At 41.7% G+C, this 72,089-nt stretch overlaps 2 protein-coding genes across 2 annotated transcripts in view; both read left to right on the plus strand.

Moving 5' to 3' along the window:
* The first annotated feature begins 15,095 nt into the window (after positions 1-15,095).
* On the plus strand, positions 15,096-40,211 carry CES5A (carboxylesterase 5A). The gene is made up of 13 exons (XM_040982183.1): positions 15,096-15,168; positions 16,146-16,350; positions 18,299-18,437; positions 21,601-21,734; positions 22,233-22,386; positions 24,417-24,521; positions 25,794-25,898; positions 27,969-28,109; positions 30,954-31,022; positions 32,222-32,369; positions 34,793-34,942; positions 39,803-39,875; positions 39,983-40,211. The coding sequence occupies exons 1-13, from the start codon at positions 15,096-15,098 to the stop codon at positions 40,209-40,211; spliced, it is 1,725 nt and encodes a 574-aa protein (XP_040838117.1).
* Positions 40,212-52,316: 12,105 nt separating this feature from the next.
* LOC121157750 (liver carboxylesterase 1-like) overlaps positions 52,317-72,089 on the plus strand; it is a 21,905-nt gene continuing 2,132 nt past the window's right edge. Inside the window, exons 1-11 of the mRNA XM_040982121.1 lie at positions 52,317-52,368; positions 53,285-53,489; positions 54,767-54,899; positions 56,737-56,870; positions 57,427-57,580; positions 59,416-59,520; positions 62,222-62,326; positions 64,412-64,450; positions 66,498-66,642; positions 68,401-68,422; positions 69,031-69,254. Of these exons, the coding sequence (XP_040838055.1) occupies positions 52,317-52,368; positions 53,285-53,489; positions 54,767-54,899; positions 56,737-56,870; positions 57,427-57,580; positions 59,416-59,520; positions 62,222-62,326; positions 64,412-64,450; positions 66,498-66,642; positions 68,401-68,422; positions 69,031-69,254 (1,318 nt within the window). The remainder of the gene's footprint in view (positions 52,369-53,284; positions 53,490-54,766; positions 54,900-56,736; positions 56,871-57,426; positions 57,581-59,415; positions 59,521-62,221; positions 62,327-64,411; positions 64,451-66,497; positions 66,643-68,400; positions 68,423-69,030; positions 69,255-72,089) is intronic.

Genomic DNA, 72,089 nt, shown 5'->3' on the forward strand with positions numbered 1-72,089 from the left:
CTTTGAAAGATAGGATTGATTGTGTTAAGCATTCGTCAGGTAAACTGCCACATGGCTCTCTAGCTTTTGGCTACAGAGCAAAGACAAGCTGGTCATGTGTTCCTCATCCCCAGTGTACTAGGCCTGCTTGCTTCTCCCCTAGAGCCTTCCTAATTCTGGCAAGCAGAGATTTTGCAGTAGGCTGCAGATCCTTAGCCTATGGCAGACAGTGCCACTGCATCACAATTGTTTTTTTCCCAGAAGGCAATTTGCTCGCATCTCTTGTGGGACCCTGCACAGACTTTGCTGCAGGATGGCAGTGGGTGCTGTGTTTCAGTGAGAAAGGCCCTTTGTCTATCAAAAGCAAAGTCATTACTTTTTGAGATGAAAGCCTTGTCATTCACACTGTGCTTCTCTGCCTCTTAATCAATGTGAGCGGATATTAATGTGGCTAATTCCCTGCAGCTGGTCTTGCTTGGTTTGGTTGGGGATGAGGTTCTCTTGTTCTTAACAGATTGTCTTTTTGAGTGCTGGATAAATGTCATATTTTCAGTGGGAAGCAAATGTTTTTGAAACTTCTAGGGGAGGACATTGAAGAATCATTTTCAGTTACTGGAGGAATTGGCTTATTGTGGAGATCAGGCTTCTGTGTTGGCAAGGGAATTGGTCTATTTTCAGGTCTGGACCCAACTTGTTGCTATATGATTATGGGGAAAATTCCTTACTGTATTGGGGCCACATTTTGCCAATTATGCAAGAAATGATTTGGATTTGATTAATGGTTTGCAATTAAAAAAAACATTGGAACCCTCTTCAGTTAATTATCAAAACATAATATGAATTGTGTGTAGTTGTTGCTTTTTGTCAAATATAGTTGATAATACCTGTGGTTAGCTCAGTTTCTTAGCTTTGGAAATAGGACCTTTCCTGTGGGATAATCAGCATCTCTGGCCTCTATCCACTAACTGCCAGGAGGACTCCTCTACTTGAGACCATCAAAGTTGTCTTTGAACATAGCTGGGAGGTAAAATCACCTGTTGATGATCAGTGCTTTAAGTAATACTGTTAAAATGTAAGCTTTCCTCTTGAAGGGAGATGAAAGAAGTGTTACCTGGATCTCTGTAGCATCTGAGGTGCGGTGACAATCTAATGTTTTAAGAGATTTTGTTGGGCTCGGCATGGTGGCATAGCAGCTAAAGTCCTCATCTTGAATTCGCAAGGATCCCATAGGAGTGCCAGTTCTAATCCTGCAACCCCACTTCCCATCCAGCTCCCTGCTTGTGGCCTGGGAAAGCAGTCGTGGATGGCTCAAAGCCTTGGGACCCTGCACCCGTGTGGGAGACCTGGAGGAGGTTCCAGGCTCCTGGCTTCGGATCGGCTCAGCACTGGCCGTTGCGCTCACTTGGGAGTAAATCATTGCATGGAAGTTCTTCCTCTCTCTCCTCCTCTCTGTATATCCGACTTTCCAATAAAAATAAAATGTTGAAGACTTTGGTCTCTAAACCTCTCCTTTGGTGAACAAAGTTCCTCAACTTAAAATATCCCTATGGATTTTTTTTTCAATAGGGGGAATCCTATAAACTTTACTGTTCCCATCTTGGAAGTTAAGCAGTGCAAGCTGCTTTTTGTAGCTTCTCACTTAGAAACTTCATCCAGGCAGCCTTCCATCCTAGTGGCAATTGGAGATAGGCTAATTCCTGTAGCTGTTCTAAAGGGCACCTGTCTGTCTTGTGCCACCAAATTGAGCAGTGTTGCTTGCTTGCGTTTACTTCAATTTATGTCTTTATCACAAGCAAAAATAAATGGCCTTCTGAGTCTAAAAGTAGTATCTGCTCCCTATAAACAGATTGAATACAGTAGTATTAACAAATCAAACTGTCACAGGTCATTCATGATGCCCTATGGCCCTTTCCTTTAGCTTTACAAGCCTGAGTCTTTCATATTCAGTGTTTTTGTTTCATTGAAATATATCTAAAATGCATTTAGAAAAGTATACAAATCCATAGTCCTCACACTGTGGAGATGAAAACCCAGAGCATTCTCAGGACATCAGAAATCTTGGTCAATATCTGTTCTACCACATAGCCACTATCCCTCTGCACGTTGAGAGACTAGAGGAGATGCTTGCTCAGTCTTTCCATTAAGAACACTTGTGTTCCTATGTCCAGGCATTCGATTGGCCTGTTGATTCAAGGCAGGCTTCTGATGATTGACCCCTACTGGTTTTGGAGTAGGCCAAAAGGCAAAACATCACTTAAGACAAGTTAAACCTTTATCATGGTCCCTGTAAAGCAACCTGGGCCTCTTGAAGAGCCCTAGAGTGATTTTTTTTTTTTTTAAAAGAACTCCCATCTCAGCTCTGGAGGCATCTTGATCTTTTGGTTAATGGGCATACTGGACATACTTCCTCCTATGTCAAGTTTCCTGCTTCCTCTGCACCCCTGCAAAGTACTTTGTTTTTCATGAGGATAGCAGGAATGGTTGCCCAGTGACAGCAGGGAGAAGCTCCATGCTCTTGGCTTTAGATTTAACAGTCCACTAGAGAATGGTATAGTGAGAACTGTTGGCACAGGAATGAGCAGACCCAGAGATGGGGCATGAGGGAACAGGAGTATAAAATGCCTCTTAGGTCCTCAATAAACATAAAATTCAGCTTTTTGAATGTACTGCATGGGATAAGCACTATTCTGGAACAAATGAAATGGGAGTTAGAAGTGCAGGCTTTGTAACGAGTTCTGTCTTCAAACGGTGACTGACATTTGGCATCTGGGACCTTGGACAAGATGAAACTTTAAAGCATAAGTTGATAAAATTTAAAATGAGGGTAAACACTGCTTTCTAGTTTTTTTATGAGGACTGTGAGTCAGTGCATGTTTGCCTAGAATGCAATGCCTGGACAGGACAATCGGCTACTCTAAGAGGAAGATGAGAAATCTCTAGCCAATGTATAGCACTGGTTAGAAATCAGATGGGGCACTTATGTCCAGTTTTGCAAGTTGAGGAAGTAATTCTCTAAGCCTTAATTCTCATTTGTTAAGTGGGAACACTTCACATAGTTGCATAAAAGGTAAAGTGGTATATATAAGATACTAAGCATAAAGTGGTATATATAAGATACTAAGCATAGTGAAATCCATGGTAACAGAAGCAGTAGATGTTGCTTAATGGTTGTGTAAAGTTGGTACAATAGTTCATAAAGAATTAATTGCAGTTGAAATGAGTTGAACTTTGAGAGCTTGACTCCCTCAACTATGAAAGAAATGAATTGTAGAGGAACTAGTCCAGACTTGAAGAGCTTACTGTTCTTTATCACTTATGTTGTTAAATTAAGCTTTAAGACTCTGAGAACCTAAGCTTTCAGCTTTAACATTTCCATTTTTCCTTGATAAGTTTTCAGTTTTTCTGTTAAGACTTCAATTTGACAATGGAGATAGACCAACCAACCGACTGACCCAGGGCCTTAAGGACTGTAGCAAGGACCAGGCTAATAACTGGGAGCCTCTTGTTGATAAAGCCTGAACCCTTGATCCAATAGCTATTAATAAAAGTGTGGAAAAATCGTTGGAGACCTTCTTGGTTGCCTTAGCTTACCTGTCTCTTTTCTTTGCACCCTGTAAATGTCCAAATCTCAGTTGCACTTAGCTATGTTCCATTAGAATTGTCTTTCATGGTAACTTTCTCATAATTTCTTTGAGGAAAACTTCATTCTTCTTAATCTCCCCCTCCGTCTTACATACTCCAGTACATATTATTTAGAGAAGACAGTGGGAGGATCAAACTGCAAGAATGGGAAGATGGGTAAAATTCTGGTATATATTCTACTTTCCATATTTAAAAGTATTCTATACCCGTTGAATCATTGTGCCACAATTGAGAGTGCTATTTCAAAATCTGGGCATCCTGATTGTGATCCAGGTCTGTGCTAATGCATCTGGGAGGCAATAGCACAAGTACTGTACACATGAGGGAAATCTAATTGGAATTCCTGGATCCTACATTCAGCTTTGCACAATCCCAGCTGTTTCCAGTCATCTGGGGCATGAGTCACTGGATGGAAGACTAGTTTTTCTTCTTACCACACCTTTCAAATAAAAGTACACAAACAGTCCGCCATTTTATGTAAAGGATATGAGCATTCTAAGGTTTTGATACTCAGTTTCTCTAATCAGCCCTCCAGATATTTCTATAGTGCTTATACCACACAGTTGGTCCTTTCTCCATTCACTTATTTTGGCCATGTTACATTTATTACTCACAGGAGAATGGCACAGCATAAAACAATGGTAATTGACTTTGAACTTCTGATTTTCAAAAGGCTTAGCCGTCCACAGAATGGAGAATACTGAGCCTCTCCAAGATTAGTAAGTTTGATTTCTGTGTCGGTATATGCTAGAAAACCATTTGTGCCTTGATTCCTACTCTAAATGTATTTAAAGCACACAATGGGAACATCAAACAATCGGCTTGAGCTCAAGATCAGGAAGTGGGGTTGTAGCCACTGACTTGGTTTGAGAATAAGCACTAGTGACATGGAATTAAATTCCTTGGTATTAGAAGAGGACTTACGGAAATTGAGTTAGATAAGAGTAAAGCTGTTCATGGTGCCCCCAAGTTTGAGCTGGGATTCCCTCACACTTCCTGTGTCTAGTTTGTGCAGCATAACTAGTCTTTTAGCCAAGCTTTTTTTTCTATTGTGAAAAATTAGCGGTTTCAGTTAGGCTGATAGATGAGCTTGCTCTGCTGACAGAGTTGTATTGTTCCTGGAATGGCCCACTGATTTAAAGGACAGGACCTTACCTGAAACTTTGGCTATTGAATATGGATGAAGAGCCAACTCAACTCAATAGTGCTTTGGAAAATGTGGAAGTTATATTTAGCCTATCTGGCTTGATTGAGTAAGATGGAATAATTGTGACCAGTCTTGACAGTGAATAAGCCCAGAAGAGGCCTTAATGTCCCATACTGTGCATGTGATGGTTCCACTGAAAACCTTAGAAATGGGACTCTTTGTTTCAGTAAGCTGTTGAACTATACTTACCTGGAATGAAGCAAAGCTTCAGCTTAGCTTTATATTTCTGCACCTGTTTAGACTCATATGGTCACACAAATCAACAAACTACTCAGTTTCCTTTGCCTCTTACTTCCCAATCATGAACACTCTTCTGATTTCTGTCACTATAGACTAATTTTGCTTGGTGGGGTCAGACTTTTTATCAGTCAAGACAATGTCTCAAACTCAACCAAATTACAATATTTTTTGTCATTTTATGTTGACTCATATTGTTGTATGGATGTACCAGTTTGTCCATTCTCTTATTGATGAACATCTTCATCAATTCTAAGTTTTCTAATAAAGTTGCTGTGGAATTTCCTATTTTGTGGATCTATGCAGTTATTACAATACTTCATTATTTGCTTAAGAGCAGAATTGTTCAGTAATGGACAGATGGATCTTTGTAACGTTGCCTAGTGGCTTCTTAAAAAAGGTTTAACCATTTTAATTCTTACCAACTCTGACTCCATACCTGTAAGTGCCGGCATCCTATATCCACTTCCAGTCCAGCTCCCTGCCATTGTGCCTGGGAGAGCAGCAGAGGGTGGTCCAAGTCCTTAAGACTCTGCACCCATGTAGGAGACCTGGCTCTGGATCAGCTCAGCTGCAGTTGTTGTAGCCATTTGGGGACTGATCCAGCAGTTGGAAGATCTTTGTCTCTATTTGTAAATTCTTTCATTCCAATATAAATCTTAAGGGTGGTTGGGGATGGGAAAGAGGCAGCTCCAGGCTTTGGCTTGGCCCACTCCTAGCTGTTGCAGCCATTTGGGGAGTAAACTGTTGGAACTCTCCTTCTCTGTAAGAATAAAATAAAATTTAATGTCTACAAACAAACGAACCATCTAATTCAAGTCCATGTCTGGCGAAGTATGATGTTTCAGGCATTATTGAATATGCCTTGAAATTTTAGTCTAGGTAATTTGATATTCTGTGTCTTAAATGGAATATTTCCTATGAGCAATATGTTCAGATTCTTCTGGTGGTCTTGGGAGGCTTTGTATGTTTCCCTTTCCCCATTTTGTCCTTTACCTTGCTATCCCTTTCATCTCCTCTTATTCTGATGGGATAGTCTTTCCTGGATGCTTGCAGAATCCCCACAGATCCAGTTTATTTCGGTTCCTCTGGCAGTAGCATAAAATTCCTTTTAGTGACTGCAGCGGTCTATTCCTGACTAGGTTACTGTAGGTTGGTTCTGAAAACCCATTGAATCTGCTAGAAGTCATCCTACTTCATCTTCTACTCCATTTCTTAAGTTACAGGGAAATCCAGGTACATAGTGTCAGGATTTAAATGAACTAGAGAATACCATGTGTCTACTGGGGAATTCCTTGCTATATAGAGAATCCTCCCTCCAAACCCCAAAATTTTGTGTCAGAAGTGTTGCACCGAATAGTTTGAGATTGTACAACTTGAATTTTCCCCCCTAGCTCTTAAACCCACCAATATCCAGTACCAATAGGTGTCAGAATATGATTCAGAATATTCCAGTTCATATTGAGTAAAGCTCCATTTTAAACTCATTGGAGAGAAGTACGTTCATAATTTCAAACCTAACATTTATTAAATCCTTTGTCAGACTGAACTGATCACTGAGTGCAATATGAATCCAAATGTTCTTGCACTCCTGCAGTTTCTACATTTATGAGAGGCTGGATGGCATAATGGTTGTAACTGGAGTCAGGTCCAGATTGGAAGAGCAGCTCTCTTACAGCAAGGTTAAGTTTAGATCACATTGGTATCTTAGTCTTCAAAAGTTGCTATGGAGTTAATTCTACTTATAGAAGTCAGTATGATGGTGCTGGCAAAATGCTCAGCACAGTGACTGAAATAGTCAAAGATGGAAGTCTCAGCCTGGGCTCCTCTAAAAGCACACCCTGATATAAACACTCAGATTCTGCTGGATATTGAAGAGGCAGTTCCAAGAGTAATGGGAAGAGAGGGTAAGGTGAATACAGGGAGGGGCATTTTGAAATTCCTATTCTCATCATGGTCTTGATACTTCTAAGACCTATTGAATGATAAGCAGGATACCTGATACAATTGTTCACTTGAATAACAGGAAGTTGGAGTTTTTAATACATGGGCCCCATGTCCCATTGACTAAATATTATCCTGAGAGAAACTGTCTACTCCTGTGCATGGGCACGATAGGCTTTCAAAATATCAGAAAAAGCCCCGAGACAGTGAATTGACAGGTAGAACTTGTTGTCAGGAAGTGAATCTTCAAATGGGATAATCTACAGCAACTGCAATTGAAATAAGAGGTGGACTGCGATGTGACAGATGCCTCCTATACTCCATATCATAGCATATTCCTTGCTCTACTTAAATATTTTCATACCTCTACATTGTTCATATTGTCAATACTCGTAGTCGTATGATCCACAACCTCCAAAGATCTAATCTAGGAGAGTTAGGGGAACAAGCCTAGTTCTCACCACCAGCAGCAGGTTGTATGTGTAGGCATATCTAGCATAATCTCTGATGGATCTCGCCCATTGGTTGGTTTGACTTACACGGAATTTGCTTTAACTGAGCATGGAATTGTTGAGCATACTATCATTATAGAGTAGCAACCCTAGCTTGTTCTGCATGTTCCTTTCTTTGCCAACTGGTCCACTGATAACAGGAACCCAAATTACTCAGGGAGTAGTTTGTTTCAAGTTCAGTGGAGTCCTTGTTTCAACAAGTCAGCTATGTCAACGAATGGAAGCATCCCTCCATGCCCAGAAAACAAGATCTAATATTTCACAAAACCTAAGGCTTTAGGGGAATATGAAACAGATTATGCAAGTGAGTTAGGGATGATGGTGTTAAAAGCCAATATTTCTACAACCTTTCTTACTGATCTTTGCTAGTCAGATAGTGCTCAACAAATTATTGTAGAGTATATTTTGCATTGTGCAATACAGCATTCCAACATGGATCTCTTAGCTTATCGCTTAATAGATCATTCTGTTCTGTTAGACTTACTGCTTCCTGTTGATACAGTATATAGTGGAACCCTTAGATCTTGCAGCCATTTGTTTACTCTTTCATTCTTAACTACAAATAGATCTCTTTTGCTGAAGTGATATTTCAAGTGAGCAAATTAGGCAAGAGCTGTCAGACTGTGGTGCTGGGAAAGGCAATGTGAAAAAGCTAAGCCCATAATCTTCTATCATGAATAGATGTCAATTCTGGTAACGATGAATCAATGTCCCTCCTTCACCAGAGTCCACAGAGAATTGAAAAATCAACTTGTTTCAAATATTTTGATACTACTATAGTGCCATATTGAATGGTGATATTAGTTTCTGTTGCTGATTGTTGTGTGTTCAGCGTTGGTATTGTCCAGATCAATTTTGGTGGATCAGAACCCATGTGGTTTCTGTTTGCCAATATAGCTATTCTGCCTAAGGCCTCATCGTGCAAACACAGCAGGGCTATGCAGAAACTGGCTGTCATATTTTGGATGGGTTTTGTCCATCTGTTCATAGAATTCCTTAAAGTGAATGACCACTGGTGGGCATTAACATTAGACAGATCTGTATACTGACTATGTCTCATAGATGGATCTGCACTATTCTTCCTCAAATTTCCTTGTAATTTTTCTGAACTATCTAGGTCTGGGTAGCCAGCCAAGCCACTTACCACTGTCCAGAAGTCATGCATATCCATGCCTCAGGTCACTTTTGTTCACTTTCAAAGTGGACAACCAAGTGTATCTTTTGAAACTAGATACCAGGAGGCTTTCCACTCACCACTGTCCTTTTGGATGATCCCTGAGCATGGTTACTGTGTTAACAGGTGAACTGTACCCCATCTTTAAGGCAGCCCTGTTTGCTCCATCAGCCAATCATAGGGAACTTGCCACGAAGTACATAGTAATAGTACATGGATATAATTGAGGAAGGCGTTTGTACAATAGCAGTAGATTATATGTGTCTGTGCTTGTGACATTTGTTATCTCAAATTGCTTATCATATACACCAAATGTGCTTGATTGACCTTTATTGTGAGATATGAAACTTCTCAGATCGCAATGGGTAGTTCTTATTGCATGCTCATTTTTATCTTACAGTAAAATGTAAGCAACCATGATAAATATTGTAGACTCTAAATATGGCTTTTAGCAGTTGGGTGAGATAATAAACCGCTTATGTATGAAATCTGTCACTAGATTAACACCAAGGCCATAGTCTGGCAGCATCCCTGGCCTTTTCTGGCCCTGACCCTATTTTGTATCCATAGGCATTTCTCCTAATCTTTGCATGTTTAAACTTATGGCACCTGCTCTTGGAGGACCCAAACCAATGTAGATGTCAGGAATGGTCTGCAAAGATTGGGTCTGGAACTGAATCACCTACTGACTAGCAGGAGTAAAGGATTTCAATTACTTATCAAGGGTAGATTAACATGTCTCAAGCTAAAACACTGAGGTCTTAGTTCTTACCTTATTTTTCTCCATTTTCAACAGGGAAATCTTTGAGGACAGGAAGGGTCCATTAATGATTGATATATCAGTCATCCAGGACATTGGTTTGTACTGCTGGTGGGGACATTGGGTACAAAGAGGACACGTCAAGTGGATATTGAGCTTCCTAAAAGTTAGTGATTTTTTTTCATGGTCTCATAACTGCAGAAGCCAGCAAACTTTCCTTGATCAACCTACCACTTCTGTTTTTTCCTCCCCAAATCCCACATTCCTAAGCCTGTAGGTAATAGGAAGGAAACTTGGGCTCAAGTCCTAGGTTTCTTGTAATACTGGCAACATCACCCTACAGAGCCTCAGTTTCTTCATTTACAAAATAGAAACTTATTTAAATCAGATAATAAACACAATGTGTTTAGGCAAGATAGTCAGTAATGTCATTGTTGCCTGACATATCGCTATTTTCCAGAATATAGGCCCTATAAGAGGCTACAATAGAAGCTTGTGGTTAGGGCCAACATTATGATGTACAGGCTAAGCATCACCTGCAATGTTGGTATCCCATATGGCACCAGTTTCTGTTCTGCTTGCTCTGTTTCCCATCCAACTTCCTGCTTGTCGCCCGGGAAAACATTGAAGGAAGGCCCAAGACCTTGATAACCTGCACCAACATAGGAGACAGAGGAGACAGAGGAGTCTCATGGCTTCACATTGGCTCAGCTCTTTTTGTTACAGCTATTTGGGGAGTGAACCAGTGATGGAGGACCTGCCTATCTCTCCTCTCTAACCGTATCTTTCTAATACAAATGCTTTTTTTTTTTAAATTCATAGTAAAATAGGATTAGGAAATCAGTTCGTAGAATTTTTCAAAACCCATGCATTTGAAGTGTTCTCAATGATCATGAAATCTTATGAAAAGATCATGCATGTTTTTAAAAATTTGCTCAAATATTATCTCCCGTGACCTTTTTGAGACATTATCGTATACTAGGGACTATGAGAAAATCAGAGGTGATACCAAGACAAATTATGCAAGAGGACATAATTAGGAAGCAATTTCCAACTATTCTTTCTATTCTGATTTCCTTAAAGACTGAAGTTTGTTGTCATCAGAGCTCTTAATTTCCCTAACAAAGAGGATGCCTCACTCTATGGGTTAATGGTTGATTACATTTAATTCAGTCTAGTAAATTCAGTCCTATTTCAGGAATTTAAACAATTTTGTTAAATTCTGAAAAAATTTTATTTTTGCTTTAGTTGAAGGATGATGCCCATGTGAACCACTGATTAGGGTGGGAAGGGTCGAGGAACAGGGGAAAGTGGATGGAACCATTGTTTCCAATTTTCCTTTTCCTGTATCTAGAAGGGGATAGACAATGGGGAGATGCCACACCCAGCATCCTAACCACATCTGTACCCAGGGATGGGAAATGGCTACCCGATGTTATCCCAGGGTTCCTGATGTGAAGCATTCTCTAAGGGTTCTGCTCAGGTGGTTTTGATAGTTCTGAAATGCTGTTGATTTTTTTGCTCCAAGGATGAGGAAATCCTTCCAAGGTCCATTGACTGACATAGTCCACCTTAGTCTCATATGCCCAGGTACTTGCTGTCAACGCTTGGCTGGGAGAGTTATCCAATTTGTTCTGCCTGCCATCCTCTGCTGTGATACTAGATGTTCTCTGTAGGCCCCAATGCGCTATCATATCCCCCATGTGCATCTGGGCATGCTGTACACTGCACAATCTTGGCAACTGAGGAGGCCCAGTTCTAACACATTCACTCCAGTCAGACCACAGATCTGTGATTCTCCCTATGGGAGGAGTGCTGAATTCAGTGGTTTACCTGGGGCAAAGGGGTGTTACTCAAACCTTGTTGAAGGTGACCTCAGACCTGACTACTGTTTGTGCTAGTGGGTACAGAGTCTGGCTTAGTCTGTCACCCACAGCCTACACACTGGTTACAGTCACTGGGTCAGTTCTGTCTCTAACCCACATCTTACACCAGTCCAACTTTATCCACCACTAGCTCAGCCCTCACGTACACCAGCAGGAACTGCAGTCCAGTTTGAGCAAACTCCAATAACCCCACCAAGTCCATTCCCAACCCTGGTTCCTGCATATGACTGGTCCATTCTGTCCTGCATCCCATTTGGTTTTTGTGTACATCAGTGGGTGCTACAGCCTAGTTCAATGCAACCAACTCCATTATCCAGCCTCCACTTACACTAGTGGATGATACCGCCTCTCCAGTCAGGTCCATCTGCAGTTCTGGTTCTCATGCTCACTAGTGGGAGCTGCGACCCATTAGAGAGGTGCCCACAGTTAAATTTCTGTAGCAACATTTTTCAGGTAAACACAACCTTCCAAATTTTCTGTACGTTTTGTCTCTTTTCAAGATGGTGCCTGACTTCATGAGTTGGACAGAAACTTATATGACCACATGACTAAGATGAGTACGGGAGATTTGGCCCACTTAGAGGTCTTCCCGTTGTCATGGTCTCCATAGAAAATTTTTCTTACATTGCATTCTTGAAGATGGACCCTGGACTAATCACTTCAGGATTTGCCTTTTGTCCTACTCGAATGTCCTTCCCTGTTAACTCAGTGCACCTCCTTGGTCCTGATCAGGTATCATTGTGTTCCACCACATGTTTGACTGTGGTTCCATTCAGTGTGCAGCATATTTTTAAAGTAAAATCAAGTAAACTTATCAAACCGGTAGAGAAAACATGTGCAAATTGTGAAAACAACTCAGTGGCTGAGCTCTGGGAGCACTAGGGTGTATGGAAGAAGCTGTGATGGATATAGAGAAGATCATGCAGGCGTACTCTAAGAAATAGTTATGATCACAACTGATGAGAAAAAAAGGTTAGAAAAGTAAGCACCAAGGAATTCAATAAAACCTGGGAAATGATCTTGGGAGAGGTGGCAGTTGGATTGGACTTTAAAGGACAAGAGCAAGAGAACAAAAATGTTAAATGAGGTAATGTGACATGAAAACAGAGGAGCATGTCGAGATAATTTAAAATGCTATTGCATTGGGCCTGCCAACGTAGCCTAGTGGCTTAAGTCCTCAACCTTGCATAACCCTAACCCATATAGGTGCTGATTCATATCCTGGTTGCTCTATTTCCCATCCAGCTCCCTGCTTGTGGCCTGGGAAAGCAGTTGAGGATGGCCCAAAACCTTGAGACCCTGCAACTGTATGAGAAACCCAGAAGAAGCTCCTGGCTCATGGCTTCAGCTTGGCTCAGTCTGGCCGTTGTGACTGCTTGGAGTGAACCAGCAACTGGAGGATTTCTTTTCTCTCTGTAAACCTGACTTTCCAGTAAAAATAAATCTTAGCTGCTGTATCAGTAACAGTATAGGCCATGGTATTACCCTTTATAAAAAGGCCTATTTGGCTGAGAGTGCAAGAGAAAGATCCTCTATCCACTGGTCTACTTAAATGCCTACAACGGTCAGGATTGCATCAGGTCAAAGGCAGGAGCCAAGAACTACAAGTCATCCACATATGTGACTGTATTCCAAAGAATTTGGCTATGCTTTGTTGTCTTAAGTGCCATAGCAGGAAGCTGGATCAGAAGTGGAGTTGCTAGGACTCCAGCTGGCACTTCAGTGAGGGATGCTGGTGTTCTGTCAGTAGCATGACTTGCTATGCCACAATGCTGATACTGATAGAATTTCTAACTGGATGGGAAGACCATTCTGGGTCAGGGAGAATCTGTGTTGGTAGTTAGGAAGGACCAGAGGGGGAAGATGGCTAAAGCCTCAAAGTTGCCAAAGCAGGTAAGAATTTGCTCCCCAAAATTTATGCCAGTGTTGAAGCTCTGATGTCTTATGTTGATGGTTAATGAATTAAGCATAGATTTGATCTAATTATGGCATCTGAGAGGTGGGTCTTGGAAGGTGTTTGAATGATTGGAGGCATATTCTTAAAGGTGATTCTAATGAGAGTGATTATCTGAGTTGAATTCAACCCAGGTTCTCTTTGCTTCCTGGATCACCATGTAGTTATTCCCCTGCACCCACCATAAACAGCTTCCATCAGACACTGAGCTATGTGATGGAGGCTGTGATCTTAAGTTGTATACTTTAAAATGCAGGTAAAAGGAACCCTTTCTCCAGAAACTCCTCACAGGTGCTTTAGAGTAACAGGAATAATACGATACAACCTTTTTACTTATTCAGAAGGTAGACATGCACAGAAAAAGTGAACCAGAAAATAACTTTCAAAGGCCCATAATCACTTAGACTGGGCCAAGATGAAGCCAGGGGGATAGAACTCAATTGGGGTCTTCTACATAGATAATAGGGACCCAACTATTTTGGTCACCATCTATTGCCTCTCACGGTGTGGATTAACAAGAAGCTGGATCAAAAGTGGAGAAGGGACTTGAACTGAAGCACTCAGATATGTCATGTAGACATCACAGTGAAATCTTTGCTATGCAAAATGCACTTTTCCATGTGTTTCATTTCAGCAGTGTGTCTGGAAATGAATCAGAGTTGGAGAAAAACAACTTACTGCAACACTTCAAATCCCCAAATTTTATGGAGCACCTGCTGTTAGCAAAGTGCATAAATCCATCCCTTGCTCTGACCTTAAAGGTTTTGCACTGTGCAGAATTTTGTAGCTTGCACACACACAACACCAGCTTGTGGTTTCCCTGCCTGTTTTTGAAGTGATAGCTCTGGAAAATGCCCTGTGCATTAGCATGTTTCACCTACTATTGTTGTCTTCAAATTCCAGAGCCCCCAAGTATCTAGTGGATAGGAGAAAATAATACATCTTCAATCAATTCCCCAAATAATTCTGTGGGCTAGTTCTCAGCATGTGATGAGCCCCTTTCCTGGATCCATCCAGAGGCATGGAGCCAGCTATGGTGGTGGTGTTCCTGGGTTCTGATCTGAATCTTCCATGGCCTACATGCTGTTTCTCAGAATATGGCATAATAACAATACTACAGTGAGAGCCTAGAACACTGAAGACTAGTCTGTCGCTTGCTCTAATTGTACCTTCCTGATCCAGTCTCCTCATATTTACACAGGAAAGCCTGGGTCTGAATCAGATTGGGAGAAGGGCTGGCCCATGATAACCCAAGCCAGTTGAAGTACTGTGTTGGGCTCACATGGCAATCTTTCTTAAACACGGTTTCAGTTTTACAATCAAGACTGTGAATGTCTTATTTGGCTGGCCTACATTGTCACAGCAGAATACTTACTAGAGGGGAAAAGTAAACAACACAAAGCATGTGCTGTTTTTCCCAGTCTCTACCACTGTTTTTTTTCACAAGTAGCAAACCAAGTTGGCTTGGTGTCTTCTGGCCCCACAAAATGAGTTTGAGATCCCTGGCTTACCATTCCTGCATGTTCTTTCTATATCCTATGAGGCCATAGCCTACCAAATGATCTTTCCCTGGTTTAAAAGTTAATCATCAGCTTCCTTTTATGTAAATCAGAACAGGAAAGTCTTGCTTGATCAATTCCTCTGAAAGTATTAGTCTGGTGCTATCCTTCACTAACTTCATATTCTGGATCTGTCTGCTCAACTCTTGTCTCTACTAAGAGGAAACTCTTGTCACCGACTGAAGTTCTCTGAGACCACCAGTATCTGTGGATATCCAGGAAACTGAAGCAGTCCAGCCAGATGACTGGGGATTGGGTGCACCCTAGCAAGGCTCTATTCTGTGTAATTTGGGTCATTGTGGCTGCCAGCAATGGTGAGATGTATTGAAATGTGGGAGGGGACAAGATTTTCCACTGGAAGAGTAAATGTATTTCTCACGAGTTCTCAGAGGTCTCATGAGTGGCTGTGCATTTCCTTGGGGTTCCAGTATCCTGGAGTTGCTGAGAATTGGGCCAGACCTTCCTTCTGGGGGTATGGATAGAATATAAGTAACCCTGCTTCTGCCCTTGAGCTGCTCACATCCTACAAGGGACTTGGAAGGGGAGTTTGTCCTGGGTTCTGGGGAGGGACATGGGATGGGCAGAGCCTGTGCATCTCAGTCCTGACTGGGGAGATAGGACTTTGACAAATGAAATGACATCAGAACAGTAGCACTAAGATCCCTGGGTCCTTCTGGATAGGTAGCTGGATAATTTCCTTCTCAAGGCTTCATATTCTACATGGAAACCAACTTACTTGTACCAGGTCTTCTTAGGTGCCGTCTAAATGACCCTGGAAGTGGACGAGTCAACATAGGTGTCATGTGCATGAGAATTTTCAGTATTTTTATTGACATTTTCCTGTGTATGAACAACATACACTTGATTTATCAAGTCACAAGTTCCTTGATCTAATTGTTAAGAAATCCTCTAGGTTGATCTTTAAAAGGCATTTGTCTAAATTCTCAGAAAAACCAAGAACTGGTAAGTGCATGTATGATGTACAGGAATTATGCCGGTGGGTATGGAAGTGATGGAAGCTGGGGAACCCAGGGTAGAGAACTTCTTGGGATCCTGGACATTGATTCCCTCAGAATGCTTCCACATAGCAGGATAGAAGTAGATCCCAAAGGAACTGGGAAAAATTGCATGGCTTGTTGGACTACAGTATCCTGATAGAGGTAGATTTATGGAGAGGAAATAGCGACATGGGGCTGTGTAGGATGGAGCATCCTCATTGGGAAGCTCCACATTGGATGGAGTGTCTGCTACTTTACAGTAACTTCTTCATTCTCCCTATGTGTTCCTCCAGGGCCTGACAATGAAGCACCACAAAGAAACACCCAGCTGGGATGGGTCAAGGGGAAGCGAGTTGCCGTGCAAGGGAGCCCCATGCCTGTCAACGTGTTCCTTGGAGTTCCCTTTGCTGCACCCCCTCTGGGACCCCTGCGATTTACAGACCCACAACCTGCAAGGCCCTGGAATGACTTGCGAGATGCTACCTCCTACCCAAAACTGTAAGGTTAGGCAAGGCCCCATGGTTGGCCTGAGACTCAGAGCTTGGGGAGATTCCTGAGAGGGAATGAAGTCATGCAGCCATGGGGCCACAGAGGAGTAGGTGAAAAGGGGGAGGGGACACCACAGATTCTGCAAGTCTTTCAGTCGTCCCAGTGCTCCCAAACCAGCTTATCAACAGAATGGCTGGAAGTGTTAGAAATATCCAGTTTCCCTTGGCTTCCTTTTAAATCGGTCCGCTGAACTGAATTCCAGGAAACTGTGTGGTCTGAATGTTTTCTAGGGATTCTGAGTACCACACAGCACTGGAAAGCTTGTTAAGGGCTTCCTGAGTCCTCGTGTCACAAGGAATTATCCAGGTGTTTCCATATAACCTCTCACTTGGACATGATCTATGGTCAGACTGGCTTAGGGAAGCCCCTGCTCCATATTGGGAACTCCAAATGTGCCTGGAGTGAATATTCAATGTAAAGGTGTCCTGGAAAGTCAAACTGCCAGTCACTGTAAAATTTTCAAGCTTGGGTGAGTAACTAGTTAGCAGATGAGATGAATAATTGAATACTAAGTGGAGGGGTGAGGTAGATTTGTGAGTAGGCAGCGAGACTTTCAAATCCCCAACAATCTTCTGATACTTAAGATCTACATAGCTCTCTTGTTGGCCACATGGACTTCTGGCATTGGGGTCCTTAAAAAGAGTAGCCTGGTACCCAGGTCTCTAGGCTACAGAAGATAGCCCACATGCCCCAGAGACTGAAGACATTCAGCTGAAACTGGTTGGTTGATATGTTCATTCACTCTGTTAAAACTGAGAACCAGCTCAATAGATGGTTTTCTGTTAAGATCCTGAGACATCAGGCTGGTTCTATGCCCTTATTGTGGGGGGAAGACAAATAACTGAAAATTGAATCAGAGCAATAGAAAAAGCAAGATGTCAGAGTGCTGGAGGAACACAAAGAACCTCTTAGCCCAGCTTCATGAGGAAGTTAGAGATGGCTTTTCTGAAAGCAACGAAACCGAATTTTCTGTTCAATGATACACAAAGGGGCAAGAGGATATCAAAGGCCTGTCAGTGGGTGGATTTGCATCAGTGACTCCCTACTGCTTACTACTCACTGCTGTATTAGGAAAACAATGAGCACTAATTGGGCAGGTAGTACAGTAGACATCTCCACACAAATGAGTAGCTGTCAGTGTTCCTGTGTGTCAGGTTCTGGAAATTGGAGCTCTGAGCTATAGAGGTTGTTCAGAGTCCTTGGCTCTTAGTTGCTCAAAGTTGGGTTGGGAAGGTGATAATGTTTTTGTATATACTTAGGACAAGTTCTAGGCAAGAACACAATACGTCACAGGCATTTCCAAAGAATAGCTATGTTTAGCTGGAGAACTCTCAGAAAGCTTCATAGAGGAGGTGATAATGGACTAAATCTGAAAGAAATGGAATAATGTGAGCGAGCAAATATGAGGGAGGAGTGGAGTAGTCTAGAGTAAGGGGTTAGTTTAAGCAGAATGTGGATGCAGAAGATTCCCTAGAAGTCCCCCTCACCTTGTTCCTAGTGGGGAGGTGTGGATATCCTTTCTCCTTGGACTGTGGAAGAGAGGCTGCAGGGATAAAGGCCTCGTTCTTCAACCCAGTGCTCTGCTCTTTATCATCTGAGGACTCAGTCAAAATCAGTCTGAGTCTCTAGTATCATGATGGGAATATGCTATATAATTAACAATAATATCATTCTGCACAACATGCTTTCCTGCTCAGGAATTGTATCAAGTTTGTTTACTTGATCTATTTGTTTTTGGAAACTGCGAGGAGCTGAGCATGCTCAACTTTATGGCCACATTTCCCATATGCCAATTCTGCTCAGGCAGGGCCAGATCTCTCCACCATCACAGCAATTGGCCCCTTTCGGACAACTTGATTGAGAGCAGTTCTGAGGACATTGTCTTTGCTTCTCCAAGGTGCTTCCAGAACTTGGAGTGGCTGCTCTCAGATCAGCACATACTCAAGGTGCGTTATCCTACATTTGAAATCTCAGAAGACTGCCTGTACCTTAACATCTATGCACCAGTTCCTGCTCGCGAGAACTCCAAACTGCCTGTAAGACTGCTGCACATGGGGCTCCAGCTAGTGGGTTTTGGCCTGGGATCCAAACAGGGTGGCAGGGTATCTGGAATTCACTCACTTCCTGTTGAGTTAGAGGAATATCATCACATTCATGACTCTGATTTTTTTATTTTGATTGGTTTAACCACATTAAGTTTACTTGGGAAGGAGAGAGGAATGTGAGGGAGAGGAGAAAGGAACTTCTTAAATTAGTTCTTTCACCGAAAGCCTGCATTTGTCAGAGCTCGGCTGTGGTCAGTCAGGAGCTGGGAATTCAATTCTGATCACCCATATTCCAAGCTGGTATCAAGAACTAGAGCTGAGAATTAAAACTAGGTACTTTGACATGGGGTACAAGCATCTTAAAAGCAAATGCTTATCTTCTTGTACACCCTTGCTCACTTAGCATTTAATGGCCTATAAAATGTCAGAAAAGATACTGCTTAAAGATTCCGCTTTTTTTAAATCCTTTTTAAAAATGACATTTGCATCCTTCAAACTTTAACTACAAACTGTCTTAAATATTGCAATTAAGAATACAAAGGTGGGTGTTCAGCCTAGCAGTTTGGATGCCCCCACAACAGGCTGGGTTGTAGCACCTGTTGGTTCATGTGAGATGGGCATGAGAAGGAGCTGACCAAGCTGCATCTATCAGTATGTGCATTGGCTAGTGCAGGTGACAGACCACACCTGCCCCTGCACCTTTTAATACACACAAGTCAAGTCTGAAGTCACCCCAGGCAAAGTTTCTTGAACTCTCCAACTAGATTGCTGGATTCAGATAAAAATTCCAAGATGTGTGATCAGACCTGTGGTGCATGTATCAGGACTGGGCTTCCTCAGTTGTTGATGCCTTATGTGGTGGACAGCATGTCCAGGATCACACAGGGGACACGATGGCCAGCTCATGCAGGTCGGCAGGTATGTCACTGCTTCATCGAAGAATGGAAAGCAGAACAAGCTGAACAAATCTTCAGGCCAAGCTTTGCAGCATGTTTCTGGGTTTCTGGATGCACCAGGGTAGACTTTGTCACCTAATAGAACTTGGAAAGATTTTTAACCCGGAGCAACAGAACTGACAACTTTCTATAACTAAAACCTACTTAAGAGACATTGTAGTCATTTGACATTGGAGGCTCTCAGGTGTCCTTAAAGGACTGTCCCCCATCCCCAGGTGCTGATATGGTTTTATAACAAGGGGCAACGCTCCTTTCAACCTTTGTGGACACATGTCTTACCTTTCTGCTACATACTTGACCCTCCCCACCCTAATCAGAGGCCCATATGGGCATGCATCCTGCTCAACTCTATAAGCAATATTAAAAATAAAATTAAAATAAAACCCCCACCAAGTAAAAAAATCACTAATTCTGGAAAAAACCCAAACCAAACCAAAGATGCCCACACCCTGCTTTGGGGCTACTTAGGTTGATTCCAGCTTTAGCTCCTAACTTCAGCTTGTCACCAGGGCAGACACTGTGAGATAATTAACCAACTGGATTTCTGCCACTTACATGGGAGACCTAGATTGCATTTTTATTTTCTGGATTTGAGCCCAACCTAACCTTAGCTGTTGGAAGCATTTTGGGCGTGAACTAGTGGAAGGGAGGTTTTATTTTCCTCCAGCTTTGTACGTCTCAAATTTAAGAAAATGCAAATGAATATGTAAAATTCCTGTAGAAGTGTGAATGATACATTATATAATCTTTCTGTCACATCCTCCCATCTTCCTCTCTTGCCCTCTGCAGTAGTCAGGTCATTCTACTGTATTCCAACAGCAGTATATTTGCTTACTGTACACCATGTACAGGATATTACTTTAAGAACTATTTTTATTGGAAAGTCAGACTTAGAGAGGAAGCAAAGATCTTCCACCTGCTGGTTCACTCCCTAAGCTGCCTCAAAGCCTGGAGCTGAGCCAATCTAAAGGCAGAAGCTTCATTCAGGTCTCCAAGGCTTTGGACCATCCTCTACTGCTTTCCCAGGTCACAGAGAGCTGGAAGGGTGGTGGAGCAGCTGGGGTATGAACCAGCAGCTATACGAGATCTTGGCACATGCAAGACAATTATTTAGCTACTAGGCTATTGCACTGGGCCCAGAATATTACTTTTAAGCTCCACAGTAACCCAATGGTTGAGGATGATTAGACCCACTCTATGGATGAAGAGAAGACATGAGGAGGGCACGAGTAACTTCTCATAACTTGTGCCCAGTTAGTGCCTAACCAATGCTGTGTCCAGCTCCCCCTTTTCCTCAGTGATTTTTCTTTCCAAGCTCTAAGAATTGTAGTTTCTAATAGGACCTTTAAAAGAATGGAAGGGACTTACTATTCAGTATGTAAATACTTACGGTGGCATTTTAATTATGTCTTATGTTACCTGCTCCTAGTTTTCTAGATAAGGTTAGCAAACTTCTATTTTCTTTCTTCAGATGTTAGAAGAAACCTTAAATTCAAACATCTTTGTGAAAATATTTATTTGAAAAGGCATGGTATGTGAGAGCTTCCTTCTGCTTTGCTTAGATGTGCTGGATTAAGCCTACCCCAGGAGTCTAGCACTCCACTGGTCTCCCATATGGCCGACAAGGGCCCTCCCAGGTGCACTAGCAGTGAGTGGAATTGGAAGTGGAGTATCTGGGACTTGAACTGGCACTCATGGGATGCTGATATCACAACCAACATTCTAACCTGCTGTGCCAGGGCACTGGCCCTAAGGTACAGTCATGACTAGCTGTGGCTTTGTACATGCTTACACTGTGTTCTGGGTCACAGTGTCAATTACATCAAATATATGCTTTGTGAACACTTGAATGGGTCAGCATTTCTGACTTAGATGGAGAATCTTAAACCTCAGGGCCTCATCAGGGAGATGTTTCTTTCCCCTCTCACATTTTACAGATGAAGAAGAAAAGCCTGAGAGGGTTGAATAATCTCCTCAGCCGTTCAGTGGCAGAGCTAAGAATTAAAGCCCCATTTTCAGGTGCCAGAGCCCACTTGCTTAACCTTGGACTACCCACACCCCCTAAAAAAACAAAACCTCTGATCCTTTTTAGAAAGGAAAGTGATACTGCTGAATTTCCCTGAAGAATACAACAACATCCGGGCTTATTTCCTTATTTCAGCACCAGGTGAGCTGAGTGGAGTGTTCTTCTCCCGTAGGTGATGGTGTGGTTTCCAGGGGGTGCTTTCGAGACTGGCTCAGCTTCCATCTTCGATGGGTCTGCACTAGCTGCCTATGAGAATGTGCTGGTTGTGACTACTCAATACCGGCTTGGAATATTTGGCTTCTTCACGTGAGTCTCCCTAAGTGATTACACTTCAGAGCTTCAAGAGATAGCTGTGAAGTGGCCATAGGCAGTGCTCGTCACTCCAAAGAATGAGCTTTTCATATTGAGTAGATTTAGCAGCTGTAAAAATCAAAAGTAAGTCTTGTTCTCACTTAAAGTGTAGTCGCATGTTTCTGACTGACATTCATCCTACGTGGCCAAACAGAAGCCTGTGCATCTTTCATTTTGTGGCTCTGATTTGGATCCTTTTAGATCTCAGATCCACTGCGTTTGGTCAGCAGATGGGATACAAGAGGGAGGTTTCCCTGGGTCGTCCTGGAGGAATATATAATCATGTCTGTTAGTTCTTAAGGTGCATAGCTTGTGTCAGGTTCTCGAATCCTTAAGGCTAATTTTCTCAGCTCTTTCAGGCCTCTCTCAAACCCTTCTCAGTACTCCTTGGGTTGCAGGAAGCCATTGGTAACCATTTGACCATGAATTCTCCTCGCTTCTCTTGCGCCTCAGCACACAGGACCAGCATGCTTCTGGGAACTGGGGCTTTAAGGACCAGCTGGCTGCTCTTTCCTGGGTGCAGAAGAACATCAATTTCTTTGGTGGGGACCCTGGCCGTGTGACCATCTTTGGCGAGTCAGCAGGAGGCATAAGTGTTTCCAGCCTTGTGAGTTCTCTGCTTTGTGACCTGCATGAGGCCCAGTGGGGTTGAGGGAGGGGACGGTGAATCACTCATAATGTACCAGTGCTTTCATGTTGAACACTGTAATATATACATGGCCTCCTTTGAGCCTTACAAGTTTAAGAGTACTTCAAAAACTATGCACATTGAATGAAAAGACTTATTTTAGTGCCTAACAATGGATATTCGTGCATTGAGTCTCAATCGTAATGTATGTTTTCCATGGACTTCCTGAAAAACCTCACACATTGTAAATTGACACAACTGTTTTACAGGGTTAATTGGATCATCTAATAAGTAATGAATAAGCAATGTGAGAAAGATTTCTTTTTTGTAAGGGAAAAACCGTAGTGTTTAATTGCCAGCCCTGGCAGTCACTTTTTAAATAGAAAATTCAAATTAAGCATAGAATAGCTAAAAACATGCATGTAAATATTTTAACAGAATGCATGACATGTTCATTCCCTCACCAATCAGCATAAATCACCTTCAGAATTCACTGCCCTCAAATTGCAGGTTTCTTCATAGCCTGAAATTTAAGGCACCTGAAAAAATAGTTGGACTGAAGTACCTCCTGATTGCATACTGCCTCAATATTTTTCCTTTCTCCTGCTATATACTCTGTAAATGTTCACACCAATTTTGGCAGCAATATTTTTAGCTATTTGTCTTTTTCTGAGACATGATTTTGTAAGTTTACAAAAATTATTTGAAAGACAGGAAAGAAATGGATACAGAGAATGAGAGACATAGACCCATCTAGCTCATTCTTCAGTCCCAGCAGAGTCCATCCTGGCTGAAGCCAGGAGCTTGGAAGTGAATTGGTGTCTTGGTAGCAGGCATGAAAGTTGAACCATCACATGCTGCCAGGATGCACATTAGCCATAAGCTAAAATTGAGAGTGGAGGCAGGCACTTGAACCCAGGCACTCCAGTTTGAGATGCAAAATTTCTAGTGGCATCTTAACTGCTCTGTTGAATTCTTATATAATTTTGCTTTTTTTTTTACATGAAGTTTATCAGTTTCTATGACTTCTGTTGACTATGTAAATAAGAAGTACAATAAAAACAAGTTTGAAAGCAAACATACCTGTCTTAGCAAGAAACAAAGTGACAGAGGTGCTAGAAAATGGCCCACTGCTTCTAACTAGTCAGGATTTCCTCAGCGTCACTCAGCATGCTAATTACAAAATTCAGTCATATGGCAGCAGGATAAAACTTCTGTGATTGTATTTGATTATCTTAAGGCTATATTTTATGTCTTCAAAATTAACTCAGTCTTACATTTGTAATAACAGCCATTATTGCATGAGTAAAATTTGACCAGTCAGTCCTCAAAGACGTTTACATTTAAAAAAATACTTTCATTTTATTTGAAATTGAGGAATGAGAAATTGAGATTTTTTATCCCTGGCTCATTTCTCAAATATCCACAACAGCCGGAACTGGGCCAGGCTGACACTGAAGTCTGAAACTCAATCCAGGTCTCCCACATGAGTGCCAGGGACCCAAGCGCTTGACTTATCACTGCTGCCTCCAAGTATGCATGTTAGCAGGAAGCTGGGTCAAGAGGGAAGTTGCTGGATCTTTGCTGATATGGGATGCTGATTTTCAAATTGGTAACCTAGTCATTGATTTAACATCTACCCCCTCATGTTGATGGCTTCCTCTACTCTTCAGGACAGTCTTGTAATATGAACTCAGTTTTTCCTTTATAGGAGAGGGAATAGGTGTTGAGAAATACCAAGCAACTTGCCAGAGGTAACTCAGGAAGTGGAGGAACTAGAATCTACATGTCACAATGTTTGACTTCCAAGTTTATGAGGAAACAGGTGCTCAAGAAGTTTAAGTAACTTGGCCAACTTTCCACACTAGTCCTTGAACCCCAGGGCATTGCTTTTCTCTAAGATTGGAGCTCTTAAGGAGGCTTTCTGGGAAGGTTTCTTTGAAGGAGTGGATGGTACATATGGGGAGAAATGTCCCCTGAACAACTTCTCCTTGGTCTGTTCTCTCCAGGTTCTGTCCCCCATGGCCACTGGTCTGTTCCACAGGGCCATCATGGAGAGTGGGGTAGCCATCATTCCCTACCTGAAGTCTGCTGATGATCAAAGGAGTAAAGATGTAGGTATCTAGTTAACATATCTCTACTTTCTTCTCTTTGGTCAGGAGTCCAGACTGTTGGCTTCATATCGTGTGCTAGGCTTTCCCTGTGGACCATGCTCCAGGAACTTGACACTGGCCCATAGTGAGCCTTGATATCCATGGAAGGCCTGACTCTACAGACTGTAGGATTTAGCTCTGATGAAGTATCTGGGAATTACTTTAGTGGTAAATTTTCTTAGATATATTATAAAAATATTCTAAAAAGGTGAAACAGCATTCTGAAATTATAAAAATCTACTTAATGTTAATTTTTGATATCACTAAAGAGATAGCTGTTTTTAAATCTGATAATTCAGAGGGTCCGTTGTTTCTTTGGCTCGATTAGAATTTGTGTTATTAGAATGCATAACCTAAATCTGGAAGGATAGAATCTATTACAAGAGATTTTGACCTGGAATTCATGGCTAGGTTTGGAAGGGTTCTTGAGTGCCCTGAATTATATGCAAACCCGATATGCTTATTTTCCAAGACAGAGGGTCTGTAGTTTTTCTTATATCTTCAGGCCATCTGCAATTGTCCTGAAATTAAGAACTGTTCATTTCAAGGGACAAAGTCTACAAATTTGGAAAGTACAGCCAGACAACTCACTGATAGGGCAAGGTGTTTTGTAATGGGCTACATAAAGAAGATAGGGGAGGTGATAGGATAGATAATAGATTAAATGAGAAAGGGGTTTTTGAGGGCTGTATGATATGCAAATGACATTTCAGAGGAGGCAGAATCTCGGCCTCAAGAAGAATGAGTGGAATTGGTACAGAGGCTGAAACTGTCTAGGCCATGTTAGGCTGTAGGTGTGGCTGGGGTTTGGGTGGAGCTGAAAAACTGCATCTGCTCTTGAGTCATGCCTCATCTGATTAGGAGCTTGCAAAACCATTTCTCACTGTTAGGGCTTCTAGCTTCATTTGGCACTCAAGATTGGACCACTGCAATCTGTGGGACCTAGATCCATTGTAGCTAAGCATGCAGGATTCTTGATTCCTTTCTACATTTGAAGGATGCAACAATTGCATACCCAGTTCTGGCACCTGCTGATGATGCCAGGAACACCAGGTAAGAAACTAAGGTGTCACTGCTTCATCTTTATCAGTGTGTCCTAGGGGACATGAAACTGGGGAGAAGATGTGGGCTTCATGTAGAAAGAACCAGCCTAGGACTTTTTTGGACACTTCCAAACTCATTTTTCCTAGATATTTTCAATATCATGTTCTGACCTTGTCTTTTCGGAAATAGTTGCAGATTGTTGCAGAAGCCTGTGATTGCAATGCGTCAGACTCCCTGGCCCTGCTGACGTGCCTGAGAGAGAAATCCTCCAAGGAGTTACTGAGCCTTGGCCAGGTGAGGAGAGAAGGCAGAGTTTTGGGGGCAGGGCTATTTGAGTGGTACAAAAATATCTGTCTCTGTCTCTACCTCCGTCCCTCCCTCCCTTCCTCTTTCCTCTGCCCCTTTCTCATTTGTGACTTGAAAAACGAGTTAGACTCTTCAAGAGCTATAAAATAGAAGTGATGTCTAAAACCAATGCAGATAATTTCAGAAACTTTATGGGACTGGGATGTTTCTTAGCTGGAAAAGATCCAGCAAAATGCATGAGTTGCTCCCAAAGGCAGTGAAAGAATCTCACTGGGATAAAGGCCTATGCTTACTCAAAAGACCACCAGAAACTGGAGTCAAGCCCAAGAAAATTCTATGAAGTCATTTTGGGCTGGTAAAAAAAGATAATCTACTTCAAATGCCTAGAGACAGGCCAGGTGAGGTATTCACCTCTGCAGGTATTCAAGGAAAGCTTATCTGACTCAGGACAAACTTTTATTCACAACTGGTCAGTTGGGTCAATATTTCTCTAACATTGAATTTTTTGATCTTTTAAAGAATAATTCATATTATCTGAAAGGTAGGAGTGTGAGAGGACAAAGATCTTCCCAGATGTCTGTAGAAGTCCACGGTGGGCCAGATGGAAGCCAGGACCCTACAACCCAATTTGTGTCTGCTGTGTAAATGGCAAAGATCGAAGTACTTGAGCTTTCACCTGTTGCCTTCAATATGCACATGACCAGGAAGCTGAATTAACTAATCCTGGAAGCAGTCATTAACCAAGACTGGCATGAGATACAGACCTCCAAGCAGTGATTTTAACTACTGCGTCAGTCCTGGCTTCCTTCAAAACCTTGATACAGCAAGATCATCAAGTGTGTTGGGGCTGGGTGGTAGTGTAGCACACTGATTCCCTATGCGGCATCCTGTTTTTATGCTGGCTGCTTTACTTTCTGTTCAGCTCTCTTAATAGCTTGAAAAAGCAACAGACAATTCTGTAAGTCCTTGGGTCCCTACATCAAGGTGGGAAACCTTGAGGAAGCTTCTTGTTCCTGGATTTGAATTAGTTCAGCCCCAGCTGTTGCAGCCATTTGGCGAGTAAACCAATGCGTGGAAGGCTTCTTTCCTTCTCTAAGCTGGCCTTTCAAATAAATCTTCTAAGAAATAATCAGGCATAAAAATACAACAATACAATAAGAAGTTGTCTGGTTGCATATTGAATACTTGTGTAAGTAGAACTCCATGAAATGGATAAATTCTTGACCCAATATGTGTTTTTGCTCTTTCAGTGCTCCCTTTTACTGAACCCATATAACAGGAAGCTTGGAAAACATGATTAGAGACAGGTTGCTTTGAGAGCCAAGAAATATGCTGCAAAGTCCAGGGCACAGTGTTCTGAGGAAGACATCTCAGGAACATACTCAAACCAATTTCTTCTGTCTTGGTCATTCTGCTCCTTCCCCAGTTTGCCCATTGCTTTGGCCACTGTTTCTCAAACTTAAGTATGCATCAGAAATACCTGAAAGACTTGCTAAAATTTTCTGGGATGCAAGCCCTAAAAGTTTCATATTCAGTAGGCCTTGAATAGGGCCCAAAAACCTGCACTTCTAATAAATTCCCGAATGACACTAATGGTGCTCTTGCAGGAACCTTTTCCCTTTATTAAGCTCATTTTTATTTGAAATGCAAATTTTACAGAGAAAATAGACTTTCCATCCACTGACTGGGGAGCAGCTATTACTCCCCAAATGGGTGCAGGGGCCAGAGTGGAGCTGATCCAAAGTTGGGAGGAAGGAGCTTCATTCAGGTCTTCCAGATGGGTTCAGGGACACAAGGACTTGAACCCATCTAATACTGTTTTCCCAGGCCATAAGCAGGACCAGAAGTAGAGCAGCTGGGCCACAAATCAACACCAATATGGGATGCCAGCACTGCAGGTGAAGGATTAGCCTGTTATACCATGTTGCCAGTTCCTACCAGAATCTTTCTAATGCATTTTGAACATTGATAACACTGGTTTGGCTTAGCTGGGCTAAGATTTAGGAACAACGATTTTGCAAACAGAGGAAGCTATTGAGTTTTCTTCTCTTATTGCAGAAAACAAAGTCTTTCACTCGAGTGGTTGATGGCCGTTTCTTTCCTGAAGAGCCTCTAGAACTGTTGACTCAACAAACCTTCAAAACAGTTCCTTCTATCATTGGTGTCAATAACCATGAGTGTGGTTACCTGCTCCCCATGGTAAGAATTGAACCTGCCTACCCAGTGATTTCCCAACAGTTATGTGGCAACTGGACATTTCCCTAGAGGACCCCAAGTGTTGAGGGTTGGAGCCCATTCGCCAAGTACCCAGTGATAATCTTTCCCTTCTCTAGAAGAGGCATCTTGGCATATTTGTGCTGCTATAATACCTGATGTTTGCTAGTATATAAACAAAAGTTTATTTGGCTCATTTTTATGGTGGCTGGCTAGTCCAAACAGCAAGGACTTCCTTGGTTAACCTGGTACAGGTATGAAGAGAACTGCTGTTTGCTGAAGGGGCCAAGCAAGTGAGGTGGCCTTGTCTGGAATAAATTGCTCTCAGAACTAACCTAGTCCTGAAAGGATTGTGTCCTTTTGAGAAGTGTTGGTCCTATGGTTTAATCACCTTCTACTAGGCCTAAACCCCTTAAAGATCTACCACCTCTCAATGCTGATACACTGTGACCAAGCCTTCAGACCATGAGCACTAGGGGAAGATCCAAATGTAGCAGGGAGTCATGGAGGACTCAATGGAGTCACTATAGGATTTTGCCTTGTTCCTCATACAAGTTTATAATGGTAAAAGCAGTTATATAAAAATAAGCAAATTGGATCTATTGGATCTTTACCAAAATATAACATAATTATGTACCACTTCAGAGCTGAAATGCACTCAATTTAAAAATTTAGTCCTTTTAATGTTTCATGTCCATCCCTGATTCTGCCATTTTGACTTCTAAAAATCTTCTGAAATGTTTAATTTGAAAACATTTTAGCATTTACTATATGCTTATAAAAATTGAACATTCAATAGAAAACAAGTCACGTTCTTCCAGCATTTTTGGAAACTTCTCAGATGCCCACAACAGTTGGAATTGGGCTAGGCTAGAACCAGGAGTTTGGAGTTTACAAGTCAATTTGGATCTCACTCAATGAGTGCCATCACCAGCTGCCTGCAAAGGTGCACATTAGCAGGAAGCTGGGATAAAAAATGGAGCTGGTGCTGGAATTCAGATGCTCCAGTACAAGATGTGGGTATCCCAAGTAGCAAAATCACTGCTGCACCTATTGCCTGTCCCATGCTTGCTTTCTTGAGGGAAATTACAGATGAAATGCATGGTTAAAGATTCAGAAAGTGCCGAGTGTTCTGAAGGCCAAAAGTGAGGAGAGACAGCTTCTTCAGGGATGACAGAAGGTCGTTGGTCAAGGGGGACTTCTCTGAGGTGGAGAAGGAGCCTTAACTTCCTGACACTGTACTTTAAGAGGACTCTTTCTGTTGGAAACAACCTTTCCATGTGTTCTCAGAAGATTGAAAGATTCAAACATCTTCAATGCTGTTTTATATAGACCAGCTTTTAAAGTCAAAAGAATGGGACAAAGAAACAGATTGACCAAATTATAAAGCTACTGGATAACTGCCTACAGCCAGGCTGTTAACTTCCTGAGTTGTTAGAGCATGATGTACCATTGTTAGTTGAATCTCCAGAGCAATGTTCTGGTTTTGTGCTTGACTGATCACCTTTTCTTATCTGTGAAATATGTCTGATATTAGTGCCTACTTCAGACACATGAAATATCCTGGCATATAGGACATTCTCAGATGCCATGTGTTGAAAGTTTTCAAAAATTACAGAATGGGGATGGGAATTGGTGGCCAGAGCCTGGATCAGTGCTAATATTCCATATGAACTTAGAGTTAACATCTTTCCTGGCTGTTGAAGGCCATAAGAAATGCTCCAAAAATAAATGCTAGCTTCTTAGTAGATACAGGGCTCTCAGTGCTTAAATTATACCTGTGGTAACTTGAGTCACTTGAGATTCCCCCCAACATTCCAGGAGCTGAATGTTTAAGCATCTATGTTGGTGATATAAGTCAAGATTTCTAGCAGAAAATGTGCCAGAGTATGCTGGTTTTACAAGTAATTTTTCTACCCCCTCATGTTTTTTCCCCTGTAAAATTTCCAGGAGATAATTTCACGAATTACATAAAGATCTTATTAGGAACTCAGTCCCATCATCCGTGCTTTGCAAATATCAACCCAGTTCTTGTAGCTGTGTCAGGTGGGCACTGTTCATCTCCATTTTGCAGAAGAGGAATTGGACAAATGCAATGTTAACGCTCTTGCTAAGTTCACAGCTTGAGGGCAAGGAGGAGATTCAAGTTCAGGTCAGTCAGCTACAGAGCTTGTAGCCTCAGTCACCAGCCTCGCCACTTCACTGCTGGAATCCCTACTGTTGGGTTCTCAGAAACCCCCGATTGCAAAGGTCCTTGTAAGGAAAATGTTGCCATATTTTCTGATTTCCCTTTTAAATTGGTATCAAAGCCTGATTAAGGCAGCTCAGGCTTTCAACAGAATGTCGTAGATTAGGTGCTTAAACACTAGACATTTTCTTATTGTTCTGGAGCAAAGAAGTCCAAGATCAAGGTGTGAGTAGGTTTAGTTTCTCATTGGCTGGAAGATGGCCATCTTCTCACTGTCCTCACATGCTCTATCCTTTGTGTGCTTGATTTTTAGTGTCTTTGTGTTGAATTTGTCTTAAGAACATCAACTAGATTGGATGAGAACCCACACCAAGGCCTTTTAACATCATCCCCTCTTCATTTCAATGTTCCCCCAAATACAATCTCATATAAAGATAATGGAGATAAGGCTTTGAAATGACAGAAGTCAGCTGGTAATGGGATCATTCCACAGAGTGGCCACCTTGGCTCCTACATGTGACTGCCTGGTGCTGAAGGAGTTTCTACTCTTCCCATCCTCCCCTTGGAAAGTCGAATAACTGGGAGCTCAAGTGGGTTTCTGGCCAGAAGACTCACAAAAGATGCTCCATTTCTCTCCACAGAAGACAATTCCTGATATCATTGATGGAGCCAATAAGTCTTTTGCTCTTCATGTGATACGCTCTATTCTGGTAGGTGAACTTGGAATTCTCAAGTGTCATTAACTTAAACTTTGCAGCACTGTACTTGGCAGTAACATATGAGGGCATAGGCATTTCTCATACATTTATCCATTTAGTAGACCATTGGTAAACGTAGGCCTGCAGTCCTTCATCTACAGTCCTAAAATTTAAAGGACTTTAGTAGCCAACCGGAAGCCAAATCTGACTTTGATCTGTGGTTATTAGCAATTATTGTTTCTGCATGTTGATTGCTTGTTGTCCAACTGTTCAGATGTTACTCAGTAGGTAGATGCTGAGGTGCTTACTCCCAACCCCAGGCATGTTACACAGCCCAAAACATGTGCACAGAAGTATCTGACAATTTGAAGAGTTCTGAATCCTGAAATACACATCTGGGACTAAGGCATCATATTTGCTGCATGCCAACACTGCATTGTGTTAAGTTCTAGCAATACTAGTCATTTATCCATTGATTATCTACCATTGTTTGTTCATTGCGTACATATATGGTAACTTAGCAGTACCAGATGTTGGGATATAGACAGCTTCCTTTCCTTTTTTCTCCTTTTATTTTCCTTTTTTTTTTCATAAACATTGACTACTGTACTCAATGCCAGGTAATTACACTCATTGATGCTTCTTGAAGTGCATGTGTCCCTGCACTTCTAATAGGTACTGAATGGACAAGACAAGGTATTTCAGTAAGTGCCTAAGAGCATAGGCATCTGTGAGGCCTTGTAGTGCCTACAAGAGGGAAAAAGTATTGTGGGACAAAGGGTAAGATGAACAGGAAGAAATGAAGAGGACCAATTGGGAGCAGAGGAATATGGAGAGACTAGCTGAAGGGGTTGACTGTACTTTTTAATGAGGGGGGGCAATTTTTTCTTTACATTGAGCCCTATACATAGTATAGCTAGTTTTGGCCAGGAATTTCTATTTTTGAAGCATGTTAATGAGATATGTCACTGTGGTTAGGAGCATGAGATTTAGAAGCAAACAGATCCATTTGGACCAGTCACTTAAACTTTCTAAGCCTCATTTTCCTGGTCTGTGACGTGGAGCTAACTTTGATACTTGCACTGTGAGATTGCTATATGGTATTAACTAGAGCAATGCACATAATATGTTGAATTATGCTATACATGCAAGTGGCTAACATGTTGACTATTGTGATGACCTGTATCTCCGGTGATTGTGATATATTGCAGAACATTCCTGCCCAGCTTTTGTATGTTGTGTCTGATGAATACTTTCATGACAAACACTCTTCTGTTGAAATCCGAGATAGTCTCCTGGACTTGCTTGGAGATGTATTCTTTGTGGTCCCAGCACTGATCACAGCTCGCTACCACAGAGGTGAGTCTGTGCAGCCCCCTCCAGAGCCACAGCGAGGCTGATAACAGCCAGGATCTAACTGCTCTGTTAGCCTGCTGTCTACTCTTGCCTTCTACACCCTCACTGAGAAAGCGTCCCCAAGTGTACCCGTGACAATTGTATGCCATTTGACTTTGCCAGTTCCTTGGCTTTTAGAGTTTGAGAATATTGATCAGTTCTTGCTAGCAAATGTCTGTCTCCCCACCATCTTCTGGGTCTCATTCCCTGAGATGTATTTTGTTTTTGGAAACGTCTTCTAAAACATCCTAGCCATAAAGATTATGGAACAATTAAATTACTTGTAGAGACACATAACTGTTTCTTTTCTTATCTTCCTTTCTTCCATTCCTTCCCTACTAATCCCCTCTTTTCCTCCCCTCTGCTTCCCCTTTCCATTTTCTTTCAACACATTTATCAAAGGTATACTGCGTTGAACTACTCTAGGTCCTACAGATATAGCAGTGAACAAGACAATATGCTAATGAAGGAGATTGATAACAGGATAAATTTGATATTTCTGAAACCTTAAATCTTAAATTTCTAAATATCTGATGAATAAACAAGCAAATTATAAAACGTTCATGCAGTAGTATTTGATTAAAGAAAAATCAAGGGTAGGGTACTGTGGAACAGTTCAAACTATCACTTAGATGATAGTGCTGTGGAGTAAAATTAAGCAGGACAGGTTAACAGTGATAGGAAGGTCACTGTCATGTAAACTCTGCCAAAGTTGTGACAGGTGAGTGGGACTGAGTTTAGCAACATGGAGACCACTGCTCATGTGTAAGTATTGTGATGAAATTATAGAGTAAAAGTTTTACTAAATTGAGAAATGAGTAAGCTGACTTAGGCTCAATGGAATTTCAATATCAAAATATTAGCATTGGTTTTGGAAAAGTATTTTTACTAATCCATATCCAGAATTGAACTTACAATACCATTATTCAAAAAGTGTCCTTTATTTTGAAGCTTGAAAAGATACTGTACAAAATTCCAAAATCCACAAAAGTGTTAAACATTAGTCATGAAGGAAACACAAAATGTCAAATGAGGCAACCATTTATACCTACTGGAGTGTCTGTAATTAAAACTGTGAGCCATATCAGGAAATATTGCCAAGGATATAGAATGTCCAAGGCTCTCAGGCTTTTCTGTTGGGAACATAAAATGGTATAGGCACTGTAGAAAATCAGTTTCATACAAATTTAAACTTCTACTTACTTCATTACCCAAGTGTTGTACTCCTGGATATTCACTGAAGAGATGAAAGCATATGTCCATACGAAAGACTTGCAAACTCAGTCATAGCTGCTTTAGTCAGTTTCTACAAACTGGAAACAACCTGAATTTCTGATCAGATGAATGAACAAGCAAATTGTTAGTCATACAGTAATCTACTTTGATTGAAGAAAAATCAGCTAGAAGTAGGCACTGTGGAATAAGTTCCACTTGTAACTCCCACATTCTCTGTCACAGAACACCTAAGGTGGAGTCTCGCCTCGGCTTCCAATTCAACCTTCTTCAAATGTGCCTGGAAACAGCAAATAATGAAAGCCAGTCACTTAGGAGCCAGGACTTCCATCTGGGTATCCTGACTTTGACTTGACCCAGTCCACACAGTTGGAAACGTTTAGGAACTAAACTAGTGGATGGGAGCTCTGTCACTTATATAACTCAATGTTAAAAAAAAATTGTAAAGATTTTCAGAAGAAAAGTGAACAAAATACATGAAGCACATGTATGGGTTATCATGGGAGCAGAAATGAGCTTTGCTGCGTTTATTTCCAGACAATTAAACCAGGGTAGGTGAGAGGGAATCACAGCAAGATATTTTGGCTCAATATGAAGAATTATTCCTCTATTTAAAATACTATGTGGAAGGTAGTGACACTGAGGCAGAGGGATAGACAGAGCAAGAGAGCGGCCTTTGATTTAAGCCCTAAATGGCCATAGCAGCCAGACCTAGGCCAGACCAAAGTCAGGATCCTGGAGTTCTATCCAGATATCCAGTACTGGTGGCAGGTGCCCACTCACTTGCGCCACCTTCATGTACAAGTGGATCAGCTGAGGCTCGAACCAAGACTCCTATATGGGCTTTAGGCATTACAACAACCACCACCAGCAGCATCATATGCTGTGCCACAATGCTCTCCCCGAAGGACTATTTCAGATCTGTTGCCTTCTTAGCTTCTGAGGGACAATGAGGTCTTTATCACTAGACATTGAGGACTGCTGTAGCAGGAAATACTGACCTCAAATGAGAAGTAACTCATCTGGGAACCCATTTTGCTACTCAGCTGTACCGCCTATAGGTCTCTAAAGTCAGGACTTTAGAGCTGGGGATCTAGGCCTGTGTCCCTCCTCCATCCTGTGTAAACACCTGATCTTCCCTGGCCTTTTGTCAGATAGTGGTGCACCTATCTACTTCTACGAGTTTCAGCATCGACCCCAATGTTTTGAAGACACGAAGCCTGCGTTTGTCAAAGCTGACCACTCTGATGAAATCCGCTTCGTCTTTGGAGGTGCCTTCCTGACGGGGGATGTGGTCATGTTTGGTAAGGAACTGGCTGCAGGGTAGCCACTGATTCTGGCACTGGCATTTGCTGATGGGAATTCCAGCCCAACCAGTGCATCCCCTTAGCTCCCTGACCAGGCCTATTCCTAGCCACAGCTCTTGCACATGGCAACAGATTGCTGCTATTCCATGTGAGGGAACCCACATATTCCTGTGCAGATTCTACCCCCAGACCCGATTAACTCATGCATTTATCAACTTCATGGCCAGCCTCACAGAGCCTGTTCCCTTTTCTGACACTGATGGGATAGATACATGTTGTAGCCCTTCAAGTAGAATGACTTTGTCCATGGAAGTTCCAGAGAAGTCACTTCTCATCTGGACCTGACCCTAAGGTCCTTGCTAATGCCCACCTGTGCCATCTAACTCCCTGTAGGCCCACACCCCAAGATCCTAGAGCACATTGCCAGGTGGCCCACAGGCAGTGCCTGGGCACTATTGGTGCATGGGCCGCCTGGTCCAGTTCCCTCAGCAGCTGCCATGTGGCCAGGAGGGCTGAGCACCCATGCCTGTGTCCAAACTCACCAAGGCTTCTTCCTCCGGAGGGAGAAATCCGTCAAGCCTAGAAAGGCCCAGGATTTGTCCACTGCCTGGCAGCAGTGGCCAGGGTTAGGGCCCCAAGCCTTGAGACCAACCTGGCCCAGGTTCCCCTCAGCAGTCACCATGCCTCTGGGTCCAAACTTACCTTGGCTCCTCTGGCTCTTACTTTTGTATATGAGAAGGCTTGGCTCTGAACTCTAGGTGTACAACTCCCTACTCCTCCCACTGCTCTGCAAGAGCCCAGGGGGACTGACAGGTTGGGATAAAATGGCATTGTTGGCTTAGACAGGCATAACATCCCCCCCAGGAAAATGCCTGCATTCACATTAAATCAAGATTAAAAAGAGCTGCCAAGATTCTCAATGAATATAATGAATATTGATCTTAGTACTAACACCTGTAGGGATAAGCATTTTGGGATACTCGGGCAACTTAATTTTTTGAAAAGCAATTAGAGCTGTTTTCATGTTGACTATTGGTCCCTGGCCTTGGCCTTCCCAGAAATCCAATGAGGCCACTACCCATGGCTATAAAAGGTAGGGACCACAATTTTCATTATTCTAGCTCAAAATTATCTGGATCAAGATGACTTGTGAGCCGGTAATAGCAACATTGGCTTGCTTATGCCTGAATTGATGGCTTGTTCAGGGCCTTGAAAAATCAATTCAGATGTGGCTGGAAACAAATTACATAGAAAATAGAAATTAAATAATAAATAATAAATTAAATAATAATAAATAGAAAACAAATTACATATGACTTTATTACTAAACATTAGCTAAATCCATTGTATGAGATGTCACATTTATGGACCCTACACAATGAGAGCAGGTGCTCATAAGTTGTGCTTATTTCATTTATTCATCCTACAATAACAGCAAGACTAACAGGTTGCCATCAATTCCCAAAGTGCACACAGTTGAGTGCTTGATAAATGATATTACTCAGGAACTATTACTGTGCTTATCCTATGTGTCTGACACAGGGATTTCCAACTGGAGAAAATGAACACTGAATGTATCATTGATATCTAAAGAGCTTATAAAATCAATGAGAACAACCTATTACCAGAAAAGCTTGGTGGGTTCTTTCCTCAACTTAGTACAGAAATAAGAAACTGGGATTGATTGCAGACAGTTTTATTTGCGAAGAGACTGGGTGAACGTGGGAAGAGGGAATGGGAACGTAACTCCTAGGAGTGGGCTGGGAAGGAGGGTGCCTCTTGAAAGGAGAGGGAGAGATAGCAAAAGTTCTTGGAAGGGCCTTGGGATATCAAGCATTGAATAACCCTTTCCTGGGCAGGAATCTTGGGAAGACCTTCCCCATTGGTGGGCTCTGAACCAGTTAAGAAATGGCTGGGCAGTTCTTGTGCCACCTACTTGAAGGTGTGGCCAAGATTTTGGCAGTCTTGGACAGCTAGGCTTGGCAAGTCTTACTATCTAATAAAACCAGATAACATAAATTGATGGCTGATGGGAAAGGAATGCCAACTAGCATCTAGACATACAAAAGTCCACATTATCTCCCAACATAAGAACTGAAGACTAAGCTTAGGTGAGGAATCCTTTCTCCCTATTCCAGCTTGAACAACTGTTTTAAACAATGTATTTGAGCAGGTGTAGGAAGCAGTCCATTGCAAACATTAATAGAAGATTCTGCCAATATTTAAAATCCATGTTTTCATCTTGGTGATCTAGGAATTTTTGTGTAATAGTACACATGCAAAATACATGCACACTACAGTATTTTCAAGCAAAAGATTGGAAACGAACGTGTATCAACAGAATACTATATACATGACTTACAAGTTTTATGTAACTTCTATGTAATGTGTGTCTAGGTATTTAAGAAAAATAAGTAGAGGCCTTTTAAAATTTCTATTTCCATGGTACAATTTTGTAAGTATAAGGATTCCCTCCTCCCCTTCTTCTCTCTCCACTTTTCCCTCCAACTATTTTCCACTATATTTAGTAACAATCACAAGTTTAACATTCTGCTATTTAAGTATATTGTGGTATTGTAGGTACAGATAGTGGTAAAAATATGGTATCAAATTTTCAAGGCATTTTCAATGGTATTAACTTTCACTGGGAGTCTTATTCAGAAGTAGAGATACACATTGCAACATATTTTCAACCCTGGATACATTAGTTTTCATTGTATAATACTTATTTACCTATATATCTGTTAATCTTGAATTTTACATGGAGCTTGCCTTGTATCAGAAGTGACATGGCATTTGTCTTTTGGGGACTGGCTTATTCTGAACATAATGATCTCCATTTGGAACCATTTGGTTGCAAATGGTAGAATTTTGTTCATAGCTGTGTAGTACTCGATGGAGTAGATGTATCGCAGTTTCTTTAACCATTCTTCTTTCCATGGGCCTCTGGATTGTTTCCATGACTTTTGGGTGTATTCCCAGGAGTCAGATAGCTGGGTCATATGGTAGCTGGATTTACAGTTGTCTGAGCACTCTCTCCTGACTTCTAAAGTGGCTGCACTAGCCTACACTCCTCCCAGCAAAGGAGAAGGGTGCCTTTTTCCCCTCAGCCTTTTCAACAGGTTTGTTAGATTTCTGAAGGTAGGCCAATCTCACTGGAGTTAGATGTAATATTGTTTTATTTGCATTTCCCTAATAACTAAGGAGTCTGAGCATTTTTCATGCCTATTAGCCATTTGAATTTATTCTTTTGAAAAATGTCTATTCATCTCCTTCACCTATTTCTTCAACAGTTTTTAGTTTTTTTTAAATTTATTTTTTTTGAGTTTCTGAAGCTTCTGGATATTAAAGTTTCTGGATATCAGTGCCATATCTGTTGTGTAGATATAAAGATTTTCTCCCACTGTGTCAGTTGCCTCTTTGCTTTGTTGATCATTTCCTTTGCTGTGCACAAACTTCTTAGATTGACATAGTCCCATTTGTTTATTTTGGTCTTGACTGTGGGTGGCTTTTCTAAGAAATTTTGCTTGTGCCTAAATTTTATGGAGGATTTCCTCCAATAGCTTGATGGTTTCTGGGTAGAGATTTAGGTCCTTGATCCAAATAAATGGGAGCTTTATGGGCGACAGACCGTATCTACAATTTTGGTAAAAACAAAATCTAGAATATGTGGCAAATAGAATCCCAAATATGTGAAGAGAAAGAGTTTCCTTATACCCCAATACATGTGTAGTTTGCTCCCTGCAAATACTTGAAAATTTGGTAGAATTGGTTGCCTCTGACATGAGTAATTAGGGATTTGGTGGGAAGAGAAAGGAAGGAAACTGATTTTCATTAGCCATTAGATAGCCTTACTGCATTTTAGACTTTTGTCGTTTGATCAGGTATTGCTTTTTCAAATGAAGAGATACAAGACAGCTGGCTCTCTCTCTGCTTGGGGAAAATACCTTCCATATCAAACAGTTTTAGACTTTTATCTTGACATTATTTCCTATGCAATACTGTATAATAACCACATAATTTACATTGTATGAGATATTCTTTATTTTTAAAAAGTTATTTTTATTTATTGGAAAGGCAGAGCAACTGAGTGAGGTGAGTGGAGGCAAAGAGGCGAGGAAGAAGAGATGGAGGGGAGAAGGGGAAAGACAGATCTATTTGTTGATTCATTCCTAAAATGCCTGTAAATAACCAGAGCTGGATTATGTCAAATCCAGGAGCCTGAAACCCTATCCTGATTTCTCATGTGAATGGCAGAAACCTAAGTACTTGGGCCACCATCTGCCCCTCCCAGAACATGCAAATCAGGCGGCAGAGGCAGGATTGGATCCCATGTCCACCAATGTGGGATGCAGGCATTCTGAGTGGTGACTTAACCTGCTGAACTGCAAGTCCTACCACTGTATTAGATTTTCTAAGTAATCTGGAAAGTATATGTAAGAGAATGTACATAGGTTAAATACAAAGGATTTGGTATGTAACGATTTTTGTTCATGGTGCTGGAGCCAGTACCCTGTGGATATTGAAGAATGGTTATGATTTATTGTTTGTGAAGTGTGCATGTGTGTGTGTGTGTGTGTGTGTGTGTGTGTGTGTGTGTGTTTGAGGGTCTGTCCTCAAGGAAACTGCAGCCTCATAGGAATGGCTGGAAGTGCATGATTGACTGGGAAGCTGTACCATTTGTAAATCAGCATCCTGTTGCAGGTCACATTTACTCTGAGCCTCCGTGTCCACATGGACAGAATCGGTACAGTGAGTTGCTAGGCTTGTAAGGATCCAACAGGAGGGGAGGTTTTGAAAGGGATCCATGGACTATGAGGAGTCACTAAGCAGCTAGAGTTTGATTGTCTCCTTTAGAAGGAGCTACTGGAGAAGAGAAGCTGCTGAGCAGGAAGATGATGAGATACTGGAGTAACTTTGCTCGGACTGGGTGAGTGAAACTGCCTTGTCCTCTCCACTGGGTAATGAACCTGCTGTCTCCTACCACTGGCTGCTGGAGGATGACAATCTCACTTGTGCTGCTGCTCTCACTCTCAGGAATCCAAATGGGGACCACCTGCCTCTGTGGCCAGCCTACAACAAGACTGAAATGTATCTGCAGCTGGATTTGAACATAAGTGTCGGAGAGAGACTGAAGGAGCAGAGACTGATGTTTTGGACCAACACTTTTCCCCTGATAATGTCTGCTTCTGAAACTCTCCCCAGTCCTCTTTCTTCCTTAATCTTCCCTTCCCTGCTCTTGCCTTTCCTTTGCTTGTCTTCTTGAGAATCCAGTTATCTTTGTAGGATTTTATTTCCTCTCTACTATTATAATTTCTCCCACAACCATGAACTCCATTCTGGATTTGACTGCTTTGTGTGTGGTTTTTTTGTGGGATAGACACTTTGACTGATGTTTTATGGACTTGGGATGACCTTTTTGAAATTCTTTTCAACATTAAACATGCAATTTGTCTTGGATAGGATTTCTTCAGTAAATCTGGAGGACTGGCCTAATGTAATTTTATCATATGCAATACAATCTGAATATAAAATATATATAGTGATGTAATTTCATTCTGTGCTGATAAATACACTCCAACCCCCAATACCCAAGATAAAAAAATGTTATTTTAGAGAAGATGTCTGTTTGAGCTGGGTCTTTTATGGTTCAGCTCAATCTGTAAAGTAGGTCTATTTTGTCCATGTCTATATCCCATTTGATAGAAGTGAATTCCACACTGCAGGTGACTTATAAAGAGGTTCTTTTTAGCCTATGGCTCTGAATATCCAAAAGCATGACACCAGCATCTGTGCAGCATCTGATGGCCTTCCTGTGAGTCACAATATGAATGATGTGATGAGACAACAAGCAAGGTAGAGAGCCTGCTTTCATCATGAGACCAGGCCCATGGCTGGAGTTCCATTGATCCAGTAATCTGCTTGTATATGAATGAATGAATGGATTAATCAATCTGTGACAAAGCCCTCATGAACCACTTCCTGAAGTGATGATAAAGCTCTTATGAACCACTTCCTGAAGGGCCCACCTGATCTTACCTCTTAATATCTAATGAGATTAAGTTTTAACATGGGCTTTGGAGGGGACATTCAAGCCATAGAAAGGGATATCCTGAGGAGTGTCTTCAGCCATGGAGATAAGACATAATACAGCGTCAAGAACCTAGAAATCAAATACCAGAAAACCAGGCTGCTTGGGCACGCCAGGGATGAAGGCTTCTGTTAATGGGCTTGAGATAAATATGCTATTCAAGAAATAAACATTGGATGCCACATACCCCGTGAGCACCTGGTGTGAACAAACCATGGCCTGTAGCAAATAGAAGACAGGTATTAAGCACACAGGGCCTTAAGTCTCAAAACTCCATAACTACTAAGGAAAAGTAAGATGTTTTAAGAAAGTGCAACAGAAGGATTCGATTTTGGATGAAAGTCTTAAGAGGCTCTTTATGAAGGACTAGTATTAAGTATATAAGTTCATAGGAAAGTGGAATTAAGTTTCAGTGGAAAAATTGAAGCCAATGCATAGTTTCTCACATTTTTCTCAGGAAGAAAAATTTGCATGATTCAAGTGATGTATTTTAAAAATAGTTAAAAAAAAATCAATCTGAGCAGGAGAGAGGGAGAGGGCACACTCATCTTCTGATTCACTTCTCAAAAAGAGCTGGGCTGGGACAGGAGCCAGGAATTGAGAACTCAGTTCAGGTCATGTGTGTGGCCCATTTTACTCAGATGTCACCTGGCCTCTTGACCTACTTTACAGTGAGCCCAGAGATAAGGGACTCATCTAAGGTCCCTAAGCAAGGTAACCACCAGTCAAAACTAGACCTCCTGTCTCGTCTTTCTGGAGTGGGACTCTATAGCGTTATGTCCCCTTTTCAGCAAATGGTTCAAGGCTGTGCAGTTCGCTCTGGCCAAGGAAGTTGTGCAAAGGGCAAATCAAAGATCTCTGGACTGCTTGATAGCTCTAATATGCAGAACCAAGGCACACGTGTGTGAACCAGAAATTTGAAGGCTTCTATAACTGCAGCAGGCTGACTTGTACAATAACACTTGGAAAAATCATGACCCCTAAGCACTATTAATTTTAAAATACTGTTTTAAATGGCATCATATTCATTTTTATACTGTTTGCTGTCCAGCATCCTTAGATGTGGATCTGGTTTTGGTAGATGTCTTTTTAAGGGGAGCGCATTTCCAGAAATGGGGCTCTTTTTCTCCTTCCTGTCCGTATGTCATCAAATGTCATATGGGGATAAAGCTGGCATATGTATGTCACCTGGGGTCTTTATTTTTACAGTTAATTGAGGCTTTGATATCAAGGGTTTGTGAAGAGTCACTTGTTGGGAAGGGGGGAGTGGGACACTCCCAAGCCCAGATGAAGCAGAATCTTCTTGGATGAGAACTGGGAATCCGGAGTTTCCCTCTCCAGGTGTTCAAACACTCACCTTGATTAAGGGCCACTGAGTTTCAGTTGTGTGGTCTATGTGCTAAGGTGCTGGGAACACTCCCCAAAAGACTGCTCTTAGATCCATTTGGTGTGAATGTGTCATAATTTGTTTGTTAGTCTGATCCTAGGTGTTTATGGGCATAATTTGATGAACAATTTTGGGAAGTCTTTTTATGTTTTTAATGTTTATGGCTTCCAAGTTTATGGAAGAATGGATTAAGTCAAAGACTGGGCCTTTAAAAATGACTCCTCTTGTATTTTATTAAAGAACCACACTTCATGGTTATCAGCAACAACACAGATATAGATCATATTTGGGAAACATGTTTATTTAAAAACATTTACTCTTTTTAATTGAAAAGTAAAATATTTCTTTACAGAAATCATGCATGCACACAACACATGCTTCAATTTTAGACTACAGTTATCAGATCAAAACAACTTTAGGGGCGTATCTAAGCGGTCTTCACCTTAGTGTCCAGCAGAGGGCAGCATCATAACAGGAAAAATGCTTACTTCCACTCAGGCCTTAGGTCCTGGTGATGTGAAATTGCACAACGTGGATGAAAAAAACACCAAGAGATTAAATTAGAACACCACAAACTGTTCTGTAACATTTGCAAAGGGCAGATGTGTAATCTTCTGCATGCAAAGATGACTGTAAGGATTAAATCCAGACAGGACTGCAATTGGGTCTGAAGTATTTTTCTTTCCCAATGTTTTTCAAAGAGAAGCTGCCTCATGTGGTATTAAGGAAATTCCTCTTTCCTGGGCTGCCTTCTCCTTTTCTTCCTTTGTGTGCCCTTGGGCTCTTGATACTTTTGCTCATTTCCAAAGCCCAATTCTCTTCTCTAAGCCTCTAGCCTGAGACATAGATCATTTACTTGGTTAGAAGTGAGGTGACGTAGTGGGAGATATGCCTGAGTCCTTCATCTGGAAAATTTCCCTATCGTGTTATCCCATGTCATTCTTCTATGATGAACCACCCTCCCTTCCCATATCTGAGATGCTGTGGAGAGTGTGCCTCATCTTACTCCCTAGGTAGGGAAGGGCTGGGGAGAACACTCTGTCTTGTTTGTGTCCAAATGTAAGGGTACAACTTGATAAAGAGCTTGCTGTGCTCCATGGTTGGGCTGGAGCTCACGTATGGACTTGAAGGATAGATAGGAAGAGCAATAGCGTCCATTAACATTTTAGAGTCAGGGCTATAATTGTGCAGTGGGTAAGAGGGTGCCACCAGTGGGTAGTGTGGTTGGTGTGGGAAGGCTTGCTGCAGCACACTTTGGGAAGCTGGGAGACAAAGTTCATACATTCACCTGTAGAAACAGATGTCTCCTTTTTAAAGACTTATTTTTGTTTACTTGAAGGAATGACAGAAGGAGTGACAAAGAAAGAGATCGTCCTTGTGCTGCATTACCCATCTACTTGCCCACCTACTTGACAGCGGTAGCCACTCCCCTGACATCTAGCCGTGCATGTCAGCTATTCCAGCTATTAGGATATACTTTCTATACCCTAAAACATGAGCTCTTTCACTTGGTTTCCTCCTCTCAACATCATGCTTGGGTCATTCATTGGCATTGTTTTGGTTAATATCACTGCCTCCTAGACATGGAGCTCAATCTGGAAAGCCACTTCCTCATCTTTCAGCTTCTGCACCTCCTGGTGGAGGCTCCAATCGCAGATATCCTTCCTTGTGATCATACTTTGGCCAGTGAGGAAGCCGCTTCCCTTCGGGGTTCCTGGGAGTCAAATGCCCCCAAATGATGTGTGATACCAATAAATATCTGAGATTGACAGGGACCTATCTGGTTTGTCTGACAAGAGGCCTGTATCTCTCCAGAGAGCATGCTCATTATTGCCCCGAGGCTGCTGTTTTAGAGAACTGTTGCCAGAACATCACTGTCACAGCATCTGGAGTCGAATCGCTCAAACTTCCCCATGGTATGCCCCATCCTCTGACCAGGGCTCCCTTCCAACCATACCCATTCTGAGCAAAGTGGGCCCAAAATTTCACCAACAGACTTTCCCCAGTGTTTTGTAAGTCTGAATTTCAATCAAACAAATCTTTAAAAATCCTGGATCTATATTAAAGATCTGCAGAAATTATACATTAGAGTTAAGATTTTTTTTATAATCACTGTTAAAACACACATGAAAAGTAACCAGATGCAGAGCACATATAAAAATAAAAATGTATGACAAAATAATAGAATAAGAAGTAAGAATTTAATGTATGCTGTTACAAAGTTTTTACATGCTAGACTATTGCATGGAGTTGTAATGTGACTAATCAAAAAGTATATTTATACAACTAAAGATTATTAAGAGACATGAACAAATCCCTAGAGTGGAGATAAAATGAAATCATAAAAGATAATCCAAATCAAACAGATAGATGGAAAAATTAGAACACATAAATAGAAATACTGCTAAGGTGAAAGTTTATCCCAACAATGTCAGCATGTATGTGAAATGAAAATGATTCACACAGATAGGGTCAGATTTCAGATGGAATTAAAAAGGAAGGTCCAGCTAATCTTCGAAGAGATGTCTGATGTGCATGTGTCACAGTTTGTTTAGTCTTGTCTTAATGGCATAATTACATGAGAAATATTGAAAGGAACTTTTAGTTTCAAAATAGTACATGGTTTTGAGACATATATACTAGCTTAGTGGCTAAGACTACCTTAAAAGTATTTATAAAGATTGACTTTTATTTGAAAGACAGATACAGAGAGGAGGAGGAAGAGAGAGATCCTCCATCCATTGGTTTTCTCCCCAAGTGTCACAATGGCTGGAGCTGAGTTGATCCAGAACCGGGAGCCAGGAGCTAGAGCTTACTCCTACTCTCTGTGTGCCTTATGCCCTCCTATTCTGCTTTTCAAGGCCAAAAGCAGAGAGCTGGATGAGAAGCAGTGCAGCTGGAACGGCAACTGGAGCCCTCATGGGATACTGCTGTTTGCAAGTGGAGGATTAGTCTGTTGAGCCACTGTGTTGGCCCTTATTTATTTATATGAAAGAGTGACAGGACAGACAGATGTTGTCTATTTACTAGTTCACACCCCAAATCCCTCAGTAGCTTGGGCTGTGCAAGGCCAAAGCCTTGCGCCAGAAACTCCATTCTGGTCTCCTATATGGAAGAAGTAATTATGTCATTATTTACTGCCTCTCATGCATATTAGCAGGAAGCAGGGGAGCCCAAATTCTGTCACAGATTCTTTGATATTGAATGCAGGAGTTCCATGTGGCTGCTTAATCTGATGTACCACAACACTTGCCCCCTGACCCCTTTGTAAATTATTCTTCTTTTGTTGTAACTTCACTTTCATAAGAAGCTGTATCGGTACAGGGAGTGCATATCATATTTCAGATATGAATTTCTCCATCATTGCTATAACATATAGTATAAGTTATATGATATATCCATTCCATTATAAAAGCATTCCATTTTTAAAAACAGAATATGAATATATTATTGTATATATTGTATGTATTATTATATATCAATATATATTGACTTCTATTAAGTAAAATCAAAGGAAAACCTCAGGAATAAATGAAGTCTTTATCCATGAGTATACTGATGTCCAGCAGAGGGCAGCATTACAACAGGGGAAAAGGGACTAGGGCCTTGGAGTAGTTGGTGATAGGATTGATACTATACAACTTGGACAAAATAGATAAATGTGAAAGTGACAGCAGGTGCCATTAATCTTTTTCTCCGTAGCATTTGTAGATAGTGTTAGCATAAACCGCATTGTGTAAGGGATGACTAAAATACCAAGTTACCAGGAAGAATTGAAGTTTGGGCTGAAGTATTTTTGTACCTGTTTAGAATTTTCTAATCTCCTGCCTGGGAGCTGCCTCAAATGGGACTGAACCAGCCCCATTCCTGGCCTCCTGCCTCTTCTCTCCTTCCCTTCAGGTCCCGTTGCATCACATTTTCACCCAATCTTGAAGCCCATCTCTCCCTCAGCCTCTGGCCTGAGCTGCTCTGCCAGTTCCCAGGACAGAAGTCAGGGAGGTGGTGGGAGCTGTGCTCAGGCACTGACCTGGGCTTGTTGCCACAGGTCTGTTCCATGGACAAACCTCCCTTCCCCGGGTGGGACAGATGTCATTGAGTCTCCACCTCCTGTTCTGCTGTGACTCTTGACAGAGACAGCCTCATCTCACTCCCTGGGAGGGGAGGGCAGGGGACAGAAAAACCTACCTTGTGTATATATTACCAAGTTGGTAAGGAGCTCACTGTGCCCAGTGAACGGTTGGGAGCTCAAGCCTGGGCTTGAAGGATGGGTAAGAAGAGGAAGAGCTGTGATTGGTGTGTTGGAGTGAGGGGCATGAATGCGCAAAGGGTGGGGGGGTGCACAGTGGCGGTGAGGCTGACCTTGGCAAGGTTGGTGGAACACACATGGGGACAGCTGTGTTACCTTCACCTGTAGGAAACAGGGGGGCTGTGAGAGTCTGTTTTCTTATAACAGGAATTTATTTGAGGCTGAGAACCTTTCAAAGGAGGGAGGATTATTTAGCAGTTGTGGAAATCCTAGGGCAGGATTCTAGAATATGATAAGCTGAGTGAGGGTTTCATGACAGGATGACCTCACTGGAGAGCAGGGAGGGTCTGAGCTCACTCCAACTACAGGTTCCCCACGGAACTCTTCTGATCCCCAGAAAGCTGCGTGAGTCTGTCTCCAGGGTGAGACTCCCAAGGATCTAACTGCTTCCTGTGAAATCCTACCTCTTAACATCGCTGGGCTGGGTATCAAGCCTCCAGCACAAGGACCTCTGAGGGGACATTCACACCACATCCAGACCAATCTGAAGTAGGTGTGATGTTCCAAGGGAGACCTTGTGTCCTTTAGTCGATATTTGTCTTATTTATAGTTAAAGCTCTATTTGCCTGCTATATTTTAAAAAATTAATTAACTAATTAATTAAATTTATTTTATAAAATCTCTGGATTTCAAGTTTAAGTTGGATATCTGTTTATGCATACAATAGATTTCTCTCTCCCCCGATTTCTGATTACAATAATTTTCATTGCTTGTTTACGTAAAACTTTGCATAGAGTTTCTGATTTATGTAACTGATCATTTATGTTTTTTCTTATCCTATTGTACACTTGCTTATCCTATTAATGAATTTTAATGCCTTGTGCAATGTTAATATTTTAATTGAACATAAGATTTGAAAAATTATACATGCATAGATACACTTTACATGTATATGCATATATGTACACAAAATCTTTAGTTCAGTAGCATGTAACAAATACTTAGGCAGTATCAAGAATAAGAGAGTGAGAATATTTACTAGCTCCTTAGAATCTACTTGAGCTCAGTTTGAAGCCTTGTGCACTTTTCCATTGCTGCCCATCAACCAACAACGGGAGCAACTGACTCATTTCTAGCCAGGTATATTAGCTCCTGATTTAGTGCTTTGTGTAAAGACAATGAAGTTCTCCTTACCTGGCTTCTTTGAATATTCTGTTTGTGTTTACATAGGCTAATTGCTTCTAGTCTCACGTCACTTTGCTCATGCCAGCACCAGAGAGTACTCATCATTGATTCCCATGAGTTCCATTCTAGTTCTGACTTTGGTATTTCTCTCCCACCAAGATGCAGCTGAGATCTCTCCCAGAAGGGAATGCAGATTATGTAGAAAATCTGGCAACTTTATCAAGCCTGGAAACCTGTCCCAGTGGCCTAGAGAGGCACAGGCCAGAGACTCCGTCCAGTAAGGGAGGGACTCCTTGAGCACAGCAGAGGCGGGCATATGCTTCCCAGCAGGTCCCTGCACAGGTGTGATGGTTTCCTGACTGCACTAGGAGATGTCGGAGACTGAGTACCCTGAGCATCAGCCGTGGACCTGTGGCTGGTGAGCCTGTGCTGTTGCATCAAAAGAGTTTGCATCTTCGAGCAGATCCCTACCCAGGTGGAATAGCCCCAGACTGCAGTAGAAGGGAGCTCAGCTGAAACTGTATTGGCTCAGGATTCACTGTGAGATGGAGGTTAGTGGACTCAGAGCAGAGGCTCAGACTCCAGAACTGTGGGAGCAGGAAAGCCTGCTCTGGGTCCTTGTAAGAGCAGTTCTAAGCAGGAACGTGAATTGAGAGAACCTGGAGCTAAGCCAAAGGGCCACTTTGAGCTTCACTGCCAAGACAGATGTATGCCAACAGAGGAACCTCTGCATGGAGGCACTGGTGTGTGTGATTCTTGCTAGACATCTGAGCAGATGACCTTGGAAGTAGGGGATGTATGGAGTCTGAGCCAAGTCCTCTGGGGACCTGGGCCATTTTTTTTTTTTTTTTGCATAACACCTGAGGTCATGACTAATGTGTCTGCTGTGTGAGTGAAAGACAACAGCAGAAGCGTGCCTTAGGTTTTGGGTTCCCCTTAGAGTTAACAGCCTCTTGCCAGAAACTTGGGCTCCCACTAAGAAGCAATATCTCTATATTCCCATTTTAGCAACTGTCCTGATTCTGCATCATCTGTAATATGGACCTGATCCTGTGTGGAGGCATATGACAGGATAGTTCTGTTGAAACGGTAAATTTGTGCTTTTTATTGGCATTGAGTTGAGGCAGATGCCTTGACAGGGGGAGCACGTTCATCCCTACTATTTAATTATCCTGGGGTTGGAGGAGAATGAGCTCAAGATACTAAGATGGCGCACCCAGGGTGGCTGGAGCAGGAAACTGTCGCTCTGCATAGTTGGGGCTGACTCACAGAGCTGAAGGGTTCTTTTGTACCCTGTGACTGAGGTAGTTTTCTGCACAAAAACTGGTGATTCAATGACTAGGCAATAGTGTGTGCTGTATAGCTGGGTCCCTGGGCACACTCACAGCTGCATGAGTCTTTTATGTGGCTCATGTTCTGACAGTGGTAGTTGTTATAGCCACTGTGGACTTATTTGGGGTTGATAAATAGAAAAGAGATGATGGCAGGCAGTGACTTTGCAAGAAGTTGTGATCATTGTCTCATCTGTGCTAATAACAGGAAATTCACCATATCTGACTTGGGTATCACCTGGACTCTCACCCCAGAGTATGATACCCATACCACCAGATAGCCACCTCATGGTCATTGATGCTATAAATCATAGGGTGTAGTTCAAAGGTAAAAAACATTAGAGTCAATAAACAGGCATATCTAGAAATGACTTTAGAAAGCACAAGAAACATAAAAAAGGAGACCATATGATATCCATAAAGGAACAAAACCACTCTGATGTATTAAAAGCAAAGATGAAGAGATTGCTGGAATGACTGAAGAGTGATTCAAATAAATGAGCAAAGAAATTCAAAAATCCATACACACATGAAGAGAAATCAAACTGAAATATTGGAAACAACTATTCAAAATGCCAATGCAAAATATAGTGGGAAGCCTTATGAACAGAGTTGATGAGGCAGAAGAGAGTCTCCAAGCAAGAGGATAATTTTAGGAAAAATCTCAAAAAGAAAAGAAAAAATAAGAAAAAATAAGGAAAACCAAAGAAGCTTTCCAAGATTTATAGGACGTTATCCAATGTTCCAGCAGTGTGCCTAGGACTATTTGATGAAATAATATCTAAAAACTTCCCTGATATGAACTAAGGAGTTTCCAAGTACAGAAAACATACACTCTTAATAGGCATTGCAAGATCTTCAATACAACACTTTCTAGTCAACCTTTCTACAGCTAAACGTAAAGAACAGATGCCACATTGTACACTAGAGAAATGACAGATTACCTATAGAGGCTTTCCAAACAGACTTACAGCTGATTTCTCATCTGAAACCCTAAGGCTGGGAGAGAGTGCAGAGACAGTCCAGATCCTAAAAGAGGGAAACTGACAACCAGAGTGCCTGCCCCACCAAGGCTCCCATCTTTATACGATGGCAAGTAAAGACTTTGCTAAACAAGCATAAATTGAAAGAATTTGGCACCACCTTTCCAGCCCTACAAATGATGCTTGAAAATGTGTTACACACAGAATGTCAGTCATACTAGTAAAGGCTGGAAAAGGACAATACCTGTAGGCACAGAGGAAAACCAAGGCAGACAATGAGGATGTTTATGACAAAATCATAAGACCATTTCATTACCTTTCTTTTTTAAAAAGAGCCCAGAATATCGAATCCCTGCTTTCCTTTTTTTTTTTTTTAAAAAAATAGAGTTTATTTATTTTTATTGGAAAAGTGGATATACAGAGAGTAGGAGAGACAGAGAGGATCTTCCATCTGATGGTTCCTTCCCCAAGCGACCGCAATGGCTGGAGCTGAGCCAATCCGAAGCCGGAGCCTGGAGCAGGGTCCCAAAGCTTTGGGCTGTCCTTGACTGCTTTCCCAGGTCACAAGAAGGAAGCTGGATGGGAAGCGGGAGCCACTGGGGTTAGAACCGCGCCCTTATGGAACCCGGTGCATTCAAGGTGAGGACTTTAACCGCTATGTTATCATGACGGGCCCCTTCATTACCTTTCAATAATAATCTTGATGTAAGTATCTAAACTCCAATTAAATCTTATATATTCCCTGAATAGATTAAATAAATAGACCTGCTGCCCATTATAAAAAATCTATGTGAAAAAAATGGTACACATAGACTGAAAGTTGAAGAGTGTAGACTCCAAACAGTAATGTTTTTTAAAAGATTTATTTATTTTTATTGGAAAGGCAGATGTACAGAGAGGAGTAGGAGAGAGAGGATTTTCCCTTCGATGATTCACTCTCCAAGTGACCGCGACAGCTGGTGCTGTGCTGATCTGAAGTCAGGAGCCAGGAACTTCTTTCTGGGTCTCCCACGTGGGTGCAGTGTCCCAAGGCTTTGGACCATCTTTGACTGCTTTCCCAGGTCACAAGCAGAGAGCTGGATGGGAAGTGGAGCTGCGGGGATTAGAACCAGTGTCCATATGGGATCCTGGAGTGTTTAAGGCAAGGACCTTAACTGCTACCCTATCTCGCTGGGCCCTCCAAACAGTAATATTAAGGAAGTTCAGCACCCCAACTTTCATTAAAGTATACAGTGACTAAACAGAAAATTAACAAAGAAAATCAGAACTAATATATTGTAGATCAATTGGACCTAATTGATTATACATATGGAACTTTCATTGCACATCACAGAATGCAATGTTTTCAAGAATTTTTGGAACCCACACTAAGTTTGACCACATGCTGGACCATAAGGAAAGCCCTAACATATTAAAAAAAATTGATACTATAGCATGTAGCTTTTCGGATCATCATTAAATTGATCCCAGAAAATATGAAACACATGCAGACTGGTTATCAGGCTACTGAATGAATAGTCTGTCATAGAAACACTAAGTTTCCTGGAAACAAATGAAGATGACAGCACATCATAGCAAAGTTTATGGACATTCCAAAAGCAGTGTTAAGTGGTAAGTTCACAACAATTAGTGGCAACATCAAAAAACCAGAAAGACATAAAAAAGTACTGTGTTAATACATTGCATAACTTAGAAAACCTACAAAATATCAAATCCAAAGTTAATAGAATGAAATCGTTAAAGTTTGATTAGAAATCAATAAAATTCTAAGTAAAAATATGTAAAATCAGTGAATTAAAGAACTCTTTTGAAAGATGAAAAATGATACATCATTAGCAAAAGTAACCAAAAAGGGAGAGAAAACCCAAATACATCATATCAGTTCTGGGAGTGAATTTAAAAATTTTCAAGCTGATTTTGAGGTCTCCAAATCGAAGCTTCTTTTTGCCTGCCTTGGAGAAATTCAAAGAGTACTAAAGCAGAGTTCGACAAGGGAGAAAAATGCTTCTTGAACAAGTATTTTATATATATAGCATTTGGATCTAGGGTGGAGATTTGTGATCAAGGGTTGGTCTCTGGGCTGCCTTACTCAGCTCCTATAAGAGGCAGGGAGAACTTGCTGGTCCCAGCAGGTGCACTCCTTCCATGATGTGGTTCTGTGCTCTGGTCCTGGCCTCTCTTGCTGCCTCCACAGCTTGGGGTGAGTGCTTCTCAAATACAAATGCTGGGGGTGGGACACATTCAGAATGCTTAGACCAGGACAAGCTGAGTGGAGATACAAAGGGGAGTGTTGCCTGTCAGTTCTGGTTTGCGGCAGTGTGTACCTGCTGGACTTGGGTAATCCCAGCCTTACTTGGTTATTCTGAGAAGAGATGCTTAGGGCAGGGGGAAGAATTCACGAGAATAGATCACAGGAGCCTGGATCATATATGCAGGAAGACAATGAGCTACACTGAAGACTCACACATGATTAGTTTTATGTCTGGCTATGGCCAAATCATAACTTTACAAGAGAACTGGAATATATAGCACAGTGTCAGTATTTGCAGTGTATGCCTTCCATGTATCTGAGTGTTAAGTGCTGCCTTTTCTAGTCTCACTGCTTCTGCTAATGTCACAACTTGTCTGCACACTTTGTCATGCTTGGGAGTTTGAATGGTAACTCCTGATCTTTGTAATCCTGCATCAGTGCAGCTCGTGCCTAGAAGATTCTTCTCTGATCCATCCTTTCCCCTCTGTACTGCTCTCTGACTTCTAGCCATGACTGTGTATTTTTCCTGTGCCTCCATTAATGTAGTGATCTATTCCTCATATTTCTCCAGTGGACATTGTGAGTCCTGCTCTTACTGACGATGAGTTTTTTCTTTGACCTTTCCTTTCTGGTTCACACTAAAATCCTCCAAGAAGTCACCAACATCCAGGGAGAGCACTTCACCTTCAGGTGGATGGTTCTTCTTGCTCCTTACTATACTGCCTGTCAGTCTTCAAGGGAACCTGTCCTGTGGCATCATCCTACACAACTCAAAGATAATGTCTTCAATGTTGAAAAACCCACCTGGAGTCCAGATCAAACCTTTTCCCTTCTAATATATCCTGTTTTTCTCTCCATCCCCCAGGGCAGACAACTGCACCACCTGTGGTGAACACCAGGCAGGGCAAAGTCCTGGGGAAGTTTGTCAGTGTAGAAGGAGTGGCACAGCCCGTGGCCGTCTTCCTCGGAATCCCCTTTGCCAAGCCCCCGCTGGGATCCCTGAGGTTTGCACCGCCAGAACCTGCAGAGTCATGGAGCTACGTGAAGAATACCACCTCCTATCCTCCCAGGTAAGTCTTACAAGGGGCTGGTGATGGCATCTTTCAGTGGAAGAGGTGGCTTCAGGATGATGTAGGGAGGGAAACCCTCGATTTGTTTCCATGGTTCATAAGGTCCCAAGAACATCATTTAATTTTCATGTCAATCTGAGTATTTTATTCATGATATATTTATTGAGCACCTATTTGTACCACACTTATTCTGAATTCTTCGGATCCACTGGTCAAAAAACAAAGATCTTTACCTTCATATAGCTTTCCTCTCACCAGTGGGGTAGAGATAGCCATACATTGTGCAAAGTCATACATGAGTCATGTAATATGTTAGTATGTCATGCTTTGGAAAAAGTTGAGCGAAAGAGAAAGATAAAAATAATTATCCTATCTAATTACCTGCCTTGAATGAACCTTAACACATTGCAGGATTGGGTGTGTGTCTAGAATCTAATTTTAAATAGAGAACATGAAATATTTATATGGGTGATTAAGGACCAATTTTTAAAATTCTTAAAAAAACAAATTTGGCCTGTATAATAGGCATAGTGTAACAATAATAAGATAATAACAATATTAAGGCTAATTCAGCCTTTCTTATAGTAATACTAGTAGAATTGAAGTATTTTTCTCCCAGTATTTTTTGCTAAGTAGATTTACCTCCTATAGGTACATTTTCCATCATGGGAGGCAGACATCACCTTGTTGATGTTATTCTGCCCTCTGATAACTGTGTCCGCTGGCTTTGAGTGCGTCACTTACCCCAGCTAATTCTGTGGACATTATGGGGTACCTGCCTCCCAGGGACTCTGGTATCAGTGAATGATGCTTATAAGAATCTTGGAAACACATGTGCCTTGTAACATGAGCCCGTTTAACTAGGTGTAGTCATTATCTCCGCAAATAGGCTGTGGTTCTCTGACAGAACCAATCATTTAAACCAAATGTAATCTGTGTTGATCTTTGAGATCTCTCATCAGACACACTACAGCCCTGCAGATCAGACATTTAGACCCTTTAAAAGAACCTCTCTTTCCTCACGTGAACATGGCAGATGCATTCTCAGATAAGATTGAGCCCCACTTGAGATCACACAGGAAATGAGTGGCTGTGCCTGGACAGATGTGCAGTTCTAAAGTGGTTCCAAAGATGTTACCTTCACCTTCTACCAATTCTACTGATTTGAGTCTGGAAATAGAGCTTTAAATATGAATTTGAACATCCTAGTCCAGAGTCTGCCTCAGCAAACATCTTGCTGAAATATGGTTATAACTCAATGATCTTGTCCTCCTCAGGTGTCCTCAAATCGCAACAGTCAATTTAGATTTTAATCCAGACATGAAGAATACTGCTCTTAATATGTCTGAAGACTGCCTTTACTTAAATGTTTACACTCCCAGCAACTTAGTTAAGAAAAGTAGGCTGCCGGTAAGCATGGGGGCCCCTAATCTTTAGGTCTCAACTTCTAGGATCACCTGTCGTGGAATGCAAGAGGATGAAGTCAGCTTGGACGGTGGCTTCATTGTCCAGGACTGATTCAGGGTTCCCAAGACTTGCTTTAATCAGAAGAAACATCACTTTTCCCATCACAGTTGTCCCCAGTGACATAGGGCCTCTGGTTAGTATATCTTTGATGCATGTTTAAATTCCCAATTCCTTCATGCCAATAAAAGGAACAAGAGCTGTTGTTCTTAGTTGATAATTTAAGAATCTGATGTTCAGAGCCGCAGACATAATTTCCAATTAATTTTGAGTTGAATCATAGAGAAGAGTTGATGACTCAACTCTTAGAAACTGAGTCCCAGAAATATAAAGTAGTTTACACAGCAACATTGTCAGGAGAAGAGCTGAGGATCTCTGAACTTCAAACCCATCATCTTAGTCATGGTCTTAGAATCAAGTCCCTGTATGACATTCTATCTACGTTCCAGTCACTGCATACAAAATCCAGCTATAGCAACTTTCATTGCTGCCTGACAGAGTTTGGAAAGTTATCAAAACAATCTATGAACCAGGTTTTTGTTTGTTTGTTTGCTTTTTCTTTTTACATTTTGTAGGTGGTCCAGTGTTTAGGATTTGCTTGTTTTATTGGAAAGTTGGATTTACAGAGAGAAGGAAAGACAGAGCGACAGATCTTTCATCCATTGGTTCACTCCCCAAGTGACTGCAGTGGCTGGAGCTGAGCTAATCTGAAGCCAGGAGCCAGGAGCTTCTTCCAGGTCTCCCACACAGGTGCAGGATCCCAAGGTTTTAGGCAGTCCTTGACTGCTTTCCCAGGCCACAATCAGGGAGGTGGATGGGAAGCAGGACCGCCGAGACAGGAACAGGTGCCCAAATGGCTTCTAGGTTACTGCACCTGGCCTGGAATATATGTTTCTTGAGGTCAGCTTTTATTGTACACACATTTAGGTCTCACCAAAGAATTTCCTCTAGTTAAGCTGAAAAAAAAAATAGTACTTCAATAATTCATGGAAATCTATTTTTAAAGATTTTTATTTGGGTACTAAAATTAAAATCATCATAGTTTTTCACAACATACATATTCCATGTGCTTCTTAAAAACTTAATAAAAGGTCTTTGTTCATGTATACGTTGAACTGGAAAAATATATGCATAGAAATGATTGGAATGTTGGGGAATACAGGAGACCTAGGTCTTTGCTGTTCTTATGATGATGTTTTCAGTTTAAGGAATTTTGGGTAGAGATGGCACTTGGGAACCAGTAGAAAGACAATATCACATGTTTGCCTTGGACAATCTGGAATAGTGTAAGAGGAGAAAGATGGCCTTTACAACTTTGTTAAGCCCCAGTGAATATTCTTGCATAACCTTCTTGACCAAGAGATAGATTATCAAGCCAGAAAACATTTAAATTCTTTGTTTGCTCTGCTTGTTATTTTTTTTAAAGATTTATTTTATTTTTATTGGAAAGGCGGATATACAGAGAGGAGAGACAGAGAAGAAGATCTTGTGTCCGATGATTCACTCCCCAAGTGAGCGCAACGGCCAATGCTATGCTGATCTGAAGCCAGGAGTCTTTTCCGGGTCTCCCACACGGGTGCAGGGTCCCAAAGCTTTGGGCCATCCTCGGCTGCTTTCCCAGTCCACAGGCAGGGAGCTGGATGGGGAGAGGGGCTGCGGGGATTAGAACTGGCTCCCATATGGGATCCCGGGTGTTCAAGGCGAGGACCTTAACCACTGTGCCCCCGCGCTGGGCCCCTGCTCTACTTGTTATAAACAGTATTTTTGCCTGCTCCCTCTGTAGGTTATGGTGTGGATCCATGGAGGTGTTTTGTTGATGGGTTCAGCATCAGAGTTTAGTGGGCTGGCCATGGCTGCACATGAAAATGTAGTGGTGGTGACCGTTCAGTACCGTCTGGGCATCTGGGGATTCTTCAGGTAAGTCGTTAGGCTCCCCTTTCGGAATAGACTCCAAGGCGAGAAAGCTTAGAGCAAGCCCTAGTCATGGGTGTCCTCAACAGAACCCTGTCTACACTCCTTAATGAGGAATGCAAATTCCTTCATGATTAGACTCCATCTGCCTACACTTCCCCTAGACACACTTGTTCCTGTGTTGTTTCCTCCACCTGGAACATTTAATATGCCTGACAAATTCTTATTTTCCTCTCATTGTCTGTTTTTAGTTCTAGATTCACTGTTTGTGCTCTGTGGTGTGAGCTCAGTGTGTTGAGTTTTGCCTATTTAGTTCTCAGGTGTTCTCTAGCTTACAGAGCACTTTGAGGCACACATAGCAGATTCTCAGTTCAGAGCTGTCAGATGTGTGAAGGCAGAGCTCAACCCAAAACCATGCTGTGGAAATAGGAGACAGAAGAAGATGCCTGTGTCAGTGATATGGAAAGCAGCCTTGTTCTGGAAGCCTGACTTGAGTTCTGGTCCACTGTGGTCCTGGGAACCCTGCCATAATATCTGTGCACCTCACCCTGTTGTCTTACAGCACAGGGGATGAACACAGCCGAGGGAACTGGGGTCACTGGGATCAGGTGGCTGCACTGCGCTGGGTCCGGAACAACATTGCCAACTTTGGAGGGAACCCAGGCTCTGTGACTGTTTTTGGAGAGTCAGCAGGTGCTCAAAGTGTGTCTGTTCTTGTAAGTCTCCCACGACCCCCAAGCACAATGTCTACTGTAGGAAATTTAGGAGACCAACCATATTGCTGTGCCCAAATTTATTTTCAATTCCTGCATTCAGGGATGACCCTGTTACTTGCACAGCATCAGATGCTGGAAAAGAACAAATGTTTTATAGCCCCCAGGAAGTACAGGATTCAGTGTCAGTCTCAGGGTACAGAGTATCCTGCAACCTGTGGCAGGCTCATTCCTCCCTTCCTTCCTCAGCTGAGTTCTCTCTTGTTTCTGATAACGTTATGGTTGACCTCTTGGAAAGCAGGTATGAATAAAGGAAAGTGGGGTGCAGAATTGGTTGAAATCCCCTTATCCGGCTTGGGAGCCTGTCTACAAGGTGTGATCAACAAGAGGAGAATGGGGCTTCCTCTGAGCAGCTCTGACAGTTTCCATGCTTGAGACAAAGGTCAGCTATCTGTGAAAATGAGGTGGATGGAAAGGTTAGGGGAAGGAGAAAAGATGGAATGTGGACAGGGAGGAATAGGACGGGTGAGGTGGGCCACAGATATAACCTGGGCAAGCCAGGTCTTCTTGTGTAGAGAATGGTTGGGGAGACACTAAAGGATGTTTTAGAAAGTGCTGAGCCTTAGGAAACCCTCCAGTTGAGCCAGACTTAAACAGAGTGTTCAAACTGCTAGTGTAATTTTAAGACATGTCTTGACTTTAGAATTGAATGCTTGAAAATGTTTTTACATGTAAATGTTGAAAATGGGAAGAACTTGTATAATTCCAATGAAGAGAAATATCACCAATAATACCAATTCTAGGATAGTTATGTCAGTATTTTGCACATATTTTCTGCTACTTTTTCCATGATTGTCTAGCTATTTTCAGTACCTTTATATGTCTAACGACTATCTATCATTTTGGCTGTCATTTGTATTTGTCCATAATACTTATCATCTATTATATCTACCCATCATCTATCTACAGCTATCTCTAACATTTAGTTACTATAAAAAGTATTATTATGTATTTCTACAAGCATTAAAATACATATACATCATATGTTCTTTGTTATTGGCAATATTCTGAAGCCAAAATGAAAACTTGTTCTTTCACCCAGTTTCCTAATATTAGAAATCTGGGCTGTCTCCAATTTTCACTTTCAGTAACAACATGAGCGCTCTTGGAAGTCTTAAGAATTATTTATTCTTATTGGAAAGTCAGAATTACAAAGAGAAGGAGAAGAGAGAAAGATCTTCCACCCATTGGTTCACTCCCTTATGTGGCCTCAATGACTGGAGATGAACTGATCCAAAGCCAGGAGCCAGGAGTTTCTCCCAGGTCTCTCACGTGGGTGCAGGTTTCCAAGACTTGGCGCCATCCTCCAGTGCTTTCCCAGGCCACAGGCAGGGAGCTGGATGGGAAGTGGGGCAGCTGAGACAGGAAACAGTGCCCATATGGGATCCTGGCACATGGAGAGTGAGGACTTTAGCCACTAGGCTACTGTGCCAGGTCCTCTATGATTTGTATTTTGTAGAAAATTCCTCATAATAGGAGTAGTGGTTCAGACTGGGTGGCTAGAATTGCCAGGCTGTATTTTCTGACTGCTGTGCTCTGTTTTGTCTCTTGCTCTTTGTTTTGGTTTTATCATGCTCAGGTTCTTTTGGAGAAGCCAGGTCCAGGGGAAGCTTGGCACAATGGGCCAGGCCAGGCAAGAATCATTGCATCCACAGATCCCCAGGGTGTGCAGGAAAGTTGCCAGGCAGAGCAGCGTGTTGAGGAAGCCTTGACGAGATGCGTGCTGGTGACCCTCTCCCCAGGAGCATGATCTCTCCTCCTCTCTATTCCCCTTTCAGGTTTTATCACCTCTGGCCAAGAACCTCTTCCGTCGAGCCATTTCAGAGAGTGGTGTGGCGCTTATCCCTGGCATCTTCAGTAGGAACCCAAAGCCTTTGGCCGAGGTAGGTCTCACCTTGGACAGCTGCTGCCCCCTTTTCTCTGCTGTCCTGATTCATCAGGGTTCTTTCATACTCGGGGATCCACCTGAGGTCCTGGAAGCATCACTGAGTGAAAAGGACACCTGAGGTCCTGGAAGCATCGCTGAGTGAAAAGGACAAGGAGACACCTCACCCAGCCTAATAATTAGATAATCAAGCAAATCTGAGAAGAGCACAGAAGCAGTTTCACAAAGTCAGCAAAAGAGCAGGGGCAGCCTGCAACTTCTGGTTGCGGTTGCCACTCTGAGCTGTAGTGCTGTGCACTGCCCACTGTCTACTTTTTTGCAAGTGTGCCAGGCTAGAGTGCTGGGTGGGTGGTGGACAGTGACTGTGATTGTGGCTCAGAATCTGAGACCTGGAGGATGCACTTCTAGGATGAACAGGAACATTCTTGTTTCTCCCTGAGTGTCTGTGACTGTGATTAGGTCCTGGCTCATTCATTTATTGATCATTTATTTAACAAGTATTCTTTTTTACTTTCCCATAAAATGTATGAATTACAAGGGAACATAGAGTAGTTTTTAACTATTGTTTTTTTCACATAGACTTTGGTTATGTGCTATAAAAGTCCATTTTATAATGTTACACATAAAAGCATAAAGACAGTATAGGAAAGGTACAATTTCAAGGTGAAGAACAGATCAGTGTTTGTTCAGTGTCAGGATCATAGCATGGAATTAATGACCAAGGGGGAACGTGAACAATGTGCTGGAGTGATGTGACTGCTATTTGTACGTTATTTACTCACTTTCTTTTCATACTTAATTTTTTTAGTCAACAAAGTAGTTGACCAATGATGTTTAAATATACTTGGAAATGCAGATTATGAAATGGCCATGTTAGAATTTTAAAATATATAAATGTATTTATTTATTTATTTTACCAAAATGAGAGTATCTTCTCATTTTTTCATGAACCCTTTGGGTACATATTCATTCTCTAATTATTTGAGAGACCTGTTGCAAGAAGCCTGTTGTTAGTTTTTGAAAAAATGCTTATATGTGAATGTTTAAGTTTAGAATTCTCTTTTTGTCTTGTACTTTGACAGTTTCAGTGCAGTGTGCTTTGGAGGAAACAATCCAGATGCTCACCCTATTATCCCCTGTGTTTTCCACTTTTGTGGACTCCACAAAGTAGTCAGGCTATTCACTTAAGCATTCTGTGCTTAGATAACAAGAGTGCTGATGTGATTAGCTCTCCACTTCAGTCAGTTCCACTTAGGACAGAGACTCAGGGTTGCAGTGCTGCTTAAATACTGTCCTAACAAGTGTGGCCTGTAAGAGAAGTCAGGGCAGGAGGCAACTGAGCAGATCCACTTCAAGGCCAGATGGAGAGAGAGGTGGGGTGGGGTGGGAGGGTGACTCTTTGATCTGTTAGTTCACTCCCAAAAGGCCGATCTAAGCTGCAAACAGGATCCTGAAAGCCATTCTTCTCCCATACATGATTGGGAAGAGCCCAAGTCCTTGGTCATGGGTACATTGGCTAGCTGGGTGCTGGGTGGCTGCAGATTAGCTGCGACATGAACACCCTGATATAGGATTAACCATTACAGGTGGTAGCTTTCCAGTTTAACCACAAAATTGACCTGTGTGCATTCTTTAAGAGAGAAAAAGAGACTATATGGATAACTAGGGTCCTAAATGTCTTGCCATAGAACTATGACTAAATCTGTCCCAATTTATATGATGTTTGGCTCTAATAATGTGTTATTTTTCATTTGTAAATGACTGAGTAAATAAATCCAGGTAATAATAGTCTTTCATGAGCTGCATTAGTGACACTGAATGCCAATTTCAATGTCTTAAATGAAGCTTTATACAGAAATACTCATTCATTTATTTGTTGCTCATGACTGCTTTTCCTAACCATAGCAGAGTGAGAGTAAATATAATGGAGACCATAAACACCAAATATTTATTGCTGACCAACAATACTGCTTGCTAACCCTTACCCTAAATAGAGGTTATATTAAGCTTTTGGCTCCCAGGCATGAATTTGAAGGTGGAAACTTGCAGCTTTGACACAAACACCTCACTCAACTGAAAACCATCAAGGATGCATTGAGATGCCCATCAGGCCACTTCTTTAGGGGTCATACCTCCATCATAACCTGTACTTTCCCAGGTTTCTTTGTGTCAGTCATGGTACCTAGGCTTCCTGCATGTAAAGCAATTCTGCTGTCTTAGTATGCAGGACACCAGTGCCCTCCTGCTGACTTTACATGTACCATTCCATCTTACAAGACAAGTACAGTCATTCCCCACTACGACCTATGATGAAGAAATCTGAAACACAAGGAATGTAGTAGCCTGAGACCAACAGCTACTAGATGCAGGAGGCAGGACATGAAAACAAAGTGGAGTTCAGGATTCTGCATTTTTTACTCCATTTCCACACTGTCTCTCTTGAGATATTCAACACTGGGATCATTATTCTTGTGTTAAAAGGATCCAGGCATTATTGAGATACAGAGAATGTATATTTTGTTCCTCTCTCAATTCAAATTTGTAACAGAGGCAACACCGTGTGAAACATGAACCCATCTCTGCTGGGACAGAGTATTTCTGCTGCCTTTGGAGGTTGGGATTAGGCTAGGACACCTCTGTGTGTATTCATGTAAAGAGAGGACAATGATGCTGAACTCTGTTCTTCATGATCTCTACAGAAAATTGCTGTCACAGCTGGGTGTTCTACCACCACCTCAGCTGTCATGGTTCACTGCCTGCGCCAGAAGACAGAGGAGGAACTCCTGGAAGTAACACGGGAAATGGTAGGTCTTTCCCTCCCAGTGGCCCCACCCTGTGTACTGGACCTCACAGATCATCATTTCAACTGTCCTCTTGCCCTGGAGACACTAGATGGGACATTTCTTCATCTCCCAGGAGGAGTGTCAGACCCTCAATCTGAAAGTGGAATTTCAGTTTCCCTTTTTTATTGTTAAATAATTCAAATGTAAAAATTTCCGCAATATCATGATTAAAATTGTTTAATAATCACTATTCAAAGTATTGTGAAATACTTCACATGTCAAAAAAGTTAAGGTAACGTTGAAATAAGAAAGTGGATAATATTCCCTCATCTTTATAAAATCCTAGAATTTTGCCATTCTTGTATTCAGGTATGTTTTAAATGAATTACCCATTCCATATTCCAAAAGTAACCACCATCCTGCATTTAGATGATTGTGTTGTTGGGCACATAGATTTTTAGAAATGTGCTACAATTTAAGTTGAATGATTAGAAGACATCTAAAGTATAACACTATAGAGATTCAATTTTCTAGACTTCTCTGACGCTACTTCAATTATGATTTTAGGAGAAATTCAGTGTTTTTGATATAGTTTGAGTTTCCCCCCAAAAGTACACATTCCAGGTGATGGTGTTGAGAGACTGTAAAATTTGTTAGAGGAGAGTCCCAGTGGAAGGTCCCAAAGCAGTGGAGCAATGGTCAGCAGGTTGGACTAACGTATCATTTGAGGTACAGTTGAACACTGAAGTACTCATCAGGACAAATGCTCAGAGAACAAAATATTCAGGGCTAATCAGGATTATTCTGTATGCACAAGAAGGTGTTCATTTAGGCTCAGGCTGATCCTAAAATCTGTATTTGGTCTCTGGATATCTGCAGATACCCAAAACCCTCAGGATAGGTCTCTATCATGGTGCTATGTCCCTGGGTTGTGTCCAGTGTAGTCCTGTGCTTGAGCACAATTTGTTGGACTCCAATAAGGTGACCAACATGCTAAAAGAATTAAATACTCTTTTCTAATACATTGAAATAGGCAACTATTTTCTCAATTGTCTAAATATAAAAAGAGGACATAGATTTATAGGAAAATCTTGGTGACTTTATGGCAAATCAGAGAAATCAGACATCCCAAGACAATCTTCTGAGGTTTTCTTTCTAAATTTTTATTGAAGTACTTTCATGATTTACACACACACACACACACACACACACACACACACACACACACACACACACACACCTGGGTAATGGGGCTATGATACACAAAACAGGGTCCTTACTGGTCACTTCTTACGTTCAGGGAAGACTGCTGAGTGCAGTGTAACTTTGACATCACGGAAATAATGTTGACCACAAATCAATGACAAGTTTTGCATGGTGTGTGCTTTAGAGGGGCTGCATGTGCAGCACTTTCTAATTCAAGATGAAAAAAATCAACTCAAGGTGACATGAACAGAAAAAGGAGTATGTTAGAATCTACAGGTAGTATAAATTCAAGGGGTTGATGTTTGAACATGGCTGGATCCAGATGTGTCTGTTGTTAAATATCAGAATATTATTAAGTTCATCTTTGCACTCCTGATGTTTGAAATCCATTTCAGGTAGATTTGTCCCCTGGGGAGATTAAACACAACAACAGTGTGGATGCATGTTAGCTATGCAGAAGTACTGCTCCCAATCAGTATAGTAAATGTTCTGAGGTAAGCACTTTTGGACTGACACAGTCATGTTCCCACCCTTGAAATAAGCTCTGTTTAGCATCAGAGGTGTTTAAGGCACATGTAAGTGTCTGAAGACCACGCAACTAGGATGTTTAGTTGAGAATCGTAGGGGGAAGAAATGTAGGTTAGGCAGGCACAGCAAGGTGATGACCTCTCCCTGTTACCTGTGACTGAGAACTATTACCATGGCCTGTCTTTCCTTTCTGGTGCCTGCCTCTCGCACATCCCATGCTCAGGTGTAGAAGAACCTGTGTCCTGTCTGATTGCTCTCAACCAGACAAGGAGGCATAGGGAGAGAGCACTTGATTCTTCATGTGTGCAGTGTACATGGTCATCTTTCCCCCAGGAAGCCTTCTTACCACATCCTCTGCCTTTGTCTTCACAGAAATTCTTCGTTGTGGATTTTGATGGAGATCCTACAGAGGTAGGAGCCTTCTACTTTTTGTTTCAGGTTGTGGGTCTTGCCATCTTTAACCTCTGATCTCATCCCTGTTGATGAAAATCCACCTTGGTGGAATTAGTCATGTCTTTTGTGCATGTTGCTGAAGCACAGGATGGGTAGTGACTTGTCTGGTAACACAGGCAGGAAAACCAATGGCCAGAATGGAATCTGTTCCCTTTATTCTCAGCCTACTGCTCCCAGGCACTAACTCTGTGTCCTCTGGGCTCAGTCATTCTCTCCACCCAACACACACTTTCTGATTCCTATGATGGTTCCATGTTGGATGCTGAGGTGACACCTTCCATTTTTAGGAGAAGGAGATGCTAAGATGTTTCTTCAGGGACCTGTATTGAGTTGGATGGAGATTGATGTATTATGCTAGTAGACAGCCTCCAGAAGTGCTCAGACTCCAAGCACTGGTGGTCACTTCAAAGCTAATCATAATCTAAGGAGACAGCACCCAATGCTTGGATTAGTGCAGTGCAGGGAACTCAATGTGTAATCTCTTGTCATCTGCCCCTTCCCTATAGTCTGTTTCCTGGAGCAGCAAAGGTGTCTTTGAAAGTCCTAAGATCATGTTGGTCCTGCAGACACCACCTTCCTCCTAGCACCCGGGGGCTCTAATAACATCCTGATGAACTCTTATTTCATCCCCTCTTATATGCTCATGACTTGCCAGATTCTGGTGACATTGGCTCAGAAACATCTCTACCATCTTGTCCTGTTTTATATCAACCTGTATACCACACCAGTTTGCTGAATAGCCTTATAAGGGTTAAGTAAGATTCAATCAATCATTCAGCAAGGTTAAACCAAGCAATTATTCGGTGCATTGTTTAAAAAGTTACTTTGGACCCTGCATCCCCTATCAGAGTGCCTGGTTTCAAGTCCTAGATTTGCTTCTGATTTTGGATTCCTCTAATGTGTACCTTGGGTGGCAGCAGGTCATAGTTCAAGTACTTGGGATCTCTACCACCACCTTGAAGACCTAGATTAAGGCCCAGGCTCCCAATTTTGTCCTGACCTAACTAATCCTGTATGTGGTAAGCATTTTGGTAATGATCTGTTTGGTAAAAGATCTCTTTATCTCTCTGGGTCCATCTCCTTCCTCAGACTTTCTAACCTTAAATAAAATGAAAATGAATGAAAATATTTTTTTTAATTTTTGGAAAATAAAATGAAAAAGTGTGTTTTTTATATAAAAAACTTAAAATAATTTGCCTAGATTTTCTAATACATATGAAATACTCATGAATGTTGTAGCTACAACTAATCTATATTCATGCTTTAGATTGAACTGTATATCTCAGGGCTCAGGGCTGAAATTATGGCACACAGTGTTAAGCTACTGCCTGCAATGCCAGCATTCTGTATGAGCCCCAGTTTATGTACTGGCTCTTACGCCTGGATCCAACTGCCTACCAATGCACCTGTGAAAGCAGCAGGAGATGAACCAAGTACCTAGACCCCTGCAACTCATGTGGTATACCCAGATGGAGTTATAGTTCCTGACTGTCCCTGGACATTGCTGCCATCTGGAAAGTGAAACAGTGAATGGAGGATATCTTTGTTTCTCTCTGTTCTCTCAATTTCTCTTAATCTCTGTATTGCCTCTTATTTGTAACTATGACTTTCAAATAAGACAAGTAAAACCTATACAAAAGAAATATGTTTAAAATATAAACAAATATATTTATAGGTGTAAGCATATAAGCATATTATATATATATATATATATATGTGGGTGTTTGTGTGTGTGTGTGTGTGTGTGTGTGTGTGTGTGTATTCAAATGAAGATCACTCCCATCGATCACAATGGATCAGAAGACACTGGATTATACCAAGGATGACTAAATATGTTCACAGAATGTGGAATGCAGACCAATTGCTATTAGAGACTTATTCATCTTTGGTTCAACCCAGTCCTTCAGATCCATTGTGATGACCTTAATTTCAGATCAAAAAAGAGGGTGGCATGGGGGTTACATGGGAAGGTAGAATCAAAGACATTGTGCTGCTCTCTTTTCAGAGCTACATCTTCATGACCACAGTTGTTGATGGGGTGCTGCTGCCAAAAGCTCCTGAAGAGATTCTGGCAGAAAAGAAATTCAACAAGGTCCCCTACATCGTGGGATTCAACAAGCAAGAGTTTGGCTGGAATCTTCCATCAGTGAGTTCATGCAGGTCACTTGAAAGGACTGAGCCTCCCACTTATCACTCCTCCACCCCTTCTCCAAACACTCTTAAATCTAGAGAAGCTGTCCCATTCTGAACTAGTGTGTTTCTGTGGAAATCTCTATGGTGGAGCAACTGTTCCCTTAAGGGTATCTTCCTGGTTACTTCACAGCGAAAACACTCCTCAAATGTCATTCAGTTTAGGAATCCCAAAATGTTAAGGCTGGGAGATCTACAGAGGTAATCATTGTGGGAAGGGTAAACTGAATGGGAAGGAAGGAGCTCCAGAGTGAGGTCCAGTGGCCTCTCACCTTGGTTGATACTCACAGGTGCCCCAAGGTCTCCACAACGTGTTCTTCCCACCTCTTTGGAGACTAGAGAATGGTGCTTCCTCTTGAGTTAAAGTTGACTTCAAGAAGGAAGAGGGCCTTTCTGCCTGTTCAAGACTTTTGAATGTTAGCTACTCATTAAAACATAAAGACAGATGTTATTCACTAAACCACTGCAATAGGGAAAAGAATTTATGTTGAACTGAGCTCAGATTCCTCAAACCATAGGCTGGAGAAGGGCACGCCTGGCCTGGACTAAGAGGAAATCGCAGTGGTGTGGGTTTTGAGGCATGGTTTGTATGTGTATCTAGACCACTTGTGTTTGTTAATGCATTCTATCCTGGAGAAGAAAACAGGATGCAGTGGTTTAAGCTGAGTTAAGGCACCCACTGAGGATGTGCAATTTCTTTCCACAGTGACCTGGAGACCAGGTCTTAGGAAATGAAGAATGTTTGCAATTGAAAGATTTTAAAAGAAGTTGTGGAAACTTTAATGTAGATTGAAGTGTGAGTCACGGAAGTTCTGCCCAAGAAAGAGTTAACACACTTATGTGAGATTTGTTTCTGTGAGACAAAGTAATAAAAAAAATAGTTGGTCCTTATTGATCAAGGTATCTCTCACTGTCTCAGATGCTCTCATTGTGATATCAAATGCCATGTTGTGATGTAGCCCAAAGTACACATGAGAGCTGGGCATGTCTTAGCAGGCATGCTAATGCAGTAAATGTCTTTTTGTTTATAAAATATGCAGCCTCAAGTTGGGTGATGTAGCCTAGCAAGCTAATCATCTGTTTGTATTGCTGGCATCCCATAGGGGTACGTATTCATATCCTAGTTGCTCCACTTCTGATTCAGTTTGCTGCCAGTGGCCTGAGAAATTAGTGGAGAATGATTCAAGTCCTCCAGTTCATGAACTCATGTGGGAGAACCAGAGGAAGCTCCTGGTTCCCAGCTTCAAATTGGCTCAGATCCGACTCTGGCAGCCACTTACAGAATAAGCCAGTGGATGGAGCATTTCTCTCTTTGTCCATCCCACTTTCTCAATGATTCTGACTTTCAAGTAGAATAAATAAATCTAAATAAATGTGTTAAAAATATACCATTGATGCCTCTTTATAGCAACAGAAAATTAGAGGAGTCTGTCTGCCTTTACAAGGTTTATCAGGAACAAATAGTAAATTCACCTGATGGCACCATTTTTTTAAACTTATTTATGCATACATTAGAGTTACACAGAGAGGACGACAGGGACAAATGTGGAGATTTTCCATCTGCTAATTTACTCTGCAAACGGCCACAACAGCCATCACTGTACTATGTTGAGGCCAGAAGATGGGAGCTTCTTCCAGGTATCCCACATGGGCACAGTGATCCAAGTATGTAGACCATCTTCTGCTGCTTGTTTTAGAGAGCTGGGTCAGAAGCAGAGCAAACTGGCCACCCACCAGTGTGCAATAAAGGATACTGGTGTTACAGACACCATATGCCAAGTTGTCACCACTCAGATATTTTTGTTAAAAGTGGCTAAGCCACCCTGGAGCCTTAGCTTTTAGCTTCTAGAAGCACTGTTACAGTTAGCTCATACCAAGTTTCTGACTGCAGAGGTCTGGGCAGGGTCATTGATACTGACAGTCACCATCCCCTCCCCAAATAAAAGATACTGAGAGTCTTATAGTTCACTCTCTAGGATTTCCTCAGTTATGCTGAGTGCATTGGGCTTGCTTTGGGTCAGGCAGTTTGTTATTTCTTATTACTTCATAGTCAATTATAATGTATAATTATTTTTTTAAATAGGGATTGGGCTATCCACTTTCTGAAGAGGGGCTCGACCAAGACACAGCGACAGAACTCTTGTGGAAATCCTACCCCGTTGTGGTAAGAGTCTGGAAAATCAAGAGAATTTTTTCTGATTCAAACGAGAGCAGTGAGCTTTCCCTGAATCACAAGTTAATTAAATGGCAACAAAATCAAACCCATAAGGACTCAAACATTCGGTCTGTTTTTCTGCCTTCTCCACGTTGTTGCCTCTCCCCTGCAGAGAATGTGCAGAGAGCTGTAGAGATTCACCACTGTCTGTATCTACTGCCTTAATCAGAAGGATGGGCCATGGTGTTCACTCTTTTGACTTGTTTCAGAACATCTCTAAAGAACTGATTCCGATGGCCATTGAAAAATACTTGGGAGGAACAGATGATCCTGTGCAAAAGAAGGGCTTGTTCATGGACATGATGGGAGACTTGTTATTTTGTGTCCCATCTGTGGTTGTGGCTCGTTATCACAGAGGTGAGTCCCAGAGATTTGATGGAAGAGGAATGCTAACCCATAGGCTACCTGTCAGCGTAGACTGATGTGTAAACTGGTGATGGTGAAGCTTGAAAGATATCTAAAGTAAGCTAAATGCATTTGGATCCTTTCCTTGAGTCAGCTACTCACAGAACCTGTAAGGAACAATGCATCACCTCAGACGTTATAGAATCAGTCTTTCAAGCCTCACCATCACCAGTTTGCTAGTGACTGGAAGTAGAGGAAGAAGGGGAGCCAAGTCCAGGACTAGGCAGGCTGTACAGGGTCAAGAAGGCCACAGGTAGTGGCAGCAGCGTGTGTAGGGAAGAAGAAGCTGGGTATTGCCAGTGCATGTTGCTGGCTTTTGTCTATCCTGAAGTGAGCCAGTGTAGGTAAGCTGATTACAAGACAAACTCTGCTGTGCTACCTTCCCATATCGACCCATGCTGGTGGGCAAGGTGGGAATTTAATGGTGCATGAGCTTACCTGGGTCAGGTTTCCCATTCTGAGTGGTGTTTGGGTGTAGTCAAAGGTCACAGGATTCTTCTACTGGAACCCTTTCATCTTTCTCTTAAGCAGAGTATAGGTCCCTCCTGCAGGACTTTCTTTTCACTCCATGCTGGGAAGGTTTTACATTCAAGACTTTATAAAATGTAAATTTAAAAAAACCTAAATAAATTGGATGGAGCATGTGCTATTAATACTCCCTTGGTGCATTAATCTAGGCTCTAACTGTACGTTGCTACTTAAGGCCCTTATGAAACCCTGTAGCCAGGAGCAGCCTGTGGCCAAGTTGGTTCTATACACTGATTGTATCTCCTGTGGCATGTCTTGCCAATATGATGCCAGCAGCATGTGCTGCTATTTCAACAATATTGAACTTCTGCTTTGTATCTTATGTGTCATGGTTTTTGATTTAGAGCCTTTGTGCCAAGAGTGCATAGATTTATTCTTAAAAATTTTTTTCATTCTTTTTTGATCAAAACCTTTCAAACTATGGAATTCATAACTTACCACTTTAGAAATTTGCTAAATTTGGAGATTACAAAGAAGAAACAATGTATTATTTGTACTCAGAAATATTTGCCATATAATTTTCTGGTTTTCTTCTTATCATTTTCTGTGCCATTTATAATTTAAAATCAATTTTAGATTATGGTTTTGTTAAAAGTACTGAGATTTTCTTAATACCAATAGAAATCCATCAAAAAGCATCTATGTTTCCACAGATCAATGAGTTACAATTTAGTCATTCGAGCCTGTTGGATAAATTGTCTGGCTACTTGAACCTTGATGCTATGAATAACATCATAGCCTTATTTGCATGAATCTTTGAGCAGAACATGGTACATTTGTATGCTTGTGTCCGGAGAGTATATTCTCAGTAATTCATAAACAATGGAAATGTATATGTATTCTTTTGTGTTTCGAGCCTAGAAAGTCAAGTATCAGGGAGCTATCATCTAGGGAGGATCTTCAGCTATCTTGTCTTGTGGTAGAAGGAGGAAGAGGCTGAAGAACTCAGGAGGGTATGCGGGAGGGAGGTAGGAGAGAAGAGTAAAGCAGTTAGAGGTGGTGGGAGAAGCACAAGAAGCAGTTACTGTAGGGATGATTTTATGAATCTCAATGAATTGCAAACATTTTCAAAAGCATCCTATGGTCATTACACTTTCTATAGTACATTTTTACATTCACACAAGGTCTCTCATCCATGATTGGTTTCTGAATTCTTTTGCTGAAACAGCAAAGGACAGAGACAGGTTAAGGTAAGTTCTGCTTGATCTTGAATTTACGGTTTAAGCAGAATCTTCGAGGGCCTCAGCACACTTGTTCCAAACAACACTCATTGCTAAACCAAAGCTGCTGTGGCACAGGCTAAGAGAGATTAGATAAGTCATTCCACATCCTCATGTGGGAATATCACACTCATAATTGTGATCTCTTTTATGGATGACCATTTATTAATGTGGAATATTGTTATAGTCTATGATAAAGAAGCTATATAACACTACCTAAATTTTAAATACATGAAAAGGCTATATTACTAAAACATAATAAACAGATTTGTGTGATGGAATAATGAGCAATGTACATATGTGTTATTGTTTTTGAAGTACTTTCCAATTTTATGTTGGGTCCAGGTGGGTGGCAGGGATTGTAAGACTTCTCTGACAGCCTCACTTGGGCTGTCTTCCAGATTGTCATCTCTGTAGATGTAACAATCAGTACAAAGAACCAAAGATGGACAGTTTATGACTTATTCCAGAAGAGACAGGGGTTGGCAGCTCCAACGGAAGGAACACTGAGAGGAGAGATTTGGTGACGAGAGAGGAAGAGAGTGAGGAAGAGAAGAAAGCCAAGATTTTTTCCCCCAGACTATTTTGTTTTCTGCCAGCACTGTGTCATGTTGATCCCCAAGACAAGTGGAAAGCAAGATATACAAGGTCATACACATATTGGAATGTTAATTTTGGCAGTTTCCTGAGATATAAAAGAAAGGTTTTGTATTCTCTATATTTGTGTTTAAATGTCCTGGCTTGTATAACTTGTATTGCATCACTATTCTCAAAACAGGAACAGAAACACCAGAAATACCAATCTTAGGCTGTGCAGATATCTTTGAGGTTCTAGATATTCTCAAAATGAATAACAATAATCAGTTATTAATGAGATAAACTAATGCGAACTGGATGTAAAGACATTTTTTATTTTGTGACTACAACAGCAGAGGGGTTTATATGAACTTGAAACACATGTAATGAGAATCATATAAATGCATTGCCCCATGTTTTCACTACTCATTTCTTCATTCAATTCATATTATCCTCATATTCC

Source organism: Ochotona curzoniae, unplaced genomic scaffold (assembly GCF_017591425.1).
Source record: "Ochotona curzoniae isolate NIBS_2020 unplaced genomic scaffold, NIBS_Ocur_1.0 contig_3622, whole genome shotgun sequence".
Lineage (NCBI taxonomy): Eukaryota > Metazoa > Chordata > Mammalia > Lagomorpha > Ochotonidae > Ochotona > Ochotona curzoniae.

Excerpts from the sequence above, each read along its gene's own strand:
- CES5A (XM_040982183.1), top strand. The coding sequence starts at position 15,096 with ATGACTGGGGATTGGGTGCACCCTAGCAAGGCTCTATTCTGTGTAATT. Across the intron at positions 15,169-16,145 it reads CATTGTGGCTGCCAGCAATG|GGCCTGACAATGAAGCACCA; the intron begins GTGAGATGTATT and ends GTGTTCCTCCAG. Across the intron at positions 32,370-34,792 it reads CACAGCTCGCTACCACAGAG|ATAGTGGTGCACCTATCTAC; the intron begins GTGAGTCTGTGC and ends GCCTTTTGTCAG.